The 66807-nt window shown below is 59.4% G+C and overlaps 5 protein-coding genes across 11 annotated transcripts in view; 3 read left to right on the top strand and 2 right to left on the bottom strand.

Annotated features, from left to right (window-relative positions):
• RNF126 (ring finger protein 126) overlaps positions 1 to 3544 on the bottom strand; it is a 9603-nt gene extending 6059 nt beyond the window's left edge. For all 3 annotated transcript variants that reach the window (XM_081232560.1, XM_081232561.1, XM_081232562.1), the window contains exon 1: positions 3384 to 3544. In XM_081232560.1, coding sequence (XP_081088686.1) covers positions 3384 to 3458 — 75 coding nt within the window. In that variant the 5' untranslated portion in view covers positions 3459 to 3544. The remainder of the gene's footprint in view (positions 1 to 3383) is intronic.
• Positions 3545 to 12525: 8981 nt separating this feature from the next.
• On the top strand, positions 12526 to 18761 carry FSTL3 (follistatin like 3). 2 transcript variants are annotated; one of them, XM_081231176.1, is made up of 5 exons: positions 12529 to 12706; positions 14064 to 14249; positions 16407 to 16622; positions 17209 to 17436; positions 17527 to 18761. In XM_081231176.1, exons 1-5 carry the CDS (start codon positions 12604 to 12606, stop codon positions 17592 to 17594), a joined length of 801 nt encoding a protein of 266 aa, XP_081087302.1. In that variant the 5' UTR covers positions 12529 to 12603; the 3' UTR covers positions 17595 to 18761. The 2 variants fall into 2 exon arrangements, with proteins under 2 accessions (XP_081087301.1, XP_081087302.1); XM_081231175.1 differs by having other exon boundaries at positions 12526 to 12706; positions 17209 to 18761.
• An 827-nt stretch (positions 18762 to 19588) lies between these two features.
• On the bottom strand, positions 19589 to 23920 carry PRSS57 (serine protease 57). Its single transcript, XM_081231177.1, has 5 exons — positions 23387 to 23920; positions 22904 to 23057; positions 21779 to 21923; positions 21135 to 21389; positions 19589 to 19992 (listed from the first exon to the last, which is right to left on the bottom strand). The coding sequence occupies exons 1-5, from the start codon at positions 23748 to 23750 to the stop codon at positions 19780 to 19782; spliced, it is 1131 nt and encodes a 376-aa protein (XP_081087303.1). The 5' UTR covers positions 23751 to 23920; the 3' UTR covers positions 19589 to 19779.
• A 6720-nt stretch (positions 23921 to 30640) lies between these two features.
• On the top strand, positions 30641 to 57215 carry PALM (paralemmin). Of its 4 annotated transcripts, none has more exons than XM_081233685.1 (9): positions 30641 to 30842; positions 43393 to 43444; positions 43943 to 44023; positions 44216 to 44346; positions 45896 to 46058; positions 47717 to 47738; positions 49193 to 49252; positions 51687 to 51818; positions 55107 to 57215. In XM_081233685.1, exons 1-9 carry the CDS (start codon positions 30838 to 30840, stop codon positions 55634 to 55636), a joined length of 1176 nt encoding a protein of 391 aa, XP_081089811.1. In that variant the 5' UTR covers positions 30641 to 30837; the 3' UTR covers positions 55637 to 57215. The 4 variants fall into 4 exon arrangements, with proteins under 4 accessions (XP_081089811.1, XP_081089810.1, XP_081089813.1 ...); XM_081233684.1 differs by having other exon boundaries at positions 49190 to 49252; XM_081233687.1 differs by lacking the exon at positions 51687 to 51818.
• A 1597-nt stretch (positions 57216 to 58812) lies between these two features.
• MISP (mitotic spindle positioning) lies at positions 58813 to 66387 on the top strand. Its single transcript, XM_081232888.1, has 4 exons — positions 58813 to 58849; positions 62469 to 64212; positions 64771 to 64901; positions 65973 to 66387. The coding sequence occupies exons 2-4, from the start codon at positions 62523 to 62525 to the stop codon at positions 66060 to 66062; spliced, it is 1911 nt and encodes a 636-aa protein (XP_081089014.1). The 5' UTR covers positions 58813 to 58849; positions 62469 to 62522; the 3' UTR covers positions 66063 to 66387.
• Positions 66388 to 66807: the final 420 nt, after the last annotated feature.

Raw genomic sequence — 66807 nt, 5'->3', positions numbered from 1 at the left:
GCAGCGATCGCCCCGCACCCAGGGATTCAGGCAGGGCCCCGGGTTCTGCTCGCAGGCAGTGGGGAAGGCCCAGACCCTGGTCTTCCCATGCTCTCCTCCAAGGGCGTGTCCCTGAGACTTGTATTACATCACCGTGTAATAAAGGCGGTGGAAACCCCAGGATGGAGTGCTCGCCCCCCACAGGGCAGGACCCTAGCTCGTGAGCACCTGTTCCTAGCCAAAGACTCCTCGTGTTGAGGAGATGGCCGGCAAGGGGCCATCCTGTCATCATCACCACGGCAACAGCGGCCGACTGGCAGACGGCGAGACAGCAAGTGCTACATCTACTGAGCGTTTGCTCCCTGTGCTCGGCCAGCTGGGGCCCTCAGAGACAGGCCTCACCCTTCACGCGCCCCTTCACACCACGTGCAGACCCAGGGTCCCCGGCCAGGCGCGTGTGGTGAAGCCGGGGACCATGAGGTGGGAGCTGGAGAGACGCTGGCCTTGGCGGGCCCAGGGCCCCCAGAAAGGGTTGGGGCACAGAGCTGCAGGGGATATGTGAGCTCAGGTCCAGACACATGTGACGAGACTCCCCACGCCCCTGCAGCCCCTCGTGCTCCCAGCCTGGGCTCACCAGCCCCCAGGGGCAACCCTCCTCAGATGTCACTGGGCCCAGGGGCCCACCCAGACCCCGTGGGCAAGTGCTCCCACCCCACAGCACTCTCTTCTGCGTCTTAGCAGCTGCCCCGCAAAGCGCATTCCCACTCCTCTGTCGCCCCCAGCGTCTGTGAGCCCCACGCATGCTGCTGAATGCCGGGGTGCTGCACCGTCCCAGGGCCTCGCATCACCTGCCTGGGGCCCGCTGAGTGCCGGCAAGCTCCCATCGGTGTGACACGCGGGGCCACCCTGCCGGGGGTGCGCCTCACTTCAGCCTCCAACGGTGCCGGGAGGCTTGGAGGTGCAGCCGGGGAGCCCCACGGTGTGGCTCTGTCTGGCGCCCCTCGTCCAGCCACCCCTCCAGGGCTCAGCCCCCTGCTGCATCCCCAGACTCCCGCCCTGCGCTGCACCGGCTGTCTCTGGAGCAGCCGTTGGGTCGGCCCCGTGGGGCAGCCCTCATCTCTGGGCCCCTGGGTCTCAACTCCAGGCCCGGGGCTGAGCCTCCCTGGGCCTTGGCAGCAGCGGGGAAAATGGGCGCCCTCGGCAGAGGCACAGCACGCCGCCGGGCGGGCGGGGGCCCGGCCTGCTCCCCAGCGGCTCTGTGTGGAGGACTAGGTAGGTGCAGGTGCGTAAGGCTGGGGAAGCACACGGGCCTTCTCTCCTCACCCTGATGGCCCTCCGAGGCAGCTGCCAGGTCCTGTCCCCGTCCTCCGACCCTGCTCAGGGACACTTCTGAGAGGAAGGCAGGGGCCATCCACAGGACAGCAGGCCTCAACAAGGCCACCCGTGGTGGTGGGCTGAACCCCAAACGCCACCTGGTCCGCCCACCCGCGGGCCCCGCCCGCGGACGCCCCACGTCCACCTCGTCCCCGGTGCTCCCGTTTCCTGGGGGAATCGAGTCTGGGCCTGCGCACCTGCGCAGAGGCCTCCGGGTCGGCCAGCCGGTCCGGTTCCTGCTCCCACACGCCCGCTCCAGGCAGGCACTAGCCTCCCCGGCTTCCCGGGCCCCCCCTGCCCTTGCGTGCCCGTCAAGCACAGCGGTGCCCTCGCCAACCCATCTGACAGGCGAGGAGACCGAGGCCCAGGGCGTCTGGGCTGCTGGGAGGAAGCCGGCGGGCAGAGGGCCACGACAGCAGGTCAGGAGGAGCAGCTCAACACCAGCCGGCGTCTCACTGCACACCAACCTAGGGCCAATTTCACGTGAACAGAAGTCCGTGCTGGTGGGGGGCAGGGGGGTGGGGGGCAGGAGGTGGTGGTGGTGGCGGGAAGCGCAATTGCTGGCGGGGAACTTCCAACGTCACCACGTTAAGAGCCCACCTTCCTGCCCCTGAGAACACCAAGTGCGCCCCTTACTCATAAACAGACACCCACTCTACTGGGCCTCTTCGAATCCCGTCCCAAACCCCACGCCGGTCCCCTCCCTGCCATTATTTGAGCTTAACAGAATTTACCAACGTTCCCGATCAAATATTTGCCAATCGCTTGTTCAGCGTTGGCTCCCTATAAACTGGGAGGGCAAAGGTCATGGCTACCTTGTCACCACTGGATCCTGTGACTAGGAAAAACCTCGCTAGCCCAGTGACAGTTGGAAAAGGTCAGGGTCCTTCTCGGCCAGGACCCGGGCCCCAGGCTGGCCCCAGGACGGGAGGCCAGAACAGCTAGCAACACAGACTGCTCGGCCCCAGGCTTCCCGATGGCTTTGGACAGGCCACTCTGGGGTAAGCCTGAGACCCAGGGCCTGTCCGGGGCTCACAACAGCTGCGAGGGGCTACGTGCAGCTCCTTCAGGCTGGGGACTGTCCTGCGACCAGCCCCTTCCTGCCAGTTGAGAAAACCAGACCCATTGCTGGGGCGCGCAGGGAGCCGGAAGAGGCAGGAGGAGGACTTCTTCCGGGACGCTGGAGTGGGGGAGTGGGGCAAGTCTCAGCTCCTCAAGTCTGCTCATGCACCCAGGGTTTCGATTTATGCCCCCCCGCCAAGCCCCTTGCCTCTGGAAGCCACACCACCTCTCCCCTTTCTCCCCTCCTGGGCCCAGGCACTCCTCTCCGCTCCAAACCCTGACTCTAGCTCACTCTCCTCTGAAGCTGGGATAATGTCCACCAACTCCTCCTGCCTCCCCCAGGGAAGCCCACAGCTGCAAAGGCAGGACTAAGAGGCTGGCTCTAAAATCAACCAGGTGACCAAGGAGAGCTGGTGCTCTATCAATCGTTGCCACCTGCAGCTCCTTCCCCTGGTCAACCGCACCGCCCGCTTCTTGCTCCCCGAGAGCTAGCCAAGCGGCAAATGCCGGGAGCGGGGCCGCCCTGGGGCGCCGTGCCTTCAGTCTTCCACCCGTGCAGCGGGGGAGGGTCGGCCGGGAGCGGGGGCACTGATCCCATCCTGGACCTACCGACTCGGAACTTCCGGGCTGAGGGGTCTGGAAACCGAGCCTTTCACGAACAACCCTCCCGCGGCCTCCACCCGGGCGAGGACGCAGGGCCCACCTGGGTGCAGGCCCCCACCCCCGGGAGGCAGAAGAACGCAGGCTCGGGCCGCCGTCGGGCCCGGGAGAGCGGCGACTCCCTCCCACGAGGCGCCCACGGCGCCGACCGCGCTCGTGGCCGGCGTCGTTCCCTCCCGGCAGCCAGCCCCGCTGCGCCACCAGGGCCGCCCGCTTCCGGGCCCTCCGCGGGGACCTCAGTTTCCCCGTCCGAGCCAGCTCGCCTCAGGCTGAGGCAAAGGCCCCCGCCCGCCCGGCCTGGGCCTCACCGGCAGACGCGGCACGATCTCGACCGAGCAGCAGTGGCAGAAGTACCGTCCGGGCTGCGGTGACGCCTCGGCCATGGCCACCGCCGCCTCCTCCGCGCCGCCCGCCCCCGCGCGGCACGCGCCGCCCGCCACCAGCCGTTTGCTGCTCCCTCGCCGGCCGACGCTCCCGCGCACGCTCACGCAAGGCACGCAGGGCACGCACGGCGTGAGACAGGGAAGGGCGGCGGAAGCGGGGCAGGCGGCGCACGCGGCGGGCGGTGGCCCGGGCGACGGTGGCTGCCGAGGGGCAAACTAGGTGCGGGCGCAGGGCTGGGGCGGGGCCAGGCTGTGGGGATGACAGAGGGGGGCGGGTCCTGAGGGGGCGAGGCTGAGTACCCTTGGCAAACCTGGATCAGGGCCCGGGGTGGGGTTGGGGCGGGGCCGAAGACTGCGGGGAAGGCCGAAGGCGGGTCTTGGGCGGGGCCGAGCCCCTTCTCTTCTACAAATCTAGAAAGGTCCCCGCTTCCCTCATTATTTCTCTTATTGCCAAGTCCCACCTTTCTCTCACCTTTCTGTCCTCACTGTTCCTGGGACGCTCCTGAGCGCTCTCCCCTCCGGACGTTTGCACTGGCTATGCCCCTACCCGGTGCACCGTTCCCAAGACACCTGCGTGGCTTCCTAACCCACGCGTTTCAAGTCTTTGCTCAAATGTCCATCTATTGAGGCGCCCTCCGCAATAGCACTTATTTCTGCCTGATAAACTGTAGGGTCAGCTCCACAGCAGAAGGGATTTTTGTATCTTGTTCCCGGCTGGACTCAGAACAGTGCCTGGCACACAGGCAATCGATAAACATTCGTTGAATGCATACAGACAGGAGACCCATTCCTGAATCAAGGAGGGATGCCCTCCCATGCCTCAGTGTGGCACATGGGATAAGAGAGTCTGAGGCTTGCCAGGTATGGCCTTGTTTCCATGATGCCTTTGGGTGAGAAGAGGAGAGAAAACCTAAACCCCCCAAAAAATTAATCAGCAGGCCAGGGTCATTTATGAGGTTAGTTCCAGGCCAATCATGCACTTATTTCTTTATCCACTCGACAAACTTTCACTGAGCTCCTGTAGTATGCCAGACCCTTTGCTGGGTGCAAGGACACAGCAGGGGCAATCACAGACTCATTAGGCAATAAAAGTGGTTTTCTGAAGTATTCCATGTCTGGAGGAGACAGAGCTGGTTGCAGATGCCCCCCAGCCCCGTGAGGTTGAGCCGGAGGATGAGTCCCTAGGGTAGCCTTGGTTCAGCCTGGGGAGACAGACAGGACTTCCCAGGGGAGAGGACATTGGAGCCAGGGCTTTGAAGAACGGATAGGAGTTGGTTGGAGTTGCGCTTCCTGCTGAAGGGAGCATTGGAGCACGAGTGTCAAGGAATTACAAATTGGAGCCTGTGTATAAAGGACCTTGAATGTCAAGAGACTAGGAACAGGGATTTGTCTGCCAGCCGCCATTTTGTACCCCTCAAGGCTCAGTGATTCCAAGCCATTCCTGCTCTGACCACCAGAGAGCGCCCCAACCCTGTTGCTGGGAAACCAGGCAACACCCACCCACCCACCCCCCAGGATGGGCCTTTTGCCTCAGGCCGTTAATGCCTCGCCCTGGGCTTGTTTCACACCAAAGACATATATTCATTCATTCATCCTGCAGAAGTTTGTTTTTTTGGTGTGGGTTTTTTTGTTTGTTTGTTTTGCCGCGCAGCTTGTGGAGTCTTAACTCCCCAACCAGGGATTGAACCCTGGGCCCTCAGCAGTGAGAGCACGTAGTCCTAACCACTAGACTGCCAGGGAATTCCCCATCCTGCAGAAGTTTATGAGGTACTGCCCAAGAGGCCTTGGAGTCAGCGGGCATGCGTTCAAATCCCACCAAGTCACACTGGTTCTGTGGTCCTGGGCAACTCACTTAACCTCTCTGGGCAGGTGGCAGAAACTGCCTCTTAGGGTTGTGAGATTGGATTAGGCTTGGGGCACCTGTGGGTACCCAAAACACCTCCTCACTGGGCCCTGCTGCCTGCCCTGAGTTTATCTGCCCCTCTCCCATCCCTCCCCAGCCCAGTCTCATTCGCCCCCATTGGTGGGCCAATCTGTATCCCACCTCAGGGCATTTGCCTGGTCATGCCCTCTGCTGGGAGTGTCATTCCTACCTTCCCTTCTCTTTACCTGCTTCTCATGAGGCTGTCCCGACCCTGTCCTGGGGGACATCTCCTGCTGCACCTGGCTGCCCAGTGCCTTCTTCCCTCTCCCCCCGCCACGGCCACTCTTGGATCCAGGAGTTATCAGTGGTGTCTCCCAATATGTGAAGCCAATACCCTGCATATAGTAGTGCTCAATAGCACCTCAGTGCCAGGCCCGTGCAGGGTGCTGGGGATACAGTGGGAAAAAGAATATGGGGTTTTGTATATTATAAAACTAAGAGCTCAGGATGTGCCAGGCCTGAAATTTAATCCTCATACAAACACCATGATGTAGGAAAAATGAAGACTCCCATTTTACAGATGAGGAGACTGAGGCTCAAACATGGTCATATAGCAGACTCCACCATTGGACCTCTGGATCTGGGCTACTTGCCCTGCTGGTCACCCTGGGACTGGGGCATCTGAATTCAAGAAATCGGGCCACTGTCTGCGTGTGATCCAGTGTTCCTGAGGTTCTCAGGCCTCAGGCATCCATTTGTGACTGGTGGCCACCTTGCTGCTGCCACTGATGGGACAGATTTGTGAGGGGTGCCCTGGCCACCCCAGGGCTCTCTGTGGGGTGCAGTGAGACACAGGTGCCTCCTGATAGGTTCTCAGCATTTTCTTGAAAAGTCTTTGAAAGTGGATTATGAGGTAACCCCTCAGGACAGAACCACGTCACACACACCCCCAAGTCACTGACTTGGGTTCAAATCAAGCCTCTGGGAGGGACCTTTGGAGGCTTTGGAGCTGGAGAAAGCAGGGCTGTTACCCACCTTGCAGGCAGGTCACCACTCCACCAGGCATTATTTCAACAGAACCACGTCACACACACCCCCAAGTCACTGACTTGGGTTCAAATCAAGCCTCTGGGAGGGACCTTTGGAGGCTTTGGAGCTGGAGAAAGCAGGGCTGTTACCCACCTTGCAGGCAGGTCACCACTCCACCAGGCATTATTTCAACAGGTATGAGTACACTGCTATCTGCTCATGCATTTTTGGGTTTGCTTTTTATTCTTTTATTTAAATATTTTCTTATGTCCTTTTTTTCTTTTTATTTATATTTGTTGGTTTGTGGTTTTTATTTCTATTTTTTCATTTGCTTCTTTAAATTAATTAATTTATTTTTGACTGCATTGGGTCTTCGTTGCTGCGCGCGGGCTTTCTCTAGTTGCGGCGAGTGGAGGCTACTCTTTGTTGCAGTGCGCAGGCCTCTCACTGCGGTGGCTTCTCTCGTTGCGGAGCACAGGCTCTAGGTGTGCGGGCTTCAGTAGTTGTGGCACGTGGGCTCAGTAGTTGTGGCTCGCAGGCTCTAGAGTGCAGGCTCAGTAGTTGTGGCGCACGGGCTTAGTTGGTCCACAGCATGTGGGATCTTCCCGGACCAGGGCGCGAACCCGTATTCCCTGCTTTGGCAGGCGGATTCTTAACCACTGTGCCACCAGGGAAGCCCCATTTGCTTTTTTGTTTGTTTGTTTTTTATTTCTGTTGATACTTTTTGAGTTGTGCTTTTTCCTCTTTTTTTCACTTTTTAATTCATATGTTTTAGTTTGTGGAATGGGTTTGTTTTTTAACTTTATTTTTGATTTGTTGGTTTGGAGATATAAACACACACAGTAATTCCTCAGAGTTCTGTTCTAATGGCCTGACGTGGACCCCTGAGTCACCCATACCCAGACCAGGACCCAGGACCCTGCAGCCCCAGAACCTCCGATATTCCCCAAGCTATTCCCCAGGAGGGTAGTCACCATCATGTTAGATCCAACTTCCTTCATTTCTACCTGCTCAAAGAATCTTTCAGGAATAAGCCGTCAGAACAGGGACGGGGAAGCCAGTGGGGGAGATGGATGCCTCCATTCTCTCTGTCCTGATGAATGTCCCTTGAGTGCTGCTCAAAAGTTGTTATTTTAAACAATTTCTAACTTGCAGAAAAGTTTCAAGAATAATACAAAGGGCCCCGCGCGTCCTTGACCCAGACGCCCCAGTGGTTAACATTTTTCGCTCTCTCTCTGTGTCTGTGTGGAATTTCAGGCAACGTTACTGCCCCCATGCCCCTTTATCCCAAACACGACCAGGCCTACTTCCAAAAGCAGGCCTCTCTCTTACTTGAACCAGTAGCACGTTTACCAAACTGGGTAATCAGCTTTCAGGGCTTTACCAAGGCTGCCCCACCCCCACCCCCACCCCCGGAAAAGGGGGTGGGGTCCCTCCACCTCTCAGCCTGTCAGGGACAGAGACCACCATTCAATCCCTCAATCAAGATGCTGGTGGAGGATCGACTGTGTGCTAGGAGCAAGAACACAGCCGGGATGCAGCAACAAATGTCTGCGAAACTAGCCACGCACTCAACAATCCTGAGCGCCGTGATGCGCAGAATAAAGGCCCCCAAATACGTCTGATTTCAGCCCAGTAAGACTCCTGTCGGACTCCCGATCTCCAGAAGTAATAAATGTGTGCTATTTTCAGCAGCTAAATTTACGGCACTTTGTTAAAGCAGCAAACAGGAAACTCATACGTCAAGCTATACTGGGTCACCTCCAGACACAGGCCGCATTTGTGAGTTTCCTTGAAACCCCACCCCCAACAGGCCATTGGCCAGTGCTGGATCACATGGTTGTGCCTGACAGCTCGTCAACTCTGTTCAACCAATCAGAATTCACCTCTGGGCTGAGGGCGGGCCCTACCTTCTGCCGCAAACGTGGCCGCCAGATTCCTGCGTAAAATCTCCTTGTCCCCTGTAGGGAAGGGGATGGGGTGGGGACGTTCGGGGTTATCGTGGTAAAGTAGCTGCGGGAAGGGGTATGAATTGAGCAGGCCCAGAAACAAGGGCTTCAAACCCAGGCCGGCAAGCCTGGACTCCACCCGGGGGCTGTGGGGAGCCGCGGGTGGCGTTTGGAGCAGGGACCATGCGTATGATGGTAGCGTTATAATGCCCAGCTCTGTTCAGAGATCTCCCATGCTATCTGCCATGGCCGAGTCTTCAGTGCTGCCTTGGTTATCATCGTATGCCCCACTAGGGAACAAGCAAGGCCTTGCTTCCCACAGCTTGGAGTGCTTCACGTCTAGTCCAAGGGCTGCAGATGCTAAGTTCATATGGAGTCTATCACAAGCATTCTTCTGGCTTGAGTAATATGGGATCGGGTGACCCTGAGCGTTCTGGACCAGGCCATGACCTGCATCCTGGACGCAGTGGCACATCAGGGTGTGTGTGTGATTCCTACAGCCCCTGCAGAACCCCCTCCTCTGGATTCTAAAGGCTCCGCTTGAATAAAATGTAAACGGGCTTATTGTAAGCTGGTTTTGTCCACAGCACGTGACAGAAACGCCTCTTAAACCAGCTTTATCTAATTGGGGAGGCGGAGTTCAGGCACAGCTGGATCCAGGACCTCCAAAAACAGCACAGGGCATTGCTGCTGCCTCTCTTGGCTCAGTGTCCCACTGCGCCGGCCTCTCCCTGGCCATTGGCAGGAGCAACCTGCAGCTCCAGGCTCACACCCCTCTAGCTCAGGCAAGAAGTGGGTGTCCCTTTCCTAGCAAAAGTCTCAGAGCTGACTCTTCCTGGTTTGCTGAATGTCCGACGATTCTAAGTGGTTGGGCCTTGGTTGGTGCCCACTCTTGGGGACATTTGAGCTGGGAGTGCAGGAGATGATCCCCCAAAGGAAAATCTGGTGCTGGAACTGGAGCAGGGATGCCAGCCACAACCTGGGGGCTCATCCTGATTGCTCAGGGCTCAGCACATGGGTCCTGGAACCTTGCTTACCTGGTATTGACTCCATTCTCAACCTTGTGGGGCTTTGTAACGCCCCCACCCGAAAGTCACTTTCCTTCCTCCAGCCTCAGTTTCCCTCTCTGTAAAATGGATGCCTGCCTCACAGCATTGTGGGGAATGGCAAAATACTTACCCATTCTTAATTAATAAGAATCTCTGCACCATGTCATGCCCCTACCATGCACCAGGCATTGTCCCTGGTGTCCTGGCTGAAATCTGCAGTACTGGGATCTGTGCCCATTTTACAGATGAGAGAATGGAGGCATGGAGATGTCACATGTGGCTTGGCCAGAGTGGCACAGACTGCACTGGGCTTCCACCAGATGCCTCCTTCTTCCTCCAGACCTCAGTCACCTCCTTGGAAATCTTCCTGCTCCTAGGGTCTCTGTCCTGCGACCGTTTTCCACCAGTGCTCACTCCCTCGTTTGTCTCCAGCCAGGCAGGGACCATATCACTGCGACACTGAACCCCTTTGTATTAGCTGCTGTCACAAATCGACACAAACTTGGGGCCTTGAAACAACACAAATTTTTCTTTTCTAGTTCTGGAGGTCAGAAGTCCAACATGGGTTTCTCTGAGCTAAAATCAAGGTACTGACAGAGCTGCATTCCTTTCTGGAGACTCCAGGGGAGAATCTGTTCCTTGCCTTTTTCAGCTTCTAGAGGCTGCCCACATTCCTTGGCCGGAGGCCCCCTCCTCCCTCTTTAAAGCCAAAAACAGCAGATCAAGTCCTTCTCATGTTGCATCTCTCCAACCACGGTGGGGAAGCTCCCCACTTTCAAGGATCCTGTGATAACACTGGGCCCACCTGGATAGCCCAGGATCATCTCCCATCCCAAGGACCTCAACTTAATCCTATCTGCAAAGTCCTTTTGCCATGGGAGGTGACATTCACAGGGTCCAGGGACCCACATGTCTCAGGGGGCTGTATTCGGGCTTTCTCTTACTTGTAGCACACACAGACCATGACTTCTTTTCCCATCCCCCCTTCCCTCCCCCACTGTTCAATCTAACAATGTAAATGTCCTCCTCTTCTGAGAAGTCTGCCTTGATCTCCCCAGGCTGGGTCAGGTACAGCATCCTCCATCACAGCTCTGTTTATGTTGGACTGTCACTGTCGGTTTCCCTGGGGTGGTGAGCAGGGACCTAGGGGAGTCATGATGGGTATGGGCTAGAGAGGAACCTTATGGCAGGCGCCTGGGGTAGGAAGCAGGCTGCAGGCTGGGTCGGGGTGGTGAGGAGGGCACAAATGGGAGATACTCAGAAGAGGGCTCCCCAAAGGGCCATGACTTGTTTGAGGTCATCCAGTGCAGAGCCTCTGGGTTGGGGAGACATGCCAGGCTGGGGAGCAGAAGGCCACTGGCCGCTGGCCTCGGTTTCGAACCCACGCCAGGCTGACAATGGCCCTTTTATTTGCACAGCCCAGGACGGGGTGGCTGAGCCATGGTAGGGTCAGGTCTCAGGCAAGGTCACCCTGTCCAGCCCCCGCACACCCTTGCTGAGAACACAGGGTCTCATTCCTGCCCCATTTCCCAACCAGGGGAGAATCTCCTTGGACTGTCAGAGGCCAAGGCCGGGTCGAGACAGCTGGGTGCCCTCCCTCAGTGCTGCTAGGAAGTAATGTAGCCCTTGGCACTGGCCTGGGGACAGGGGTCAGGCTGGGCAGCTAAGGTGGAGTAAGTGGTCTGGGCATGGTGTCAGCCAGCAGCAGATCTCGTGCATGCAGAGGAAGGGCTGTGCCTTCAGGGATCCTGTTTCTACACCCAGGGTAGGGGCAGATGCAGGGATGGGGGACGATGAGGCATAGGTGGCCCTGGGAGATAACCAATTGCCCTCAATCATTTTTGTTTTTTTCCTAAAAGCATTTTCCACTCTTTAAAGTTATATATTAGTTTGTTTTTCTATGTATTTTCTTGTCTATGACTCTGACAAACCATGAGCTCAGCGAGGACAGGACTGGGTCTGCCTTGGTCAACCTGAGGCTCCAGCACTCCCAAAAGTTCCCTGCTACCAGCAGATTGTCACTAATTAGTTCCCAGAAGCACAAACACAGAGGGGCTGCACAGGACCCATGAGCCTGTTGGGGTGCCCTAACAATTGGGGAGGCCCCCAAGATCGAAGAGATCAGCTCCAAAATAGGAAAAGCAGGTCCTTCCCTGGTGGCGCAGTGGTTGAGAGTCCACCTGCCGATGCAGGGGACACAGGTTCATGCCCCGGTCTGGGAAGATCCCACATGACGTGGAGCGGCTGGGCCCGTGAGCCATGGCCGCTGAGCCTGCGCGTCCGGAGCCTGTGCTCCACAACGGGAGAGGCCACAACAGTGAGAGTCCCGCGTACCACAAAAAAAAAAAAAAAAAAAAAAAAAAATTGGAAAAGCATCCTGCTGCACTGAGGCCCCAGCGGACTCAGTGCTTCCCAGGCCCACGCTGATGTGGCCATCATAAATTGTGGAAAACCCAGGATTCCAGGGTGTCCCAGGACAGGGAGCACTGACCCGTGGAGGAGAGAAGCCAGCAGGTTGTTGATGTGGCCTGGGGGCACGGTTTGCAAAGTCCTGGGGTGTTTGGTGCAATCTCACCTGTGAGGGGCAAAGGCCAGGCACAGTGGGCACTGTATAAATCTTGTGGTATGATTATTGCTGTCAGCGATGTTGTCAGGGGCATCATGTCTCTGGGGTCTCTCTCTGCCACACCTCTCTGCCTCTGTTTCCCACTCCACCAGCCTCCGCATCCCCCCACGCGCTCACACCCAGCCGTGCCCACCGGCTCCAGCGGCCAAGTGGCCAGGCGGATGGCCGGGGGGTGTGATTAGGGAACTGGCTGAGGCTGAGGTCCCCGGGTGTGTGGGCGTGTAGGGACAGGGAGGACAGGCCAGGAGTCCAGAGCACACTGGGGCCACCCCAGCGACCACATGCAGACCACGACGCGCACGGATCCGCAGACGCGCTCCCCTTGGGTCACCGGCCAGTCCCCCAAACGCACGGCGACACCTCGAACTCACAGCCACCAGCCCGGCTCCCGGGTCGTGCCCCCGCCCCCCACCAGCTGCCGCCCACATCGCGCGCGACACTGCCCCGCGCCCCGCCCCGGCCGTCCCGCCCCGCCCCGCCCCGCCCGCAGCCCGCGGGACCTTTATAGGGCGCGCCGGCCGCGCGCTGGAAGTGGTGCCGCCGCCGCCCTCCCTGCAGCCCGCCCGCCCGCCGCCCGCCCGCCGCCCGCGCGTCCGACGCGGGGGCTGCCGCCGTGTCTGCGTCCGCCATGCGTCCCGGGGCGCCGGGGCCACTGTGGCCCCTGCCCTGGGGGGCCCTAGCGTGGGCCGTGGGCTTCGTTGGCTCCGTGGGCTCTGGGGACCCCGCGCCCGGTGAGTGGGGTGGCCGGAAGGGGCGGGCGAGGCGAGCCACCCACGTGGGCCTACCCGGAATGCGGGCCTGGGGGCGAGGTCGGGGGGCGCGGCGGCGGAGGCAGCTGGGGGCAGAGAGCGGTGACCCTTGGTGACCCGTGGCCACTGCAGGTTGAATCTGGGAGGGCTTGAGGCTCTCCTCCCCCAGCCCCAAAAGGCCCAAAGGAGGGTCACCAGGAGGTCAGGAGAGCAGATGTGACTCCTTCACAATTTATTTATCAATAATCTAGTCACAAGAGCTGCTGACAGTTATCGGGCGCCTAGCGTCTGCCTCTTCCGTCCTGGAATCCACGCAACAGCCCAGTAGTGTTGGCACTCTTCTGCCCGGTTTCCAGGTGGGGAAACTGAGGCACAGGGTCACACAGCTTGTAAGTGGCAAAGCGGGGATTTGAACCTCGACCATCCGGGTGCCGATGCTCCAGAAAGGCAGGGCTGGGTGGCTGGACTCAGGACCTCCAGCTGGGGTCTCAGATTTTCCCTGGGTCTGGTTCAGGCAGACAGGTCATTGGAATCTCACACCTGCCACTTGCGGAGGTGCCGGGGAAGTCACATCCCCACTCCTGGCCTCAGTTTCCCCTTTTATACGGGGTGCCAATATGCTGGCTTCCCAGAGCTGGTCCCTGGGAGGCGCTCAGCACAGAGCCTGGGAGCTCCATGGAATGGGGGCCGTGGCCACCCCCATCCCCACTTAACGGTGCAGAAACCGAGGGCCATCTGCCCCCCACCCCACCCTGCAGCCCCACCCCAGCCCCGCAGTGAGGGGAGAGCCAAGCCCCCTCCCCGAAGGCCGCGTCCCCGGGGAGACAGTGAGCTCATGCGAGGGGAATGTTCCCGAGTTGGAGTGAGTAAGAGGCAGGCCAGGCGAGGGGGGGCTGCTGGGCGAGGGGGCTCCGCGTGCCCTCGGGCGCTGTCTAGACAGAGGGCAGAGGCGGAAGAGGCAGCTCCAGGGCCTGCTGACCCTGACAAGTCCAGCTCCAGGCGTTTGCCTGCTCAGGCAGGATGCCAGGCCCGGGCTGGGGGCCTGGACCCAGGGGGGAGAGGTTCCCAGGAGGGGATGGGGTGGGGGCTGGAGCAGTGTTGGGGCTGGAGCCCAGAGAGGAAGGGTCCCCAAAGAATCTTCAGCCAGGGTGGGGACAACTGTGTGGTTCTCTGCCCCTCCTTCCCAGGTCAGGGGCAGATTATCCCCTCCATAATTACTGAGCACCGACTGTATGCATCGCCATGGGCCGGCAGCTGGCTGGAAGGCCAAGGCCTGGGTGTGGGGAGGGACACCGGAGGGCACCTCTGGCCACGTGGGAACTGGCCCGCTTGTCCGCAGGTGGTGTCTGCTGGCTCCAGCAGGGCCGAGAGGCCACCTGCAGCCTGGTGCTGAGGACGGACGTGAGCCAGGCTGAGTGCTGTGCGTCTGGTAACATCGACACCGCCTGGTCCAACTTCACGCACCCAGGGAACAAGATCAGCCTCCTGGGCTTCCTGGGCCTCGTCCACTGCCTCCCCTGCAAAGGTGAGACCCTGGGTGTCGGCCGCAGGCCAGGGTCACTGTGTTCTGAGGCGGGACAGCCGAGAGTGAGCCCCCCGTCTTGGGGGCAGGCAGAAGCTTGAGGCTGCCGGCACAGGGATCCCAGGCTCAGAGAGGGGTTGCGGGCCTTCAGGCTCCCAGCTTAGCCACCTGCAGGTGAGGATTCAGGAAGCTCCAAGGAGTCCCCAGTTTGGATTCCAGCCTCTAGGCCCTTGCTCACGAGGAGCCCTCTGCCAGGGTGGCCTTTCCCACCTGCACTGCACCTGGTGGATGTGCTCACACCTAGCTCCTGGGAAGGTGGATTCTCCCTGACTGGCCATTAGGGTTTGTGACCCCACACTCAGTGTTCCCAAACACTTATCTGCCCTTGACCCCACAGATTCCAGGGTCTGGGGTTGGGCTTAGCTGTGGTTAAACAGCTGCATGTTTAACAAGCATGTGCCTCTGCACCATGCTCTGCGAAATGCTGCCTCCCCCATCCCATCAGACTAGGGGCTCTTTGAAGGCAGAATGAGTGAATGACTAAGACATCATCTCTGCCCTGGAGAAGGGGATGGGGACTTTCCCAGCCCCCTGTGCAAGGCTGAACCTGCAAGGACCCAGAGGGCGCAGGGGGGCGTGAGTTGAAGGAGGTGGGCTCTAGAGCCAGGGTGCTGGCGGATGATTAGGAGTTCGCCAGCTGGAGAAAGCATGGGGGAGAGCATCAGCAGAGACCATGGCCTGGGATCAGACCCTGGTGGGTGGGGTCAGGACAGGGGCACAGGGAGGAGGCTGGAGCTGAGAGGGCTGCAGACCTGCAGGCCAAACTGAGGAGCCTGACTGGCCGCTGGGATGTGATTAATCCCAGATCAGCCTGGCTGGGTGGTCCTAGACTCAACTGCTATGTGCCCTGGCTCCCTCCAGGAGCCCCTCTGGCTTCTGGGAGGAGGACAGACTTCAAAAAGTGCCTGGCCTGGGTATGAGATGGTCCAGGACCCCCTCCCCCCCACCTTGTCTGGCCTTGGGGACAGGAACTCAGCTCTGCCACTTCTGTTCTTGCTTGCGTGAAGCCACCCTGGGGAGCGTTTCCAGATGTGCACGTGGGCGGGCAGCATGGGAGGCGCCCAGGTGCAGCCCATATGCCCTGGCATGGGGACATGGGGCAAGCCAGCTAGTCTCTTAGGAGCATCCATCATTTTCTGCTCACCCTGTAAGGTGGGTTTCCCCATCAGCCCCACTTTACACACAGGGAAACAGGCTGAAACATCAACTCGAACTCAGAGACGGCCCTCCAGACCCACAAGCCACAGAGCTGGGGGGTCCATCGGGTCCGGCCTGGAGTTCTCACGCCGAAGTACCCTGGCTGTCTCCAACTCACAGCTGTGACCGTTTCCCCCTTTTGTAAAATGACGACAAAACGGCACCACCTTGTGGGGGCAGATGGGAGGCTGCACTGGGCCTGGGAGGCCAGAAGCAGCTGTTAGCCGGTCCTGAGTGGGGGCGGGGATCTCAGAGAGAGACTTGTTTCCCTACCTGAGAAATGGGGCTGCGGGGGGCGGTGACCCCTGGTTCGGAGAGCTCGGGCTGTGGGAGGCCCCCTCCTCAGGAAATGAGCCTCAGACCAGGCCGACGCCCCGCCCTCCCTGACACCTCCTCCGGGGAGGTCCTGGCAGGCACAGGGAACAGACGCTGCCCGTCCTCCCCATACCCGCGCCTGGACGGGGTGGAGCCCCCAGCTCCCCCCGCGGGCTGACGCAGCCGGTCCCCCGCCGGCCTTCCCAGAAACGCGCGTAAATCAGGGAACAGACGTCAGCCCGAGCGGGTGGCCCAGCTGCGGAGCGAGAGCTGGACCGGGGGCGGAAGCCCGTTCCTCCCGGACCCCCAGATTCCGGGCAGAGACCCCCCTCCCGCCCACACAGAAGCCCGCCCCAGGAGCAGCGTCGAGTCCGGGTCCACCCGGGCCGTGGCTGAATCTCGTCCCTAACGGTCCCGCCCCCAGACCCCCAAATCAGTCTCCTCCCCTGTGGGCCCCGACTCCGGACCGCCCATCACTCCGGCCCGGCCTCTATCCCTCGGAACAGGAGGCGAGGGCGCGGAGGTCTCTGAGGACCTCCGGCCTCGGCCATGCGCCCCAGCCCACACGTGTGTGTCCTCTGTCCACAGATTCGTGCGAGGGCGTGGAGTGCGGCCCAGGCAAGGCCTGCCGCATGCTGGGGGGCCGTCCGCGCTGCGAGTGCGCGCCCGACTGTTCGGGGCTCCCAGCGCGCCTTCAGGTCTGCGGCTCGGACGGCGCCACCTACCGCGACGAGTGCGAATTGCGCGCCGCGCGCTGCCGCGCCCACCCAGACCTGCGCGTCATGTACCGGGGCCGCTGCCGCAGTACGTAGGGGCGGGGCCTGGGGGGGCGGGGCCACTGGGCCTGAGCATCCTGTAAGAGGCCGCTGCCGCAGCGCGTGGGGGCGGGGTCGTGGCAGGAAGGGGCAGGGTCTGCAATCCAGGGCGTCCTATTATGTCTTACGGATTTGGGCGTGCTAGGCGGGGTGGCACCCCACCCACCAGCCCTGCTCCCAGGCCTTGTGCTAGGCGGGGCTTAGATGGGAGCTCGTGGGCGGGGCCTAGTGAAGGGAGTCTATTGTCCCGCGAGAGTGTCACTGGATTAAGTCTTTTGTGGGGTCATGAACGAGAAAGAGTTGGGTGCAGGTTTGGAAAGGGGGGTTCTGGGGCTCATATGGGGTGAGAGATACGAGTGTGTGAGTCAGAGAAGCTGACTGGTGCAATCAAAGGGGGGAGGGATTGAGGGTGGATCTGGAGTGTGGGGGCGGTTCGTGGAAGGGGTGTGGCTTCTGGTGCAACAAGGGGGCCGCGTCTGAGGGTGGGACCCTGAAGGCGGGCTCGCGGCGGGGGCGGGGCCTGTGGCCCAGGTTAGGAGGAGCGCCCCTGACCCTCCCCGACGCCCCACCTGCAGAATCGTGCGCGCACGTTGTGTGCCTGCGGCCGCAGTCATGCGTAGTGGACCAGACTGGCAGCGCGCACTGCGTCGTGTGCCGCGCGGCGCCCTGCCCCGCGCCCTCCAGCCCCGGCCAGGAGCTCTGTGGCAACAACAACGTCACCTACATGTCCTCGTGCCACCTCCGCCAGGCCACCTGCTTCCTGGGCCGCTCCATTGGCGTGCGCCACCCGGGCAGTTGTGCAGGTGCGGCGAGGGGCGGGGAGCAGCGGCGGGGTCTAGCCCGCAGCCCCTCTCCGCTCCCGCATTTCTCTTTTGGTCCCTCCCACTCTGCAGGCACCCTCGAGCCGCTAGATGCTGAGTCGGAGGAGGAGGAGGAGGAGGAGGAGGAGAACTTTGTGTGAGCCTGAGGGACCGGCCTGGGCCTGGCGTTCAGGGCAGCCCCGTTTTATTTATTGCCACAGCGGAGTCTAATTTATGTCCCACGGACACTCCTCAGAGCCTGGACCGGGACCATTTTGGGAGCCCTGTTGCCCGCCCCCGGCGATATCTTGGAAGGAGGCCTGGGAGCAGGGCTGGTGGGTGGGGTGCCACCCCAGGCCCAGGTACCCTGCTGCCCAGGAGGACCCCACGCTTCTGCTTCCTCGGGGATAACTCTATTACTTGTCGCTGCCACCGAGAGGGCTGGGGATTTCCTGCCAGCAATTAATGAAGAGGCACCCTGGCCTCTATTGATAGAACAGGGACCCGGGGGTGAGAGGGGGTCCACGGCCTGCGTGTGTATAGATGAGCGTCAGAACATGCCCAGACCCCAGACAGGCCAAGGAAGCAACCACTGTCCCCCACCAGCCCCAGGGTAACCAAGGGGCTTACCTTCCCTCTCCCTCCAGCTCCCAGTGTGTTCTGTGAAGGCCCCTGAGAAAAGCACAGCTTGTCCCCAGGGACAGGGTGCCATCTGGGCCTCTGGACACAGGACTTGGGCATGGCGAGGTCGTATCTGCCCAGAACAGGGTACCTTGTCCGGTGGTGCCCGGTCCACTTAGAGTGGGACCCGGTGGGGTCCCTGCTCACCCACTGGCCCAGGATGGAGTATAGACACCAAGACCCACTGCACACCTGGCATCCTGGAGCCGTGTGTCTGAGGGGCACCCCAGTGCCTACTGCCCCGTGCACAGGTGAGGTCCAGACCTGGGACCCTCTGTCCCCCGCATCCTGCCCTGGCCACGCCTCTAAGCCCAGTTCCCAGCTGAACCCTCCCTGCCTGCCAGCTGGGTTCCCTCCATCTTCCTGGCCTGTTGCTCTTTGTCACCTCCTTGTGCCTGTGTGTAGACTGGAGGTTCAGACTGGGGTGGGGGCCCAGCGGGGCAGGAGCCCAGCTCCCCGAGTTTGGAGCAAGGAGCACAGGCCAGTGGGGCTCGTCCGTGTCCTTCCCAGCCTCCAGGAAGTGCCTTACCTGTGACACCTGGAAAAGTGCCCTTGAGCAGTGGGTTCGCCCGAGCCCCCGACAAGGCAACCTCCCCCGCCCTGGGGTCCTGCCTCGCCTGCCAAAGAAATAAACACTGAAAAAGCCACTTTGGATGTCCAGGCCTCGTTTTGCCTGCCACCTCTCTGAGCCTCTGTGCCCCCCACTTTGGTAGGGGGTTACCAGCCTGGGTTCTGGGGTGCTGTGATGCTGGTGCATAGGGTGTTCTGGAAGCATCCAGAGCAGAGACACAGGTGTGTGTCCTTGGGGCGGCCACTGCCCGACTCGGGGCCTCAGTGTCCACTTTGAGGAGGTAGGCGGCAGCCGAGGTAGAACTGGGGCAGGTGGGGTGAGGGTGGGTGGGAGAGTCTTGGCCTTTCTGGGGCAGGGGAGGGGAAGAGGGGGGTCAAGATGGCTTAGGGCAGCGCCAAGAGGCCACCTGGTTTAGGGTCCAGAAACGGAGGCCTGGCCTGGAAGGGTTGGAGGTACCATAGTGACACTAACACAATCAGTAAAAGTACCAGCTGGGGCTCGCCCAGCCTTGCTGCCAGCCGGGCACCGTTCGCTCAAAGCGCTTTTCAGAGGGTGAGGACAGGCTTCACTTTTCAGAGGGTGAGCCAGGCCACCCTGAGGACCAGAGACCCTACCCTCTCCTGGCCTCGGTTTCCCCATCTGTGGGTAGGGTTGGCTGGAAGGCAGAGGAGTGGCGGTCCAGGTAGGGGCCAAGGTGGGGAGGCCATCCCAAGCTCGGGCTATGAGGCAGGGTGGGAAACTCCAGAGGGGTCAGCGCGGGGAGGGTGTGGGAGGGTGGAGAGGGGCCCAGGTCCTATGGCTCAAGGTCCCTCCGGGAGGGAGTGGTGAAACTGGACCCTCGGCCACGCTGAGGCCAAGGAGAAGCTCAAAGACGTGCCTGGGCCTTGGAGGCAGACCATCATGTCTGGTGAGCCAGTTAACACTTTATTGTGTTATTTTGCCCTTTTTGTTTGGAACTGATTCCCCCCATCCCACCTGCCACCCCACACACACCAGGCTTCCTGGGGTTTGGGGGCCCATGGACCCTCTGCCCCAGCCACGGAATTTTCCAGGCCGGAGCTAACCTCATCTTGTGCACCCGGCGCTGCTGTGGTTCAGGCAACTCCTGCTGGGACCCCAGTGGTCCTGGGTGGGGGGCTGGGCTGGGGGCCGTGCGGGCCCCCCCGAACCACGTCCCAGATCCAGGTCACGAAGGCGGACACCAGTGTGTACACGTCGGGGGTCTTGGGGTCGCCGCACCAGAGGCCAGAGAAGGAGACGAGGCCATGGGCCCGATTTCTGCAAACCAGGGGCCCCCCAGAGTCTGCCTGGAGGTGGAGGCAAAGGTGAGGCCAGGGGTCCCTCTCTGGGCCTCACTTTCCTTAAAGGAGCTCTTACGGGTGAATCTGAGAAGGACCCTCCCTGCCTCAAAATCCTTCCATGGCTCCCTAGAGCTTTTACAGCAAAGACTAAGCTCCTCACCTCAGCCTTTAAGGCCTGGAGGATCCAGCCCCCACCCACCTGTCTGCCCTCCTCTTCCCCGACTCCCTTGGTTCCAGCCATGCCAGCCTGCCTTGCTCTTCCTGCAGCAAACCAAGTTCTAACCTCTAGGCTTTTGCATATTCTTGAGACCCGTTACTGCCCCCTGCTGGACACTGCTTGTTTAAATATACAAGTTGGCCGCACCTTGTGCAGTGCACAACTTGCGCAGCTGTACACAGCAGCCCTGTGACTGGTCTCTCTGCCTGGCATGCCTCCCCTCAGATTTTCTCAAGGCCCCTCCAACTCTCAGAAGTACTTTCCTCAGAGAGACCTCCCGGAATACTCACCCTAAAACTCCTGCTTCCTCCTCTTCCCTCACCTCCCCATACCTATCACCCTAATTGTCACATGGGATCAGCTCTGACCCTAAGAAGTAAGTCCTATTTGTGTGACAGTTTTACAGATGGAGAAATTGAGGTCCCGAGAAGTGAGGTGACTTTTCCAAGACCACACATCTGGGAAGTGGCTCAGTCTGGACGTGGACCCAGGCAGTTGGGCTCCAGAATCTGAACCACTGCACTCTCGTGGCTGGAACAAAAGACACCCCCCACACACACACACACACCTGGGCTGAGTGTCTTCCTTGGCACCGGGGCCAAATTTGCCATTAATTCATACAAGGGCTTAGGAGCAGGAGCTTCTTCCTTGAGATCTGGACCCTGCTTTTTTTTTTTTTTTTTTTTTTTTTTGACACTGCTTTTAAAGACACAAATCTGTAACTCTTTGTGCAGTGCGCAACCTGCACAGCCATACATGGCAGCCCTGTGACCCTGGGCAACTCCGTGCCCTTCCAGGGCCTTAGGCGAAGCCCATCTGGTCAAAGGTGAGCTGGGACTTAGTTCCCAAGGCTCTGCCCAGCTCTGACCCTCTCTGTGGGCTTCAGTTTCCCCACGTTGTAAGCAGACAGGACAGAGACTGAGTGTCTCACCGAGCAGAAGCCACGTCGGTGGCGGTCCCCACTGCGGGTGCAGAGCATGGCAGGGCTCAGCTGCCCCCTCCAGGAGCTGTTGCAGATGTCCAAGCCCAGCACGCGGACCTCGGCCTCCATCAACACAGGCGGCGGATCCTCGAAGTTGGACACGGAGCCCCAGCCGGCCACCTTGCACCGTGCCCCAGCCCTGGGTGGCCTCCGTGGCAGCCCCAGCAGCCCCACTGCAGGACCCAGGATGGCAGAGCTGTTCAGCTGCAGGGGGAGCCCTGAGGTTAGGTCCCCCCACCACAGCCACCCACCACTGCTTCTGCCTGTTTACCTTTCTGGGTTTCTTCTTGGCCTCATGGAGAGAAGTCAGTGGAAGCTGTCATTAGGCTGTCAGAAGGCCCTGCCATTTTTGCCACCATGCGCCACCGCCCATCAGGCCTCGACTGCCTCAGACCAGGACTCTGGTCTTCCCCAGCCTCCAGGCCTCCAGTCTCACCCCCTCAGCTGCCCAAAGGGTCTTTCTATCGAGCCTCTCCTTCCCTGCTCTGAGCACGGGTGCTCACAGGATCCCAACAGCAGATTTTAAACAAATCAGGCCATCATGGGGGGCCAGGGATCCGCGTCTGGCCCTCTTCCCCCGCGCAGCGTCTCACCTGCAGCAGACAGATGTCACTGGTGTGGGTGGCCGGATGGTAGTTGGGGTGCATGAAGACAGCCGAGATGCTGAACACCTGCTGCGTGGCCTCTGCAGTGTGCAGGTCATGGGCCCCTAGCACCACCAGGCCCGTTTGGGGGTCTCTGTGGGGTGGGGAGGGCAGTTGTGAGCGAGGCTGGGGTGAGGGCCGCCCGGCACGGGACTGGGTCTCTCCCCACCTGCCAAGCAAATCCATGTCATCCTCACGCCAGCCCGTGATAATAAGTGTCACGTTTATTACTGTTCCACCTCAATTATGGTATGAACTCCAATCACAGCAATATTAATTTAATTTAGTTTTTTTTTTGGCCATGCCGCGTGACCTGCAGGATCCTAGTTACCCTACCAGGGATTGAACTCACTCCCCCTGCAGAGAGAGCATGAAGCCCTAACGACGCACCACCAGGGAATTCCCACTGCAGTACTTTTTTTTTAAATTTATTTATTTTTGGCTGCATTGGGTCTTCGTTGCTGCGCTCGGGCTTTCTCTAGTTTCAGCAAGCAAGGGCTACACTTCGTTGCGGTGCCCGTGGGCTTCTCATTGTGGTGGCTTCCCTTGTTGTGGAGCACGGGCTCTAGGCATGCAGGCTCAGTAGTTGTGGCTCGCGGGCTCAGTAGTTGTGGCTCGTGGGTTCTAGAGCGCAGGCTCAGTAGTTGTGGCACACGGGCTTAGTTGCTCCGCGGCATGTGGGATCTTCCCGGACCAGGGCTTGAACCCATGTCCCCTGCATTGGCAGGCAGATTCTTAACCACTGCGCCACCAGGGAAGCCCCTGCAATATTAATTTTAATAATTATTATAAAAATATATTTAGAATGAATATAATACTCATTATATTTATTCTAATTCCCACCTCAATTATAGTATTGCCTCCAATAATTTCAATATGAATGTTAGTAATCGTTATAACAATAAACTCAGGACAAGCATAACGGTTATAACGTCGGCTTATGGTCACGGCTGCTGCTCGTTCCCTACTTCTCCTGCCGCCCCCCCCATCCCTGGTAAACTCCCCCAGCTGAGAGGCCTGTCTGCACGAGTCCTCGCCCCGCCCACACCAGGGCACCCCCTCATCCTGGCTCACCTGTCACTGAAGCAGTGGGCGGCCGACACAACCCAGCGGGTCTGCAGCAGGAAGCCCCCGCACTGGTGCTGGCCCTGGAAACTCACGGACGCCATGTAGGGCCGGGAGTGGGGGGTCACCTTGTGGCCCCCGATGATTCGGGACGCCCAGGAGCCTGCAGGCAGGGTGAGCAGCGAGTCAGGGACAGGGCAGTATGGGGTAGGGATCAGGCTGGGCAGGGAAAGAGGCAGAGATAGACAGACACAGAGGTGCCCAGAGAAGGCCGTGGAGTTTGCCGGGAGAGGGGCCGGGTGCACTAAAACCTGGGCCCCGGCCTGGCCGAGACCCCATCTGGGCCTCCTGCCCGCCTCCCAGCTGAGACCCGAGAGGAACAGCCATGCAGGGGGCTGAGTAACTGACCATGTGGTGCTACCTGGAGCTTCCGGGGTGGGGCCCCCGTACGGGGTTCTGATGGGCTTGGTTGGGCTACTCGGGGGTCCTCACCTGGGGGCCTCATTGGCAGCATCAGGATGGCGGTCACAGTCAGCAGCAGGCAGTCCCAGCTCCCCTCCCCGGGCCTCATGGCTGCTGCAGGTCGGCCTCTCCCTGGAGAGCTCTGCGTGCTGTGGTCCACCCAACGGCCTGGAAATGGGGAACTGGGCTGTGGCCTGTGGTCAGAAACCCCACCAGCCCCAGTTCTGAGCCAGTACTTCGGAAAGCCTGATGATTCTCCTGCATCGGGGTTGTTGATGATAATTGTAATGGCACGGGAAGCCAAGAGCCAGGGCAGTGGAGTGGGCACGGGGTCTCTGGGGGGCTCCTGGCTCTGCCAAGACATGTGACCCCAGAGGTCCCTTATGCGTGCCATGCCCTGGTTTACCCAGCATCTCCCAGGTACGCAGTCGGCAGCACAACAGCCGTCGCTGCCCCTCAGGGCTGGGGACCAGCTCTCCAGCTGAAGGGGGTCCGGATCCAGCCCTGCCCGTCACTGCCTCAAACCTCAGTTTCCCCATCTTCAACCCCAGCCTCCAGAAAGGCTTGTGACTCTGCTGCCTTTGTTGCATGTATTGAGGTATTGAGTGCCTACGGTATTACCAGCCTCCAGTAAGTGCTGGAGATGGAACACAATGTGACAAAGGCACCCACCCTCACAGTGCTGGCGTTTCTCGGGGTTGGGGGTATAGATGAGGTGATCTGGGTTCATGGCTGAAGCACAGGCTCTGGTGGCCAGAGAACAGCGAGCTTGTCAGGTCAGTTCAGGGCCTTGAAGGCAGGGTCTTCTCCTGTGGGTACCGGGCAGCCATGGAGGCTTCAGAGAAGGGAAGGGGCAGCAGGGCCTTGGTGAGGGGCCACACACAGATCAGAGCCCCTGTGCTGCCTTGCGGAGGCTTTGCTGAGACCCCGTGCCTGCCCGCCCGCCATCAGTCACTACGGTGGAGACACAGAGGGACATCTGGGAGGCAGGGGACCCCGCACAGCATGGAGGAGAGCGACTGGGGCTGGGAGTAGCCCTGTGCGGAGAGGGGGCCAGTGTCACAGGAGGGGGACGGAGGCTCAGTGGCCTCTGCTCACGGCAGGCTCACCCCACACACACCTCGGAGGCACAGAGGGTACCTTGCCAGAACGCAGTGCCCAGCCTGGAGGACCAGGGTGGCCTCTATCAGTGCCAGGGCGGGGGAGGGTGGTCCTCCCAGTCCATCACTCAGCATTGCGACAAGGGTGTGAGGGCGTGGGGTGGACGGAGAAGGTGAGGTGGAGCTGGAGGTGGGAGAGACCCAGTGGCAGAGACATGGAAGAGGGGCAGAGACAGAGAGATAGACACAGAGATAGACACAGAGACAGAAGGAGACAGAGAGATAGAGGCAGGACAGGACTCCAACATGGGTCTCACGGGGCTAAATGCAGGCGTGGGCAGGGCTGGTCCTTCCGGAGGCTCCAGCGGAGCATTGGTTCCTGCCTTTTCCAGCTTCTAGAGGCGCCGCATCCCTGGCTCGCTGCCCCTCCTGCATCCTCACGGCCAGCAGCGCAGCATCACCCGTCTCTCTCTGCCTCTGACCCTCCCGCCTCCCTCTTATAAGGGCCTTGTGATGACGCTGGGCCCCCGGGAATCCAGAGTCGTCCCCATCTCTCTTAACTCAATCCCACCTGCAAAGTCCCTTCTGCCCCATCAGGTGACATGCCTACCGGTCCCAGGACCAGGACAGGGAGGCTGTGGGGCTGTATTTAGCCAACCTCAGTACCCTGTGTTAATTAGTTTGCTATGTTGTTATCACACCCATTTCACAGACAAGGAAACTGAGGCACAGCCTTGAAAGCGGCAGGGTTGGGGTAGAACCAGCTGGTTTGGAAGGAACCAGCCATGCTGGCATGCAGACTCCTAGATCTCAGCCCGGCGAGGCCCACTGATCAGGTAAGAGAACGTCATTCTAAGCCACTAAGTTTGCAGTGATGTATTACTGCAGCTGCAGGAAACCATCAGGGCCTGAACATGGAGGAAAGTGGGAAACGTCCATGCGAAAGTCGTTTCCGGGGTCTCGGCCAGAGCTGGACCCCACACTTCCCTCGGAAGTCAATGCAGGTGGTAGCGGATGATTCTTTGGGAGACTTTGGTGGCTCCTGTCCACTCTGGCTCCCTGGGGCTGTCCTGCCTTGTCTGCGCCCCAAGGCCTCAGTCACTTCCCCCAGCCACACGCCCCTGGGGGTCGGTATTACCCAAAGCTGCAGATGTGTGGAACTCATGCAGTCCTAGAGCAAACCAAGGCTGTCGGTACTGTTTCTGTCCCCATATTACTCATGGGGAAACAGAGGCACAGAAAGTTTAAGTACCTTGACTAAGGCTGCACAACGAGGGAGAAATGGGGCTAGGGTTGCAGCCTCAGGCCAGTTCCTGTTGCCTCTGCTGGGGGCCGATTCTTCCCACAGCCTGTTGCATTTCCTTCTTGTCTGGTGAGCAGTTGTGAAACCAGCAACTGTCCTTCAAGGATCCAAGTAACCAAGTCCTGAGGAACGGACTGTGTGGAGCTCAGTGTTTCCACTTCCCAAACTGAAGCCCAGAGAGGGGAGCTTGGCTAGTCTGGGGCTGCACAGCAGATGGTCTTGAACCCAGAACTCTGGGCCTGTCATCTTTGAAGGGTCTTTCCACGGAGGATTTGGGTGGCTTTCCAAGTCAGAGCAACTCAACAATAATAATGCTGCTACTGATGACGATGATAATAATAGCTCCCTTTACTGAACTCTTACTTTTGTTATTGATTTGTTGGAGCTCTTTACATATTGAGGAGATTAGCTCACAGTTCCTGAGTATCTGAGTGGGGTATGCATGCAGTCGGTGCTCATCACCCAGCCCTGAGTGGGGCATGCAGTCGGTGCTCAGAAAGTGCACAGCCTCTTCCCTAGCCCAAAGCAGCAGCAGAGGTTCAAGAAGTCAGGAAAGGTTATGGGGCTTGGTCAGGAGCCCCTGAGAATTTGAGAAAAGCTCAAAATCTTCCCAGGAAACCCCTCAGACTCAGTGTTGCAGCCCAGGGACCCCACCCCACTTGGCCCCTGTGTGCCTCAGTGTCCTCATCTGTGAATAGGGTTGGTCCTTGGAATGGGGCATAGGCCTGGCAGGTGTCAGCTGGTGATGCTTTTCCTTACACCCCACACTTTACTTTTTAACCTTGTTAACTCACATTCCAAGGAAATCACTTCTTTCTTTCTTTCTTTTTATATTTTATTATTTTTTGGCTGTGCTGCACAGCATGTGTGATCTTAGTTCCCCGACCAGGTATCAAACCCGTGCCCCCTGCAATGGAAGCACAGAGTCTTAACCACTGGACCTCCAGGGAAGTCCCAGGTTCTTATTTCTTGAGTGGACGGCACTGCCTTAAGAGTAAACAGACTGGGACTTCCCTCGTGGCATAGTCGTTAAGAATCGGCCTGCCATAGGTATAGCTGATTCACTTTGTTATACAGCAGAAAATAACACAACATTGTGAAGCAATTATACTCCAATAAAGATGCTAAAAAAAAAAAAAAAAGAATCCACCTGCCAATGCAGGGAACATGGGTTTGATCCCTGGTTCAGGAAGATCCCACACGTCGCGGAGCAACTAAGCCCGTGTGCCACAATTACTGAGCCTGTGCTCTAGGGCCCGCGAGCCACAACTACTGAGCCTGCGTGCCTAGAGCCCGTGCTCTGCAACAAGAGAAGCCACTGCAATGGGAAACCCAAGCACTGCAACAAAGAGTACCCCCACTCACCACAACTAGAGAAAGCTCGTGTGCAGCAACGAAGACCCAACAGAGCCAAAAATTAAAAAGAAAAAAAACCAAACCAAAAAAAAAAAAAAAAAAGGAAGCAAATAAATCTCTTAAAAAAAAAAAAAAAAAGAATGAACAGCCCAATCCAACAGCATCCTGCATCCCAGCCAGGTTCCCTCTGGATGCCAGCCCTGGCCAGTGTGGGGTGGTGACAGACACCACTGACCTTCACAGACTTTCTCCTGGACCCGCATCCAAAGGCCTGGCAGAGAACGGAGGAAGCAACAAGTAGGTGTGAGTGGCTGGCACGTGGGGGCCCTGAGCAAGCCCATTCCACGGATGGGTGAACTGAGGTGGCGGGCAGAGCGTCACCACTGCTGTCCACCTCGTCTGCCCTTGCAGCTTCCAGGATTTCCACAGGGGGAGGATGGGTGTGGGGATGCGGCTTGGCCACTGTTGTCTGGGCCTCGGTCTCCTCCTCCGGGAAACAGGTGACCCCAGAGCATCTCTGAGGGTGTGGCAAGATCTCAGCGGGGGGCTGGGTGCCCTGGGCACCCCTCGTCTGCAAACTGGACGCCAGTGCCACCCTTCCTGCGGGGAACGTCAAAGGAGATGGAGGGAGGTATGCAGCCCTTCATTCCATGAGTGTTTATTGAGTGCCTGCTGTGTGTGGGCACTACATGCGTGAGGTGGGGGGCAGGGCACACAGCAGCAGGAGGACACAGACCCCTGCCCTGGTGGAGAGACAGTGAATTGACATAGTCTGCAGCAGCATTAAGTGGGGAAAGAGTGACCGGAGTCGGCAAGAAGCACAGGGAGGGAGTAGGATTTTAGGGCAAGAAGGAAACCCAGGAACCCTGGTAGAGTGAGGAGGGGAATCCAGGAGGAGCGCCCAGCAGGTGGGTGCAGAGAAGCTGTCTGGACAGCCCAGCGGGGTGTGCGGCAGGGGCAAGGGAAGGAAGGGTGCTTCCAGTGTTCACCTGGGCCTCGAGAGCCGGACTGCAGGGCACTGGGGAGCCATAGAAGGTGCTTGAGCATGGCAGGTGGCGGTGGATCCTCTGGTGAGAGTGGAGAGGAGAGAGGAGGTGGGGAGATGGGGAGGCTGTGGTTGAGCTGGAGTGGGGGACACAAGGCCTGAGCTAGAGTCATGGCTGGGAGAGGTGAGGGGGTTTCCGACTCAGGGACAGGGGAGGAGTGGGCTCTTGGGGCCCACACAGAGCCCATTGTCAGACCCCCCTGGAGTCCAAGTGCCCAGAGGATGTCTGGAAGCAGCCGGAGCTGCTGTAAATAAAGGTTTTTTTTTTTCAAATAAATTTTATTTATTTATTTTATATTTACTTTTGACTGCGTTGGGTCTTGGGTGCTGCGCACGGGCTTTCTCTAGTTGCAGTGGGCAGGGACTACTCTTCATTGCGGCGCGCGGGCTTCTCATTGCGGTGGCTTCTCTTGTTGCAGAGCACAGGCTCTAGGCACGCGAGCTTCAGTAGTTGTGGCACGCAGGCTCAGTAGTTGTGGCTCGTGGGTTCTAGAGCGCAGGCTCAGTAGTTCTGGCGCACGGGCTTAGTTGGTCTGCGGCATGTGGGATCTTCCTGCACCAGGGATCGAACCAGTGTCTCCTACATTGGCAGGCGGATTCTTAACCACTGCGCCACCAGGGAAGTCCCTATAACTAAAGTTTTATTGGCACATGGCCACACGATGTGGCCATGTACTGCCTCTGGCCGCTTTTGCGCTGCAATGGCAGAGCTGAGTCCTTGCCACAGAGAGCGGCTGGCCCGCGATGTTGAAAATATTTACTATCTGGCCCTTTACAGAAAAAGTTTGCCAACCTCTGAGTGAGTGTATGCAGGGCCCTGTTTCAAGTCCTTCGTGTATGTTCGCTCCGTCAACCCTTCCAGCAGCCCTAGGAGGTAGGGAAGTGAGGCTCAGAGAGGTTAAGAAACAGACCCAGCATCACACAGCACCTACAGAGCTGAGCTGGAACTGGAACCCAGGCCCCCTGATGTTCCTGAGCCTTTTTCTTTGTTCTGTTTGCTAATTATCTCATCGTTTTCCTGCTAAATGGGTACATGTTCATTGTAAAAGGAGGGTGCAAAGGCCTGTGAGAGGAAAGGCAGCCACGCCCTCCCCCCAGTCTGGGGTGCATTGTGCCCCATTTTTCTCCAGAGCTCATCCAAGCCTCTTTCCCTTCACACACCCATTTACTGAGCACCAGCTGAGCAGAACAGTTTTACAAAAACCCTAAGGGCTTTGGAAGACCCTCCCTCTCTGCACCCCCCTTTCCCCACCCCATGGAGTAAGTGTGTTGGGGGCCCGGTGGCTAGTGTCCTTCTAAGAACACGTTGGTGGGGACAGATCCTGCCTCCCCCCTGCTCTGTGGGGTCTGCACAGATGAAGGATCCAAGATGGACTACAGGGAATCGAGGGGACGGCAGGGGAGCGAGTCGGCTCTTTCTGCTGCCTGCACCTGCTCCCTACCCTGGGGAGCCCCCCCTCTAGCCCAAGCTGGGCCTTACTCCAAACTCCAACCTGGGCATCCAGCTGCCCGACCAAGGCCCCCTTGACATCTCCCAGGCCCCGTTCATGTCCGCATGTCCTTCTAGGAGCTCAGGCTGGAGAGGGGAACCCCGATGCCTGTCATCCCTCATTCCACCCCGTAGCAATCCTGCAGCCTCCCCCTTCAAGATCCATGCAGAATCCACCTGATTCTCACCCGGGTTCAGCCTCTGCCATGTCCCTGGGGGCCCCAGTTCAGCCTTTTCTGGCCCCCAAGCCCCCCCCGCCCCCTTAGCCCCTTTTCATCCACTCCCCACCTGGCAGCCCGAGCGGCCTTCACAAACATAAACCGGGGTGACCCCTCTCCTGCTCTAAACTCTGCTGTGGCTCCCCAGTGCCCTCAAGACAAAGTTCTCCCTGCCCCCTCTACAGACCCCTCTCATTCTGAGCACGCAGGCCTGTTTGCCCCATGGGAGCAGATTCAATTCCTTAACCCTCATCCAACTGTAGGGCCATCCCCAGAGCCCAGCCAGTGCTCAGAAGACCAGCAATTGCTCTATTATGATTATTTCTCCTCAAACGGACCTGCCTCAGTCCCACCGCCGGCTTTTTGCGCTTGCAGTGCCCGCTACCCTGATGCTCTTCCCCAGATTCTCCCGCAGACAGTCTGCGGGTCCTTCCGTCCGCATCACGGTCGTGGTCCTCGGAGCGGCCTCCTGGACTTCCCCCGGGCTATTTGTCCCCATTCGCTCCCCCTCCGGACCAGGAGCCGGGGAGGGGTGGGATGGATGGCGGCTAGGCTGCGTCCCAGGCCGACTCCGGACTGGCTCGGCCGGAGAATCAGCCCCGCGCCGAGATGGAATGAATGGGTCGGAGCGGCCGGAGGTTCCGGCGGGCTGGGCGGAACGGCGCCTGGCTACCGGGGCGCGGCGGCGGCGGCGGCCGGCAGGAGGCGCAGGCGGGCGGCGGCAGGAGGCGGGAGCCGGCGGGAGGGGGCGCGAGCGAAACGCGGCGGCGGCGGCGCGCGCGCCCAGCCCACCCCCCGCGCCCGCCGCCGCGCGGACAATAAACAGCCGCGCGCGGGGCGATGCCCGCGCCGGTGCCGCCGCCCCCGCGCCGTTCTGCCCAGGCCGCCAGGCCTTAGCCCGCCGGCCCGCCGGCCCTCCCCGCGCGCCCCCGCCGCCCGGCCTTGCGGACCCACGGACCTCGGCGGGGAGATGGAGTGAGTAACGCGCTCGGGCCGGGGGCGCCGGGGAGGCTGAGGCCCCCAATCCCGCCGCCACCGCGCGGGCAGGGAGGTGGCACGGGGCTTCCGGGATCCCCGCTCAGCCCGGGAGGGACTCGGGCTGGGTCGTGCCCGCCCCAGGCCTCCCCACGATTCGGCCCCGGCGGCCCACGGGTTCCTGGGGACTCGGGCGGCAGCGGCTGGGGGCGGCCCGGGACGCGCGCGCGGGTGGGGAGAGGATGCGCTGTGTCTCCGCCCGCGCTCGGCCCGCGCCCCCGGGGCAGGCCCTCGTCCACTTGGGGCGATGGGGGGACCCCTCCTCACTGCCCCGGCCGGCCGTGAGCTTACTCCCCCACCCCCAGCCTGAGCTCGCCGTGCCCTGCACCCTGGATGCGCACCGGCCGGTCCTCCCTCGCCTGGCTGCCCTCCCCAAGGGCCTCAAGTGCTGTCCGGAGCCCCTGCTAAGGCGGGGATCCACCCGCCCGAAGTCCCGGCTTGTAGGGGTGCTTTTCTCCAGGCTTCCGGGTCTGGGATGTGTGTGAGACCAGAGGTCCAGGTGTTTTCCAACAGGGGAGCTTGGGTCTCATGTCTTCCTGGGGGAAGTGTCCCCCGAGGTGGGGCCCCAAATGATGTAGCCGGGGCCCCAAATGATGTAGCCAAGAGCCCGCTGGCCCGGGTGCGAATGCGGTGGGCAGCCTGGGTCTGGGGGCTTGGGTGAGGAGCTGCCGGGCAGCCGGTCCTGCACCAGCAGGTGCCCAGTGAGTGTGCCTGGTCGCTTCCACGCAGGTCCTCTCTTCCTGGCGTCAGGGCATCCCCCCACACCCCCACTCCCACAGGTGGATGCAGGGAGGTTGTGGAGTGCGTTTACGTGGGCAGGGGGCTGGGAAGGGGGTGTCTGGTGTCCCGCAGCCCACCTACCCTGTCCCAGGGCCAGCAGCTGCCCCACTGTGGGCCGGGTCCCCACCCTGCCTGGGGCCGGACATGGAGGTCCAGCCAGCCCACCCGGCTCGGCTCCTCTGCCCTTCCCACTGGGTGTGTTTTCTGAGCCTGCAACTTTCCTCCAGGGATTCACCCGTGACCCGCCACACCCTCAGCTAGGTGGGAGCCGCAGCCTCCTGCCCGCCCCCCTCCCAGGAAGGCGGCACCCTATGTCCTCTGCTTTTGAAAACCCAGACAAAGGCCCAGCCCGGCCCCGGGAGCCCAGCCAGGGGCTCAGGGGAGCTGGGGCCCAGACCAGTCTGCTGCGTTCCCCTCACTTGTTTATCTGCTCTTGGGGCCCAAGGGGACGCCTGTGGGCCTGCCCACAACAGGCCCTAGGCAGGGTGTGGCCCCGGGGAGGGGGCTGCCTGAGGGAGGAGGGGTGAAGAGGGAGGAAACGCCCACTCAGAGCAGAGGAGTGAGATATTCCGGATGGACCCCATTGTTTCCTTTCCAGCCCCCCTTTCATTCTCCATGAGCTTATGGAGGCCCAGAGAGGGGCAGCTGCTGGCCCACGGTCACACAGCACACGGAGGGCCCCCGGGTGCTTGCTGCCCTGCCCCCAGGCCTTCTTGGTCATGGGTCAGATATGGTTCTGTGGGGTCCCCCGTTAGGCGGATCACTGGCTTTTCTGGGTGCAGGCGTGGGACAGGACTTGGTGTTAACCGCTTAAATAGCCGTGCGAGATCGCCTGTCCCCAGCAATCGGGGTGACGATGGGTGGGGAGAGGCTCCATCTGGTGCCGCCCTACGTGAACACCTGCCCAGGCTCTTCGTCCTTCTCCACGAGGGCAGAGCAGGCTCCAGGCACGGAGGCAGCAGCCGCTAGGACGTAATCGTCCACCTCCTTCGGTTTCCATGGATTTTGCCATCACGGGAGATGGTGGCAGCTTATGGTGGTGCTGGAAAGTTTCTTTTAAAAAGACGTTTACGACTTTGACGATTTTTCGTTAATTTAAGGATTAAACGAATTTTCATTAACTTAAGAATGAAAGGATTCTTACAAGGCCCAGTGTGGGCGCTGGGTGGTGCTCCGAATGTGGGACAAGGGTGGGGCCTGGGTGGGGGATCTGGAGCTGGGTGCATCGTGCTATGGGGAGGATTTGCTGTGTGGCCCCAGGTGAGGGTGAGGTGCTGCTCCTCTGGGACCCTCAGGCCCCGGCTGGTAAAATAAAAGATATTTTAGCTGGGAGCTGCCACCTCAGATGTCCAAAGCCCTCTCCTGGGTGAGGGGAAGGCTCGGACCCCGGGACAGAGCAGGAAAGCAGAGTTGGGTCGGGACCTTCCCAGAACCCTGACTGCCCTGAGGCCTGGACAGTTTCAAGGAGAACATCTCAATTGGGTGCTAAGTGGGTTCTTAATGCTGCTTTCACGCTTGCGAATCTCCCTTTAATGAGAAGCAGAACCAGTTAAAAGGCAGCAGTAGCCAGTGATAATTGAACTTAATAACAAGTTTTTATTTTCATCTTTTTTTTTTTTAATGTTTTTACTCTGATGTGTGTGGCAGTGGCTTCTGGTTTTCTTAGTCTGGGTAACGATGTAACTTTGTTTCCTTTGAAAACAAAGGGGTTGGATTTAGACAGTGAGTGGATTTGAAGGGAAGGGACAAGCAGCTAATACTAGAGGTGGTGGCAGGAATGCGGGAAGGTGGTCTGAGAAGTGCAGGTGTGATTTAGTTACTTAACAGTCATTGAGCACTTGCCGTATACCAGGCCCTGTTCTGAGTGCTTTGTCCACGTGGGGAAACTGAGGCACAGAGAGGTGACACGACATGCCTGAGGCCACACAGCCAGAAAGGGGTGATGTTGGCATTTGCTACTGGGCCATCCTCTTAGGTGCCAGGAAAGGCTGGGGAGGGGGTCTTTGCACATTCCTGTATCCAGGGGTTGTGGGCTGGGGGGTTCCTAGGTATCCCGACATCAGCTTTTCAGCCTGGTTGGCTGGCTGGGCTACATAGAATGTGGCCTTTGTTGTGGTCTGGGCTCCTGGGGCCATCTGCCCTTGCATCCACCCCAGGGACCCCTTCTGTGACTGCTGACTTGGGAGTGGGGCATGGAGAGGGGGTTTCTCACCCCCCATGGGCCTCGGTCATGCCACCCCCCTTCTCTGGGCTTCACTTTTCTCATCTGATGAATGGAGACACGAGCCCACCCAGGCCCCTCCTGGGTGGGGTGCAGCTAGGGGAGGGTGGGTGCTGTAGGGATTGGGCCCTGTAAGGACCACTCACAGCTCTGTCCCAGCCCTATGGGGAGGGCCCATCTTCAAGGGCTTCAGGTTTTGATGCAGAAAAGTGGGTTGATTTTCTTAAAGAGTATCACGTCACCTTTTTCCAAGTCTGGGACCCTATTCCCTCCATCCTATCTCTACCCAGGAAGCCTGTCATCTGTTTTGGGTTTTTGTTTGTTTGTTTGTTTGGTTTTGGCCACAACGTGCAGCTTGCAGGATCTTAGTTCCTCAACCAGGGATCAAACCTGGGGCCCGGCAGTGAAAGGGCCGAGTCCTAACCACTGTCCCACAAGGGAATTTCCTCATCTGTTCATTTAAGAAACACTCCCTGCTGATCACCCTAGCCCTGTGCAGGATCAGAGGGGTCTGGGTCTGGAGGAGCCCATGGAGGGTCTTCTCTGAGGTGTGCGGAAGGTTTCCTGTCCATTCTGTCATGGACCTTTTCTGAGAAATATATTTAAGGGTTTACCCAGGCAGGCAGAAGGGTGTTCCTGGTGCAGAGACTGGTCTGTGCAAAGGACCAGACATGGGAACGTGTTGGGAGAAGGCAGTGTTCTTTGGTTTGTGCTCTTGGGGCTAGGTCCTTCTGGGCCTACAGTGCCCAGCTGGGGAGCCACAGGGAGCCATGGATGGTATCTGAGCAGGGGAGGAGTGAGGTTCTTACCTAGGCACCAGAAAGAGGCTCTGGCAGCAGAGGGGCCAGAGCAGGGAGAAGCAAGTCAGAACTCAGCCTGGACAGGGACAGTGGGAGCAGCTTGGGGAGAAAAGCCAGAGCCGGGGGAGGGGTGGCAGGACCCGAGGTCTGGGTCGGCGTAGACTGACTTCAGAACTTTGTGGTGGTCAGAGCTGCCTACAGGGACAGTGGCCTGGTCAGGGCAAGATGGCCCAGCCCCTGTATGTGCTGGGAGGCTAGAGTGCACCCTGGCCATGCTTCAGAGGGGTCTCCATGCAGCACGAGATGGCTGAGTGGAGGTCATGGTGTCTGAGGAGTGGAGAACTGGGCTGTGGTATCTGTCTCCTGCCTGACAGGTTTCAAGCAGAAACTCAGGGCAAGTCAGAGCGCATCACTGGAACAGTCTGGACTGGGCCAGGTATTGGGAGGCGAAGCCCAAGCCAGGCCCCGTGGTGGGCAAGACACATGAGGACCAGAGTGAGGGCAGGCCTGGGAGCCCAGCCTGGGTGGTGGGGGGAGGGCAGCTGGCTTGGCGGGAGGCTTCTAGTAACACTTGTCAGGGAGCGGGCAGGTGATGACCAGGTCAGTTTGTGTTCAGATCCTTCTGACCCTGGAGAGCCTCAGGGCATGGCTGGCAGGGCCTTACAATGCCCCGTGGGGTGGGCAGGACCCCAGCTCTGGCCCCAGCAAGGCCCTTGGTGAGAGGGCCAGCATTTCTGCTATATCTGTGTGTATTTTTATTCTTACCAGCTTTTTTGAGATATCATTCACACACCACACAATCCACCTATTTAAAGTGTACAAGTCAGTGTTTTTCAGTGCATTCACAGAGTTGTACAGCCATCACTGCTAATTCCAGAACGTTCCATCACCTCTAGAAAACCCCGTCCCCATCAGCAGTCACTCCCCACCCCCTCCCCAGCCCCTGACAACCAGGAGCCCACTCTCTGTCTCTAGACTGGCCTGTTCTGGACGTTTCCCATCAATGGAATCACACGCTGCGTGTCCTTCTGTGTCTGGCTTCTCTCACTGAGCATCGTGTTCTCAGGGTCCATCCACGTTGTAGCGAGTGTCAGGGCTTCACCCGTTTTCAGGGCTGAGTGATGCTCCGTGTGTGGAGGGACCACATTGTGTTTATCCATCATCCGTTGATGGGCATTTGGGTCGCTTTATATATTAATTTGTAAGTCACGTCCGAGGTGGTTGGGGCTTGTCCTCTGTCCTTTCTTGGATGTGAGGCACCCAGGTCCTGTTTTAGATCAATGTAAGATGTGACAGTGAGTTTCTTTAAAAAAAGGAAGTGATCACAGGACAGATGGTCCCCGGGGGTGGCAGGAATGTGACAAGGGTGGGGAACCCCTAGGTGGGTTCCCCCACCGGAAATGGAGGGACCCTAATTGATGTGCTGGCCCAGTGGACATTTATTGAGTACTTGCTGTGTACCAACTGCTGGGGACACGGCAGGGACAAAAAGAGACAGTCACTGTCATTGTGGAGAAATCAACAAAATAAGTTAAATGATTAGGTGTTTCCTGATGGTGAGGGCTAGGGGGCGGTGTTGGGAGATGCTGGGGTTCATGAGGGTCAGAGGAGGCCTGAGTGAGGAGGTGACATCTGAAGACAGGCCCATCAGTGAGCCCCTTCGAGACCTGGCAGAGAAGTGCCCCAGGCCTGGGGACACGGTCAGTGCAAAGGCCCTGAGGTGGTGGGAGCAGCGGAGTGAGGGGTGGGAGGGACCTTGGGTCTTTGGGGCTGGTCTCTGCTGCTGGATTTGCCTGAAGCCTGAGAAGGGCCCCCATTCATTCCCTGCTGCCCTATCCTGTTGTGAGGGCCCAGGGCAGGGTCCAGCTCCCCCCTCCCCATCCCAGGTTAATAGGCAACAAGATTTGCTCCCCTGGGTCTGGGACCTGCTCCGACCTTGGTCCCCACCATGGGGGTGGAGATGTGTCTCTGCCTTGAAGCTTGTAGCAAGCCCATGCCTCATGGGCTGTTCACCTCACTAGTGACAGCAGTGTTCCCGGGGGCCCTCCTGCGCTGAGTGCCGAGGGGCTCCGAGAAGGGGAATTCCTTCCTGATGAGGGGAGAGACCTAGGAAGGCTTCCTGAAAGAGGCAGCTGTGTTTGAGCTGAGATTGGAGGTGGAGGAGAGAAAGGGGAAGGCAGGGAACTGGGGAAGGGTGAGGGACAAACACAGGGCCTTGAACTGCGTGCTGAGAGGCTGAGGTTCACTCAGGGTGACAGGACTGCGGGAGGGTCTGGAGCGAGGAAGGTGCTGGCGCTTAGGAGGAACCCAGGCTGGGGCTGGGAACCAGCCTCCCCCCACTCCCCCCACTCCATCCCCCACCCAATGGGGAAAGGGGCCACTGGGTTCCCTCTCACCCCCCACCCCCGGCACCGCGTGACTCTGCCTCCCCCCCACCCCCCCGACCTGTGGCCAAGGTCGTTGTCAGCTGTTTCCTTTCAGTCAGCACAGGAATGTTCCAGCGCTGGGCTCCTTGCCGGTCTGGGCTGGGACCCTCTCATTCCTGCTGGAGCTGCCCAGGAGTGGGCTCTGGAAAGACAAGTGTCACCCCCCCCACACACACCGGCCTCCCACCTCCCGGCCTCCCACCTCCGGCCCCGGTCTGTCCTGCCCGCTGGGTGACCTTGAGCCGGTTGTGTAACCTCTCTGGGCCTTCAAAAAATAAACGCCTGCAATGCTGAGGCCTCTGCCTGGCTCGCTGGGTTTGGGTCTCATTAGCTCATCTCCTGGAGCAGGATTATCTCACACGCTCCCAGCCGACACCCTCGCTGAGTCCTGAGCCGCCCACAAGGCTGCTCGAGCCCAGAATTTTCTCCATGCGCCATAAAAATAATCGCGCAAGGACCAGACACCTGCGCGTGCTGATGGTGGGCGTCCTGACGGAGGGCATGTCCCTCCACCAGCAGCTGCGAGCTGTGGCCCATCGCCCAGAGGAGCCAGTGGAGGCTCAGAGACGCTTGTGACTTGCCCCGGGTCACACAGCCAGCGGAGGCAGCCGCCGTGCTGCTCTAAACCCTCCCCATGCGTTTTAGCCAAAACTCAGCTTCTGCGCCCAGCTTGTGAAATCTTTTGTAATCTGGTCTCTGTTTCCCTCACTGAGCCCAAGTGAGCATCTCAACCACCCCACTGACCGCCCCTACCCCCGCCAGACCTCAGGGAGACCCTGTGCTCCATGTGCCCGACCCTGCCTGGGTCCAGGTCCCCACTTCACCATTTAGATGCTTTAGTCCATTCATTGATAAAACAGCCATAATTATCCCACGTGCCTCACAGAATCTCTTCAGGAGATTGGACACTTAGCAAATGTGTACAGACCCCGCTCCTCCCCAGACTCAGTTTTCCCTTCTGTAAAGTGGGGCTGAGACCCGCCTACAGAAGATGGTTAGCGCTGGGGAAGGTGTTCCTATTGTATTGCTGTTTTATTAGGGTTCCATCGTCCTATTTTGGGTTTTTTTGTTGTTTGTTTTTGTTTTTTGCGGTACATGGGCCTCTCACTGTTGTGGCCTCTCCTGTTGCGGAGCACAGGCTCCAGATGCGCAGGCTCAGCGGCCATGGCTCACGGACCCAGCCGCTCCGCGGCATGTGGGATCTTCCCAGACCGGGGCACGAACCTGCGTCCCCTGCATCGGCAGGCGGACTCTCAACCACTGCGCCACCAGGGAAGCCCCTATTTTGTTTTATTTTTCGGATTTATGATGCTGAGCATTATCTTCACTTGACCTTGGCTGCCTCACGCCGAGGGCGGGTTCAGACCCTTCTCGGGTAGAAGCCCCTCCCTGGGCAGATGCACCTAAAACCAGAACGGGGAGCCCTCCCTCCTGCAGCAGGGGTTGGGTAGACCCTGTTATCCATCCAAGCCCCACCCTGTTTAGGCAGCCCCTGACGCCCGAGGCCAGCAGCCCCTCAGCCCCCCAGAGCCGGGCTGGGGACGGGAGATGCTTGGCGCCGGCCCCACCCCCGCGCGCCTGCAGGCCTCGGCGTTGCCATGGGGATGGCGCGGTTGCCAGGGCGACCGCCTCCCGTGGGCCCAGCCATCCATCACCAGAGGCGGCGGCCGCGCCCCGGGCGGCTCTGGCGCCCCCAGGCCTGGGGAAGGGCACCTGAGTGGGGCTCACAGCCTGCGGCCCTCGGGCTGTCTGGGCTGAGACAGCCAGGCGGATGGGGAGGGATAGAAATTCTCTGCCTGGTCCGGCGCCTCTTCTTCGTGTGCCCGCCTGACCTTCCCCTGCCCTGGCTTGGCCCGGCAGAGACTGGCCGCCCTAGCGAGGACACTGCCCGCCTTGTCTCCAGCCTGGAGAGCTGGCCTCACAGCCATCCCTGTGTCCCTGTGTCTGGCCTGAATGGCCACCTGCCTGTCAGGGTGGGGACCTGGCATTAGGTGGCTTGGTAGCTCTGCCCGCCATGGCCCTATTTGCACTGGGGTCTCAGCTGCTATGCCCCCTCCCCCAACTCTGCCTCCTGCTTGAGTGGCTCCCTGGAGGCCACGCTGGGACTAGGAAAGGGGAAGCCCTGTGGTGTGGCCTGGAGCTGGGCAGTTGTAGTTCGAATCCCAGCTCTCACTTCCTAGCTGTGTGACTTTGGGCAAGTGACTCGCCCTCTGTGGGCCTCAGTTTCCAGCTATGGAAAGTGTATAGCAGACAGAGGGAACATCAAGTGCAAAGGCCCTGAGGTAGGGATGAACTTGGTGCAGGGCAGGCACAGCCAGCAGGTCCTGGTGGCTGGAACAGAGTGAGCGGGAGGGAGAGTGGAGGGCACCAGGGCAGGGAAGTGGGTGCGGGCTGGGCCTTGTGGTGTTTCGCAAAGGGTGGTGGGAGCCTGGGGGACTTGAGAGCAGGAGAGCGACTGGTTTGGATTCTCACTTGGAGAAGCTGCCTCTGGCTGTGGGCTGTCAGGGGACAGGGAGGTGGCAGGTGATGGTGGAGGCCTGGGCTGCGGTGGGAAGTGTGGCGTCTGCAAGAATTGAGGAAACAGGCCTGTGTGGGGAGCTCAGGGGGTGGCACCCTGCCGGCGTCACACAGGGTGACGGGGCAGACCTAGAAATCCAGCTGGCCTGGCCCTTCAGGAAGGGCATCTGAGCCAGATAGCTGGATCAAGCCTTTCTTGAACTCCACCCAGATGAACCCGGCCTCCCTGAGGAAGGACGGGGGAAACTGCAGAGGGTGCAGCTGGTGCTGCTGGGCCCCTGGGAGGGGAGGAGGTGCCTTCTTGGGAGGGAGGAGCTGGGTGGGGTCACCTGGCTGGGGCGTGGGAGCCCGATGACTTCACCAGTCTCAGCAAGGCCAGGAAACCACCGAACCTGAGTGGGGCGGGTGGCAGGGGCACTGCAGCCCGGGATGGATGTCCACCTGGCAGCTGCCCCAGGCGGGGTGGGGGCGGGGGCTTAAGTCGGGGTAGACCCCGAGCGCTCTGCGACTTGGGGCCTGTTTCCCTTCAGAGCCACAGAGGGCGGGGGACATACAGGAGCGTCCGGAGCTGGGGTGTGCAGATGGAGAAACCGAGGCCCAGACCCACAGGGTCTGTGGAGGCCTCGGGGTGGCCCTGATACAAGGCCAAGGAGTGGGCGGGGCCCAAAACACGGTCTGTAATTTCAGTGCCGTGCCCATGAAGATAAGGGGCTCAGGGCAAATGGGGGGACAGGTGGGGGGTTGTGGCTCCCACTGCTCAGAACCCCTTCGTGCCCGCCAGGCCCTCCCCCATGAGACGGGGCCTCCTCCCTCATTGGGGATTTGAGGCAGACGGTCCCAAAGCCCCCCGCTTGGGCTCGAGACCCTCCGCCCCCCACCCACCTTTTGCATTGTCACAGCGGCCCTGGAAGCGTGAGGTTATTCTGAGGCCCGTTGTAGAGGATGTTCTGGGCTTCAGGGGTCCGAGCATTTCACTGCACCTACTGTGTGCAGCTTCCAGACTGGAGACTGTGGGAAGGGAAGTGTCAGGTTCTGAAAGCTCCTCTTCCCCCACCAGGTGGGGAGGGGGGATGCAGGAGAGCAGGGAGGAGGGGCAGGGATGACTCAACCTCCAGGTCCTGGGCCTCCTGCTGGTCCCTTGCCCCCACAGAAGGCCCCAGATCCTCAACAGCATGAAGTCCTGTCCCTTTAAGGGCACCTGACATTTATCCAGCTCCTACTGCATACCAGTTTAAGGCTAAAACTGCACTGGATGGGCTCTCAGAAAACATGGATGGGGCAATTCCCTGGTGGTCCGGTGGTTAGGACTCAGCACTTTCACTGCCAGGGTCCAGGTTCAATTCATGGTCAGGGAACTAAGATCGCGCGAGCTGTGTGGCGCGGCAAAAAATCAAACAAACAAAAACGTGGGTGGGATGAGAAGGGAGCCTGGGGTTAAATTTCAGCTTTGCTTCTTTTTTGCTGTGTGTTTTTTTTTTTTTTTGCGGTACGCGGGCCTCTCACTGTTGTGGCCTCTCCCGTTGCGGAGCACAGGCTCCGGACGCACAGGCTCAGCGGCCATGGCTCACGGGCTCAGCCGCTCCGCGGCATGTGGGATCTTCCCTGTCCAGGGCACAAACCCGTGCCCACTGCATCGGCAGGCGGACTCTCAACCACTGTGCCACCAGGGAAGCCCCCTGCTGTGTGTTTTTGGGAGGCTCACAGCTCTCTCTGGGCCTTTGGAGTCCTGGGAGACTCCAGGTGAGGCGAGTGTGAGAAGCCCCAGAAATCCCAGGACAGCATGGAGGACTTTGCCAGCCAAAGGTTGTGGGGTGGGGCTTCAGGGTCCTTCCTCCCCGAAGTGTCCCTCCCAGGGCTGGAGAATGCTGAGGCTGAGGAGGGGCCGGTCTTGGTCAGGCTCTCCGTCTGAGCAGAAAGGTGATACTGCTCTTCCTGATACACTCTTCTCCAGGCTTTGATTCCCAGGGAACTCCTATGAATCCTCAGAAGCCCAGCTTCAATGCCTTCTCCTTCTCAAGCCCTTCCTAGGTCTCTAGACTGGGCCTCACTCCTCCTGTCCCTTGGCCCTGCCCCGAGGGGTGGCAGGAGGGTTTGTTGGGAGAATTAATGCGGGAATAAGGCTGCTTGGAGGGGACTTCCGTGGTGGTCTGGTGGTTGGGACTCCCTCTTCCAATTGATAAGTGGAATATTTAAAAATGGAATGGAATATTTATAAATGGAATATTTCCTGCCATATCAATAAACAAAGGATGTTACAGTCATCAACGATTGCAACCCTCCAACGTGAGCTGGTGAGCCCTCAGGAAACTCAGGGCTAAAAAGAATACCTGCCGGGCTTCCAGGTGGCGCAGTGGTTGAGAGTCCGCCTGCCAATGCAGGAGACACGGGTTCGTGCCCCGGTCCGGGAAGATCCCACATGCTGCGGAGTGGCTGGGCCCGTGAGCCATGGCCACTGAGCCTGCACGTCCGGAACGGGAGAGGCCACAGCAGTGAGAGGCCCGTGTACTGCAAAAAAAAAAAAAAAAAAAAAGAATACTTGCCATCTAGCAGCCATCAGACTGCAGCCATTCCCTGCGGTGAGCCCTGAGGAAACTCAGGATGTGCCAGGACACTGGCCCCAGAGAGCTGAGGTGCACATCAAAGGAATGGTTTCAGTGAGCCCAGACTCTTGCATCTTCCCATACATGGAAAAGCGCTAAATTCCTTCACTTGAGATATCTGGTTTTCTTTATCTTTTATTTTTTTTAAAGGTTATTTTATGACATATAGGTTTTTTTAAAATTTATTTTTGGCTGCATTGGGTCTTCGTTGCTGCGCGCGGGCTTTTTCTAGTGGCGCGAGCGGCGGCTACTCTTCGTTGCGGTGCGTGGGCTCTATGTGCGTGGGCTCAGTAGTTGTGGTGCACAGGCTAAGTTGCTCCGCGACATGTGGGATATTCCCGGACCAGGGCTCGAACCTGTGACCCCTGCATTGGCAGGTGGGTTCTTAACCACTGTGTCACCAGGGAAGTCCTGGTTTTCTGTAATTAACTATAATCTTTTGACGTTCCCGACTACCTGCCCTTTGTTGCAAAACTCCTAGATGTCCTGGCTCCCCGCCTCGCCTCCTCGGAGCCGTTTCTCAGAGTTATCTGAAGCGCTGTCTCCCAGGCTGCAGTCCTCATTTTGCCCCAAATAAAACTTAACTCGCAGAGCTTCCCTGGTGGCGCAGTGGTTGAGAGTCCGCCTGCCGGTGCAGGGGACACGGGTTCGTTCCCTGGTCCAGGAAGACCCCACATGCCGTGGAGTGGCTGGGCCCGTGAGCCATGGCTGCTGAGCCTGCGCGTCCAGAGCCTGTGCTCCGCCACGGGAGAGGCCACAACAGTGAGAGGCCCGCGTACCGCAAAAAAAAAAACTTGCAACTCTTACGTTGTGCATATATATTTTTTTAAGTCAACATGATGCAAGGGGTGAGGGTTCCATCCCTGGTTGGGGAACTAAGATCCCACATACCTCCTGGCCAAAAAACCAAAACATAAAACAGAAGCAATATTGTAACAAATTCAATAAAGACTTTAAAAAAAAAAAAAAAGGCTGCAGGGAGAGGAGGCTGGTGCCTCTGAGTGGGGTGGGTAATGGCCCTATGCCGCGGATGGGAAACTCTGGCTCACCCAGCAGGAAGACACAGGGTGGGGGTTGGAACTGGATCTGCCAAAAGCAGGGTTGGGGTGGACCCCCTACCTTACTTGACCTTTTCTGTCCCCCCAGGGTCCTGGCGGCAGAGACCACGTCCCAGCAGGAGCGGCTCCAGGCCATTGCAGTGAGTTTTTCCTGGTCCAGAGGATGGTGTGGCCAGTGGGGGGAGGCTGGGGGGACCTGGGGCCTCAGGGGCTCCCCACACCCAGCCTGGGGCTCCAGGACACAGAACCCCAGTGTAGAGTGGGAAACTTGAGTGCCTGCTGGCACTTCCCCACAAAATGAAAATGTCGAGAACCCCTTAGTGCTCAGAATGTGGACTCTTAGGCCGAGAGCCCTCTCAGAGCCCCTGGGCAGCCCACCTGCAGGAGGGAGACCGAGCTGGCATGTGGTAGGACCTCAACCTTATGCCAAGGTCGGTGGGGGGAAGGTGGGGGGACAAGCTGGGGGGAGGTGGAGGGGGACAGGAGGGGGGCAGGTAGATGGCACAGGCTGGGGCATAGGTGGGGGGGGCCAGTGGGGTGCCATTTACAGAAAAAGCGGGATCCGTGTGGGCAAAGCCTGGGCATTTGTAGGGTCTCCGCGCCCCACGCCCGCCTTGACCGCATGGTCCGTCTGGCAGGAGAAGCGGCGGAGGCAGGCGGAGATCGAGAACAGGCGCCGGCAGCTGGAGGACGACCGGAGACAGCTACAGCACCTGAAGGTCTGGGCGGAGCCTCGGCCAGGGAGGGGGCGGCAGTGTCCAGGGACCCCGGCCTCGGCCGGAGCAGGGGGACAGGAAGGCTGAGGTGACCCCTATCCTGATCCCAGTCCTGACTCAGACCCTAACCTGACCCCCACCTCAACCTGACCCCAGCCCCGACCCTGACTTTGACCTTGGTCCCCACTGTCCCAGTCCAAGGCGCTGCGGGAACGCTGGCTGCTGGCGGGGACGCCGTCCTCAGCCTCGGAGGGGGACGAGGACATGAGGAGACAGATGCAGGAGGACGAGCAGAAGGCGCGGCTGCTGGAAGAATCCATCTCCAGGTGGGTGGGGCCGCGGCAGCCGCGGAGGGCTCGGTGAGATGCCGGAGGAGTGGGATCCACCCGCGGGCCCCTGTGCCTGGGGGGAGGGGGCGCTGTGGGGGGAGCCTCCCGCCCAGGCTCGGGGAGGGGGTTGCTGCCCGTGTGACCCCTCCTCCTCTCCACCCCGCAGCGGGCAGGTGTGAGAGGCGTGAGGAGGCAGGGTGATGGTGCGTCTCTGAGCGTGGGAGATGCGGCCTCCCCCAGGGCTTCCTGGCGCCAGCCCAGCTGGCTCTTCCCGGCGCTGATGGAGCCACGGAGGCACTGCAGCTGGGCCTGCAGGAAGCCGGGGGAGGGGGCAGGCCGGGGAAAGTGACCATCGCCCTGGGCTGGGACAAAAGGCCCTGAGGAGTTTCCGGGCAGGCGGGCTGGCCGCCCAGGCTCAGCTCCCGGGGCAGCGGGGTCAGGCGGAGGGAAGTGACAGCCAAAATCCCAGTGTCCGCTGGGCCAGGGAAGGCCCTAGAGGCATGGGCCAGCCCTCCAGCCAGCGGACGCTGAGGCAGGCCCCACAGTGGGGACCTCGGGATCCTGTCTGGATGTGTTTGATCTGGAAGAAAGTGGGAGAGTATTGGCTGGGATTCCCCTCCCCAGGCCTCCGTTTTCCCACCGGTGACCTGTGTGCCCAGATGGAGGCGGGGCTGAAATGGGCCCGGGAGAGATGGTAGGGACTGAGCAGGCAGAAGGCACTTGCGGGTGGGATGGAAGGTCGATGGGAATCACCGGCCACGGGGGACTGGGCCAGGTGGTCTCCTGCCCCTCCCACCCTTCTGGGTATAGCCCTGTGCCAGGGGAGGGCCTCCCCTTGAGCCCTACTGTGTGGCTGGCTTTCGGGGGCCTTGGCTTTCTTCCTGCCAGGGCAACCCACTCCTCAGGTGGTTCCGTCACTTGCATTTTGCCCGCTCAGTGTCCCCACTGGACACCTCCTCCCGGAAGCCCTCCAGGCTGACCCCAGCTGTGTCCAGCCTGCCAACCTGGGCTCACTTTGTTAGGGGGCTGCAGACGCACCCGTGGTCTGTCCTGAGTCTTCAAGGAGAATGTGTCCCCGGGTGCTGAGTGCCTTTAATGTCTGCAGCCCAAAGGCTCAGGCAGGTGATGCTTCAGGCGGGATTGAATATGCCTGTCTTGTTTTCACTGGGTTTATGTGCACCATTATCTTCTAATACTTGGAAAGTGACATGGTTTTTCCAGTTTCCCTGGAGAGATGAAGATTCCTGTAAAAATAAATGTATTTGAGTGGAAAAAAGGAGAGTCTGTTGAAAGCAAAAAGAGGAGTAAGCAGTGGCACGGGCGGTGCAGGGATCCGGGGACCGGCCGGCCCCTGGGTTCGGGTCCCCGCTCTGCGGCCTGCTGGCACTGCTCCAGGCCTCCATTTCCCCTCCCATGCGCGGGAAGGAGAACACCTCGCAAGGTCGTTAGAAAACATCCAAGTTAAGGAAGCCCTTCTGGGACGTGCCGGGCGGTGCTGGGCACCGTAAGTGCCCAGCAGGGTGGTCACCTCGTGCGCTGTCCCCAGGCTGGAGCAGGAGATCGAGGAGCTGGAGAACGCGGATGCACTGCCGGCCGCCGCCAAGGAGAGCCCGGCAGCCCCGAGCCCTGCCCGCAGCCCCGTCCCCGCCCCGGCCCCACGCCCCGCCCAGGAGGACCAGAGGGCCGAGGCTGTGCTGAATTCTCAGCAGGTAAGAGGTTCCCGGGGCGCCGCCCTGCTGGCCCAGATCCAGACACCCTCACTGCCTCTGGGGCTGTGGCCAGTGGCGCATCCAAATCCCAGCCTAGCCACTTCCCAGCTGTGTGACCTGCATGCTTTGCTTTGCCTCCCTGGGCCTCAGTTTCCCTGCCGTGCGGGGGCGTCATGGGGGGACAGTGGGTCAGTGGAAAACCAGCGTTTAACGGCTAAAGGGTCTCTCCCTGCTTGTCATCCTTCTCACGTTCATGAGCACTGCAGGCATCACCTGTCTAATCCCCACGACAGCCCTTTCAGGTGCGAGCAGCGTCCCCATTAGATGGAAGACAAAGACTGAGGCCCAGGGAATTCCCGGGCAGTCCAGTGCAGCGCTTCCACTGCAGGGGGCACGGGTTCGATCCCTGGTCAGGGAACTAAGGTCCTGCATGCCATGTGGTGCAGCCAAAAAAAATAAAATAAAAAAATAAAAGACTGAGGCCCAGAGGGGTTGAGAGACTGGCTCAAGGCCGCACAGCTGAGGAGTGGTCTTCACTGGGCTCAGCCATTGATTCCAGGGTGTGACATCCGACCAGGTTCAGGTGAAACCAGACCCTGGAACTCTGGACCCCGAGCTTGTGGTTGCCACAGTATGTTAAGGCAAATGTAGAAGTCTCCCAACCACCTTTGTTGTCTTCAGGACTCAGGGGGCTGTGGGACACGCCTCCTCTCCCCCCATCCACCCTTGTTATCCCCACCCCAGATGAGCTGCAGCTGGGGAGACATCCCTGCTGTGTGCCCCAGTCCTTCTCCAGCTGCTGCTCTGATAGCTTCAGTCTGGAGCCTATAGCCCTGCCCTCACTGTTTCCCAAGGCTTGGTTGGGGCAGACCAAGAGGATGTCGACCCAGGCCCTGGCCTCCCTGAGCTGTTGCTGAGTGGGCAGATGGGCATGATCAGGCAACTGCAAACACAGGAAGGTGGTCGGACCTATTGTGGGGGAGCATGGGGTGCTGTGGAGTCCCCAGTGAGGTGTCTGATTCATGGGAGGGCTGGGCAGGCTTCCCAGAGATGGGTTTTGAGGGTTGAGTAGGAGTTCTCCAGGCTCGGACTCAAGTTGAGAGGGGGCTTTCCGTGAGGTTGATTGAGCACAGACTGCGTGCTGCAGTGGTCTCTGCCCTCACGATGCCCACCTCCTGGCTAGGTAAGTAACATGGTAACCTGAGGGACAGTCCAGGAAGGGGGCGGGGAGCCATCTTTAGGTTGGGTGGTCAGGGGGCTGAGCGAGCAGCCAGCCAAGTGGAAATCCAGGAAGGGCCTTCGAAGCCGAGGGACACTGCTCATAGAACAGCGAGGAGGCCAGGGACGCTGGCCAGGGGTGGGAGGAGGCAGGAGGGACCGGTGGGTAGGTCTCCGCCGGCACAAGCCCTGGGGCTCACCAGGAAGGGTTGGACTTTGTTCTGGGAGCTCTGGGAGCCCCAGGAGGCTTCTGAGCAGGCTGGGACCTTTCTGGCTGTCACAGGCTAGGGCAGGGTGGGGGATCGGTCCAGGAGGAGACAGCCCCTCTGATGGGGTCACCGCTCAGCCAGGCCCTCCCCAGGCTCCAGCCTCGGCAGGTGGGACACTGGTCATGTGGGAGGGGGCGCCGGCACCCCTGACCTCTCCGTTCTTTCTTGCAGGCCCCGGTGGGCACGCCCAAAGGTACGTCTTCGGGAAAGGGCGGGCCGGGCCCCGGCGCCCTCTGCTGGCCAGATGGGGGATGGCAGGCAAGGGAGGGTGACTTTAAGGTGCTATTGTTGCTAAAAAGTAAAAATAATAGCACAATGACTCGCATTGTCATTGTTCTCAGCGAGCCCCGACTTTGAGCCAGCCCAGGGCCCCTTAATATCATTTCATCGAATTTTCACAACATCCCTGGGTGGGGCTGCTGCAGCACCCGTGTTACAGGTGAGGAAGCTGGCTTTGCCGGGGTGTGTCTGGCTGAGGTCTTAGCCCTGTGGTGGGTCCATCCTGTCCACGCGGGGCGCCTGGCCTTGGCCGGCCCTGCCCCTGTTCCACACCCACTTACTCTGGGCTCCAGGGCAGGTGGGTGGGCTTCAGTTTTCGCATCTGTAAAACGGGATTGGTGGGGCTGAGAAATCAGGGTCCTGGCTGTCCTGGAGATAGTGCACTATTTAAAAGGACAAGGGTCCTGGGACTTCCCTGGCGGTCCAGTGGTTAGGACTCGGCACTTTCACTGATGGAGTCCGGGTTCAGTCCCTGGTCAGGGAACTAAGATCCTGCAAGCTGCGTGGTACGGCCTTAAAAAATAAATACATAAAATAAAATGTAAAATAAAATAAAAAGACAAGGGTCCCACACACACAGATGCAGAAGACTACCGTCCAGGAAACAAAGAAATAAGCCCAAAGTTTGAACTCTGGCACCCATTTTACGCCCTCCCTCCCCCAGATTTATTATAGGTATATAGTGTACACATCTACAAACACTTCACATGTACACATGACATTTAAATACATACAGTTAGCTGTAACAGTTTATTAACTATATTACCAAGTATATTAAATTTCTTTAACATGTTATATTTTAAAACATATATTGAGCGTCTCTATTTCTGTGTGTAAAGCATGGAAAGAGCGCCACCAGCCAGGATTGGAGGTGGTAGCCAGAAGTGTCTTTGGCCTGATTTGTCATGAGTTAATTATTCATGGGGAGAGAATGTCTCCTTGTCTTACTGTGGAATTAAAAATTAATAATTAAAAAAAAATCCATGCAGGCTTCTCAGGGATTTTGTGAAAATCATTTGGGTCAAAGAGATGGGCAACGGACTGTGGGGCTGAAGTGTGTTTTCTTTTGGGGGAGCGATTCCATGTGTGTTCGGGGGTTCTGGGCATGCACACATGTGCAGAGGGGTCCAGGTGCGTGCACGTGTTAGGGGGAGGATCCAGGTATCTGGGTGAGTGTGTGGGAGGGTGGTCTAAGTGTCTGGGGGTGTCTCCACATGCCTGAGGGTGTCCACGTGTCTGGGGTGTGTCCATGTGCCTGGGGGGAGTCCATGTATCTGGGGGGTGTCCACATGTCTTGCAGGGGGGAAAATCTGTGTGTTTTCTCATCTGAATCTTTCTCTCTCTCTCTCCCCTTTGCCCCCCAAGCAGAGAAGCGAATCTCCAACACCCCCCTGAGGACGGTTGAAGGCTCCACCATGATGAAGGCAGGTGGGTTGGCCCCAGGCTCAGACCCATGTCCAGCCACTGTCCTGGGCTGAGTGTCAGCCCTGGGGGGCCTGGGGGGCCAGGTCAGGGGGCCAGGTCGGATGCAGACGCGCCCTCAGCAATACCTGGTGGGGGCTGTGGTTATGGGGGGGCAGCTGGACCAAGGCCGCAGCTCTGAGCCTGGGTGGGGCCGGGCGCCCCCTCTGCTTTGGCACATCCGTCACAAGCCAGCTCAGCTTCCCCGAGAAGATGGGCCCCCTCGCATGGCGTTTCTAACCTGACGCCCCTCCTGGCTTCCATCCCCCAACCTCGCAGCTCGCTCCCGGGGCCCGGGAGGAGGGAGGCGGGCACAGGCTCACACGCTCACTGCAAACCTTCCTTCCCTTCATCATCCTCGGCCCACCTTGGGAGAGGGAGTGAGCACCCTGTCCCTGGAAGTAACCAAGCAGGGCAGAGTCAGAATTAGTGCTCAGCACTCTACAAGGTCAGGTTCACATCCCTGCTTGATCACATGACGGCTGGCACCGGGTTGGGGGGGGATTGTAGTGACCTCGTGCCCAGGGCCCAGCACAAACCCAGTAACAAGAGTGACCAGAAGTCACGACGAACGGCAGAACCTTGTTGCTTCTGTCCCCGAGGTTAGTTTGGAGGCACAGAACCAAGGAGGGCAGTGAAGACCAGGGCGTGACGACACCGGGGGCGGCTGACAGAAGGGGGTGTGCCAGTTAGAGCAGCCCTGCCCAAGCTCAAAGCCAGAGGCCCCCAGCCAGTGACCCTGAGCAGTGCACAGCCTGTCCAACTAACTGTATGTCTGATGGTGGGGTGTCAGGCTTCAGAGGGATGTGGGATTACAGAGCATCCTTCACCCACTTATTCATTCTGTGGTGCTTGCTGAGCACCTGCTGTGAGCCAGGCAGGAGAGACGCAGCCAGGAGAGCAGGGGTTCTGACGGCAGTGAAAGCCTGTGTGGTTAACTTACAGAGAGGATACAGCAGAGCACGGGGAGCTGGAGAGGGAACAATTGAATTAAAGGGCTCAGGGGAGGCCTGACTTAGGAGGTGACATTTGAACAAGGACTCGAAGTGAGGGGGCGAGGCACGCAGGTGGGGCGGAGGTCACACCAGGAGGGGGCACCGCCAGGGCAAAGGCTCTGGGACAGCACTGCGCCTGGCCTGACGGGTGGGAAGGGCCGCGGGGAGGCCAGTGCTGGTTGGAGCAGCCTGAATGAGGCGGGGAGGGGGAGGAGGGGACGGGGCGGGTCAGGACATGCAGGGCCAGGGGTGGGGTGGGGCGTGGCGTGGGGCCCTCAGGGCGCCCCGCTGGGTTCTCACAGGCGCCCCCAGGCGGCTTCGGGGAGAACAGGCCGTGGGCGGCGGCGGCGATAGGGTGGAGGGGACGGCGGGGGTCCGGGAGGGGTGGGGGGGCGTGAAGGTGGGGCGTAAATGATGGAGGATGGCGGGTTATTGTGTGGGGGGTGGGGGGATGATGGCGAGGGATGGTGGGGGGAAATGGTAGGGGTGGCGGGGAGGGGGAAGGATGGTGGGGGGGGTGAAGGGAAGGGATGGATGAAGGAGGAAATGGTGGGGCAGATGGTCCAGGAGGACGGTGGGGGCATGCTGTGGGGGACAGGGGAGATGCGAGAGGGCTGGGGAATGGTGGGGTGAAGGTGGTGGGGAATAGTGGGGGCGGATGCAGCTCCCCCCCGCTCCCCGCGCAGGGGCTGCGGAGGCACGAAAAGTGGGCGGGTTCTGGGAGTCCTGAAGGCAGCACCCGGGAATTTGCAGATGGACCGAGGAGCGGGTATGGGAGTGGTGAGAGAGGGAGGAGGGAGAACGGAGGTGTCCTTGTGAGGAATGGGAAGACCTGGGAGGGGCAGGTGGGGAGGGGTCTTGGCCGTGGTGATGTGGGGCCCTTCATGGAGGCGGGCTGGGGACCCCAGGCAGACGATGTCTGCAGAAGGGGGGCAGATGCTGGCTGTTGAGCGGTGGCCTTAACGGGTTGTGACTGCATTCCTGTCCAGAGGGCATCATACCCTTTCCACAGTGGAGCAGGTGAGAATATCGATATATCAGTAGTCGACTTAGACGTGCAGCACAGAGAATGCGGCAGTCCAGAACATTGCGAGACGCGAGCTTGCTCACCCGCGTTCCAGTCCTGGCTGGAGTGGGCCAGGGACGCCCCCGAGTCACTGGGACAGTTCAAGGCTTTGCAGACGGGGCGGGGTGGCCGGGATGTCCTCGGATCCCGAGCACAGGAATTCAGACCCCTCGCCCACGGGACTGGGGAGCTAGGGAAGGATGCTGAGCTGGGGGGGACCGCGTCGAGGGCACCCGCTGCTTGGCTCTGCGCTGCCGGCTCCCCTTCCTGGCTTGGCTGCAGCCCGGCGGGGGGCACATGGGCAGGTGGGCCGCGGCGTGACCCGTGCCTCTCGTGCCAGCCATGTACTCGGTGGAGATCACGGTGGAGAAGGACAAGGTGACAGGGGAGACCCGGGTGCTGTCCAGCACCACCGTGCTCCCCCGGGAGCACCTCCCTCAGGGCATCAAGGTCTACGAGGACGAGACCAAAGGTACGCGCCCCTCCCCCGCCCCGCCACCGCCCCGCCACCGCCCTGCCAGGCTCCATCCAAGAACCCACCTGGAGGCGTGGCCAGCGCCAGGCTGGGCTGGGGAGGCGAATCCTGAGTGGCGCCTGCTGTCCTGGGTGCTTCCCAGCCAGAGGGCCCAGCCCTTCAACCCCAGTTTCACAGATAACTCATTTAAATAATTACTGTTGTAATAAAGGCTACAAAAAACCCCCCAGAGGTGCAGAGGGGGCCGAGTGAGGGTCCAGCAGTGCGGGGAGGGGGCAGAGGAGGTGAGAAGGTGCACAGTGGGCGTAGGGGAGCAGTGCGCCTGGTGAGGACACAGCATGTGCAAAGGCCCTGAGGTGGGATGGAGTTTGCTGGACTGGGGAATCAGAGGAGCCCATGCAGCTGATGCGGAGTGTGGGGGGGATGGTGAGCCTTGGCGGGGGTGGTAGGGGCCACCGTGCTGAGACCTGGTTTGGTTTTTAGGGTTCCCTCTAACGGCTGGGAGGGGAGTAAGCTGTGGGAAATACCCACAAGGAAGCTAGGAACAGCAGGAGAGGGCAGCTTTGGCAAAAGCTCCTGAGTGCCTGCCTCTCTATGTATATAATTCACAGAACGTAAAATTCACCTTTTTTTTTAAACTAAGGAAAACTTTCCTTTAAACTGTGAAATCTGTCAGAATTTAGACAGCCATCTCATAAACATTTTGGCATTTAAACTTCTGTTTATTTTCGGCATGACCTGCCTGGGGAGGGGAAATTTGGGGCAACATTTGCTATGATGCCAGGAATAGAAGCAAACCTACCTTAGTAATGATAACATTTTAAGAAGATGTTAAAAGTACGTTTGAAGTCAAGGCAAACATTTGCTTTCTTCAGGACATGGGGTCCCCAGAGCTGATCCCTTGAGTCAAGTATAAAATTAGCACAGCTCAGCCTCAGGGTCCATTAGTAAGTCTGTAAATGCTGCCCTCATGGGAATATGGAATTTGGAGATAGAGGATGCAGGACACCCATACAATTCAGTATACAACTCAGTGGGTTTTGGAATATTCACCATGTTGTACACCCTCACTAGCTGATTCCAGAACATTTCTGTTCCCCAAATAGAAACCCCATCCCTGCCCCATCCCCACCATGGCAACCACGAATCCACTCTCCATCTATGGATTTGCCTGTTCTGGACGTTTCCCATCTATGGAATCACACACTGTGTGGCTTTTTGTGTCTGGCTTCTCTTATTGAGCATCACGTTTTCAGGGTTCATCCATGTTTATATTTTATGGCCGAGTAATATTACAGTGTATGGATGGACCCCATTTTGTTTATCCAGTCATCAGTTGATGGACGTTTGGAATGTTTCCACCTTTTGGTTTTATGCTATACAAGTTTTTGTGGGGGCGTATGTTTTCACTTCTCTTGGGTGATACCTAGGCGTGGAATTGCTGGGTCACGTGGGGACTCTAGGTTTAACCATTTGCTGGGGTGTTTTCCACAGTGGCTGCACCATTTTACTTTCCCACCAGCCGTGCATTAGGGTTCCAATTTCTCCACATCCTCAACAACCCTTATTATTGACCATTTTTAAATTATTATTATTATCGCCATGCTAGTGGGTGTGAAGTGGTATCTCACTGTGGTTTTGATTCCCAAAGCCTCGTGTTCTTAGAGGTTCAGGCCTCTGGGATATCCAGGATGCTATTAAAGGGGTCTTGTCACAGCCCAGCTCTGCTGTAATTTGGGGGCATCGACCCAAGTAGAATCCCAGCTCCAGTTCTCATGAGCTGTGTGGTTCTGGGCACATCCCAGCTGCCCCATTTCCTGGACAAGGATGAGACCGCGCAGGGCCAAGGGGCAGAGATATCTGTGCTCACAGAAGGTCCTCACCTTGGCCACTGAGCCCTGCCTGGCCCAACCCCTGGGGATTCAGGACCCGCCAGACTGGACTCTGGTTGCTTAGCAATGGGAAGGTGATCCATTTCCATGGCAGCCAAGGGCTCGGATTCCTACCTTGGGGCAGTGGCCAGTGGGAAATACCTAGCTTGGGTCTGTGTGACCTGGGCACACCCCACCCTCTGGGCCTCCAGCCCAAAGTCACTGCAAGGCCTTGATGCATGGACGCCCCTCCCCAGGGATTTGGAAACTGAGAGTGGAAAGCACTTTCCTTCTGGCCAGAAGCCAGAAACTGGCCAACCCTGTGACCCTTGGCCCAGGGGGAGGCGAGTCCCTGGGGCTTCCAGTGTGTCCCTCCCTCCATGCTAAGCAGCTGGGCAGCTGTGTTTCTAGAAGGGCTGTGATCTGGGGCTGGCGTCAGACCACAGCTGGGACTCCTCCCGGGTGCTGAAGTCTGGTCCTCAGAGACGGTAACACAGGTTAGAAAATGACACATCAGGGGGACACGGATGACAAAAGCCGGAGAGATTGGAAAATACACTTAACAAGCTTGACCGTACATACAAAACTCTGCCCAATGGAGAATACACATTCTTTTCAAACAAGGGTGGAGCATTTTCAGAAAGTGACCATGTCCTGTTACAAGGTTGTATCTTACACTGTTTTCCTGGACCACAGTCCCCCACTCCCCCAAATTTAAAAACACTCTTCTAAATAAATCTTGGCTTAAAGAGGTAATCAATCAAAATGGAAGTTATAAGATATTTACACTTGAAACAGAATGACATAATGTAATCCATGAACTGCAGCTGAAACAGAACTCAGAGGAAAATGTATAGCCTTTGGGGCATTTACTAGAAAACAAGAAAGATGGGTGAATGAACTAAACTTTAATTCAAGATCATCCACATGAGCTCAGGGAAGGAGGAAATCAGAATCCCTGCAAATCCTCATGAAAGGAATGCCTAGTCTGGGAGAAAGAGCAGGGTCCAGCCGCAGCCAGCTGTGTGACGTTGGGCTAGTTAACTACCCTTCTCTGAACTCCATTTTCTCCGTCTTTGCAATGGAAACAAACAGACCTACTTTGCAAGGTAATCACCTGGGAGCAAGTTCACTAGGGAATATGGAAATGCTTCAAACTGCGAGACAATAAAATCCCAATTCATTTATTCTTTCTTGGTTTCTAACACATGCTTTTGTGCCTATAAATTTTCCTCTGTGCACCAATTTGCCTGTGCCCACAGATTCCCATAGGAGCTTTAATTGTCAGTTGGTTCTAAAGGTGTAATTTAGTTTGTGATTCCCCTTTAGCCTAGAGGTGGCTCTTAGCCTTGCCAGGCCTTCCCTCCTGTCCGGGAACCAGCTCACTCTCTCTTTCTCTCCCCCCACATGCCAGTGGTCCACGCCGTGGACGGCACGGCGGAGAATGGGATTCACCCGCTGAGCTCCTCTGAGGTGGACGAACTCATCCACAAGGCGGACGAGGTCACGCTGAGTGAGGCAGGGTCTGTGGCCGGGTCAGCAGAGCCCCGGGGGCCGTCGGAGGAGGCCGTCCGGACCACGCCATCCAGGCGGGAGATCACTGGAGTTCAGGCCCAGCCTGGCGAGGCCACGTCAGGCCCTCCCGGCATCCAGCCGGGCCAGGAGCCCCCAGTCACCATGATCTTCATGGGCTACCAGAATGTGGAGGATGAGGCCGAGACCCAGAAAGTTCTGGGCTTGCAGGACACCATCACCGCAGAGCTGGTGGTCATCGAGGACGCGGCCGAGCCCAAGGAGCCTGCCCCGCCCAACGGCAGTGCGGCCGAGCCCCCTGCCACCGAGGGCTCCAGGGAAGAGAACCAGGTGGGGCTCGAGGCCCCTGCCAGCGACCCCCAGGACCTCGACGTGAAGAAGCAGCGCTGTAAATGCTGCTCCATTATGTGACCCACCCGGCCCCCCAGACCCCGGCCCCACCCTCCACACCAGACACCCACACAGCCCAGCCCTCCTGGCGCCCGTCCACCCTCCACCCACAATCACGGGCCCAGGACATGCTGTGTTTTCACACGTTCCTTCTGAGTTTTCTTTCACCGGAAAGAGAGGGACAGGGGTTCCCCCCTCCCGTCACCCCCACACACACCCTAAACCACTGAGCCGTGTACCCACGCCTGGTAGGAGAGACACGGACACACCCGCTTCTCCCCAAACGAGGGCCCCCCCATGTCACGGCAGCTCCACAGATGCGGCTCTTGCCCACAGCGGTCCTGGCTGGTGTGACCTGGAGCCTCAAAGCAGCCCCAGGCCAGCCCACCTCCCTCTGGGCCTCCTGCCTGTGCCTTCCTGCCACCTCCAATGAGGTCCCTGAGGGGACACCCTGCCGGAGAGGGGTCCCGGGAACCAGGGGTTCTGGGGGCCTTCTCTCTCCACTCAGCCTCTGGAAGTGGGGGGGGTTCCCTGGCCAAGGCGCTGGGTCCAGATCTCGGGCAGTTGGGGTGAGGCTGTGCCTCTTTGGGGAGCCCAAGCTCGAGGTCTTGGAATGGAGTATGGGCCCTGCTGGACACCCCAGCCTGATGTGCCCCTCCCCGCAATGCTCTATGTGGGCGCAGCCAGTGGACGATGCAACCTGGGAAGGGGGAGCCCTGAGGATATGCCACCCACTTAGGAGGGGCGTGACCGCTGTGCTCTCTTCTGGCCGGGCTGGGCCGGGGGTCTTCGAGCTGCCTCCTGCACAAGGCAGGGCCACGTGAGCCCCTTTATGTCCTGAGCTCCCACCCCCTCTGGGCCCTCCTTCCTCCTGGTGCTAATTCAGGGACCCTGGGGGACTGCCCCTGGCCTGGCCCCTTCTCCAGCCTGCTTGGACCAGGGTCCTGGGTCTCCCCACCCATACCCCAGAGATCAGGCCCACCGCCAGCTCTGCTGGGCTTGGCTCATCCTGGGCAGTGGAGGGGGGCACACCACCTGGGACAGGGAGCTTCCCCTGGGTTGCAGCTGGAGACCCCCATTTGCTGCCCAGCCTGATGTGCACTTGCCCCCCTCTCACTGGAAGGGGTGAGGGGTGAGGGGCTCCCCTCCTGGGGGCAGCTGACACCTAGATGTACAGACACATCTCCCTGGTTGCAGCCACACTCGTCCCCAGAGGCACATTAGTGCACATGCTCACAGGCCCTCTCGTGTGGGCTGTGGATAACCAGGCCCCATCTCGGCCCCTCCCCTAGGGACCTGCAGCCTGGTGCCCAAGGCCCCGGCCGCCCCCCACCTCAGCAGGGTGGGTGCAGGGGCCGCCCTGGACCGCAGCCTGGGTCCCCATCTCGGCCCTGCCCCTGGGTGGCTGGGATGAGAGGCCCTCTCTGAGGTGACTCTGAGCAGTGGCCATGGAACCCTCCCTTCCTCCTCGAGTCCACCTGAGTCCTCGAGCTGTGAGCCTCCGCTGAAGTGCCCTTGCTTCCCGCTCTGCTTTCGATGTGTGATGAGGCCCCAATGTTCTTGACTTTCCCAGAGACGCAAATAAACAGTGTGAACAGCCCCAGGGCCTACAGTTCTTGGATTTCACCTGGGGGAGGGTACGGCCAGGCCAGGGGGTAGGGCGCCGCCGGTGTAAGGCTCACAGAGCCCAAGGAGCTGGTTTCTCCTGTCTGCGGCCCACACATCCCTCAGACTCAACCCAGTGCTGTGGGTGAGGGAGTTGGTGGAGTCCCCACCTGCACCTGTGGGCATCTGAGCTGCACCTGGGCAGGTAAGGCCTGGAGGTAAGGGGGCAGCTTCCGGTGGCAGGCCTTCCTTTCTGTTTCCTGTGGAGCCCTCGGGTTCCACACCTGGTCCACTCCATCCTTTGGCTTTGAGGCTGCCCCTTGCTGGGCTCACAGCCCCCCCAGGAGACAGACACCCCTAAGCTCTGCCGAGAAGTCAGTCCCTGGAAAATGGGTGGGGACACGGGGAGGAAGCATTTATGGGGGCTGCCACCCCTGCTTCTATCTCACTATGTGATCTGGGTGGGAGGAGTGGCTGCTCCCTCTGGGCCTTGGTTTGCCCACCTGTACAGTGGGCTGTGTGAACCCTGAGGGGGAGGCCACCCCAGTCTGGGAACAGGAGAGTGAGTCCTCACTTTCATAGTGCCCCCCAACATGCTGGATGACCCAGTCTCTGCCTTTCCCCCCCATGAGCAGCCCTGCCAGATTTGGAGCTGGGGGCCCATTAGATGGAAGAAGAGACTGAGGTTCAGAGGGGTCCCACAGTCAGCCAAGGGGCAGGTCAGGACAGAGCCCTAGCCCGGGGGATGGAAGCCCCATCCACTGTGTCCCCTCCCCCGTTGACTGACCACTGTGCCCAGTGGCCTGACTTTCCCGCAGACACTGGGCTCCATGACTCTGGCAGGTTCTCTGCAACTCAACCAAGAATCAGGACAGCCAAGCACCTGGGACACCCACCACCCTTTTCGAGCCTCCGTGCCTCCCTCTGTCAGTGGGGCCTGGGCCCTGCCCATCCCAACGCTTTCTGGCGCCTTTATGTCCTCATTTGGCCCTTTATGTAGAAGTGGGCTGGGGGCATCTCCCAGCCCTGTGATGTCCCCATTTCCCAGAGGAGGAAACAGAGGCTCAGAATGGTTAAGTGGGATTTGAACCCAGGCCCAGCTGAACGCCCCCAGAGACTAGGAAGCTGGGCTGGTCTCAGAAAGGAGCTCTCTGGGGAAATAGCCCCAAAGGGTGGGTTAAGCCAGGTGGCACAGTGGGGGTTTGGACTTGAACACCCCCCCCCTCCGCCTCTGAGAAACAGCAGCTGGTTCGTGGACCAGCCATGTGACCCCAGGCAAGGGACAGCCCCTCTCTGAGCTATGCTGAGAGGTGATGGGAAAGCCAGAGGGCAGCTAGAAGGTTTCTGGGTGAGTTCTGGCTGCAACTTTGTGGGCTGGGGGCCCCTGGGGCCCGAGGCCATGCATCGTGGACGTAGCGCCTGCCCTCTACTCTGTGGTGTCGTCTTTCTCCTCCTCCTCTGGACTTTGTTTCTTGAGCCCAGGTGGGGCCTGGGAGGAGGGGGTGCACCTGCTTCACGGGGCGGGGCTGTGTCCCCTGGCAACCTGGGGCAGGGCAGGGCTGGGAGGCCCCTGTGCAGTCCATAGAGTCAGAGCCAGGCTTGGAGGCTGCTGGGGCTCAGAGCCGAGAGGTGAGTCTTGGGAAATGGGGGGACAGGAAGGATGCAACGCTTGGGCGGGCGGGGGTCCTGAGTGGGGTGGGCTCTACTTTTGGCATGGGGGTTTGTGTGCCAGCGGTACCATCTGCTCACCGGCGGGGCCTTCAGGGTACAGGGAGGGAGCCCACAGCCCCACCCTCAGCCCCCTCCAGACTCAGTGGGGTCCCAGGGGCTGGCAGGGGCCTCCCCTCGCTCTGTACCCGCTGGCTGGCTCTGAGGCCAGGTCTGTGCCCTTCCCACGCTGCACCCGCCCAGGGAAGCAGAGGCCCATCCGTGAACCTTGCCAGGTCCCCAGTCTCCACCCCGGGCTTCAGGACCCCAAATCCAAGGGGCCTTGATCTCCGACCCTCTAAGTGAGGGGCCTGATTGGCACCCCCAGGGCCAGAGGCACAGGGGCCCCCCACTGGTTCTGGGAATTCTGGAGGTTTCTGGGGAGACGCTTAGCACCAGCCAGAGCCCTGCTTGGGGAGGCCTTGAACAGCTTAGAACTCTCCCGTGGGATCGGAGGGCTCATAGGAGGGGGCTCATAGGAGGGGGGTGGGGCAGTCAGCGTGGGGAGGTGTCCAGCCTCTGGGAGGGCAGCTGGGATCCTGTGGGGCCGGTTCAGAGACTTGGCCCAGTGTCCATGTGTGTCCAGGGGTTGGGGCTCTGCCAGCCAGGATCCCGGAGACTGTAGCCCCGAGTGACGGAAGAAGAAGTCCAGGAGCCCATCCCTGCTGTGGGACCTGCCCTGTCTGAGCCCCAGGCCCCTCCAGCAGGCCTTTGCCCAAGGGCGGGAGGCCAGTTGCGGTGATGAGGAAGCAGGTGTGTGGCACCAGGGACCATAAACCCAGTTTCAGTTTTGGTATCAACAGGGTACAGAGTTGGGGCTGGGGAGGAGCCATCCAGGGGGGCTTCCTGGAGGAGGAGGTGGTGACTACCTGGCTTCAGAACCTGTTGCTCTGTCACTCCCTGGTGTGACCCCTCTCTGGGCCTCGGTTTCCTCTGCTATATGTTGGGGACAAGAATGGTCCCCTTGTCACAGACTCTTAGGAGAGGCAAAAAAGCTGCCAGTGTGAGATGCCCAATTATGAGGAGCCCCACCAGGAGCTGGGAGGCTCTGAGCGCTATTACTACTCATTTGCACAGAGTCCACAAGGCCTCCAAGAGGGCGTTTCTCCCCTAGGGTTTCTCTGCGCCAGGCACCCACTCAGGCCTTCTTGCTCTTCCCCACACCCGGCGGTGGGGTCAGCAAGGTCCCACTTCACAGACAGGGAGACAGAGGCTTTTCAAGAGGGAATGCCTGCCCCAAGGTCACTTTGAGATCAGTGGTGGATCCAGGTATAAATAATAACATCAGCCACTGCCGTGAAAGCATTTATCAAGCACCTACTGTATACCAGGGACAGGGTGCCAAGTCTGCATGGCAGCCCTTCGTGGTGGCAGCTGCGTGCTCTGGACTCTACCTACTGTCCAGGTGTGGACACTGAGGTTGGAAGGAAGACTTGCCCAAGGACGCAGGCGAGGGGGACTCCACCCCACTGACCTCAGTGAATCACCCAGAAGGAATGGGCTGAGGAAGGAGTGGTCCCCCACACTGCCCCACCCACCGGGAGACTTGACACCCTCTGGGCGTGCGGTTCTTTTTCCCGGAATGTGGCTTATAAATCCTGCTGGGTGAGCCTCTGGCCACGCACTAGGCAAATGGGCAAATGGTTCTGCATCAGTCCTGCCACACCTGCCCTCCGAGGGGAGTTGCAGGGCGCGGGGACCAGACCTGCCATCCAGGGTGGGCTGAGGCTGGAGGGGTGGCCTGGAGGGGCAGCTGGGGTCTGGGCTAGAATGAGCCCAAACCCTGGGCCCTGAGCACCCAGAGTGAGAGTCAGCCACTGTGTACCTGCTGTGTACCAGACTCCGGGCTGCGGGAGGCGGTGCTCACCTGGCCCACTGGGAGGGAGAGAGGGTCCTGGCTGATGGCTTCAGGTGGGAAGTGACAGGCCTTAAATATAACCTTCTCCCTTCAAAGATATGTGCACCCCCAGCCACTTTCGTCATTGGGAAAGAGGCTCAGTCCTCTTGGCTGGGATTGATTACCCAAGCCTGCTTGTTTCTTAATATTGTTTTCTTAATTATAGTTTCAATATTTGAAAGATTGCGTGATACTGCATTAGGTGTAACATGGTTCCCCATGATCGATTTTATGTGCTTGATGCCCCTTTTCCAGTTCAGGGAGGGTCTGTGTTTTTCTTTTTAAAACCATGTTTGGTGTAAAAATGCAGCGATGGACCCAATAGCTCTGGTGGCACCAGGGGGCCAAGGCCAGGGACCATGGTTGCTTGAGGAGTTGAGTTCCTTTCCTCAGCTGTAAAAAGGTGGCGCCACACTGTGCCGGGCTGGGTACACACGGGATGATCAGGCCACAGGTTCCGAGGGTGGGGACAATCTGGGGGGGGGGTCCCCTGGAGGAGGTGTCCTGTAGGCTGTAGCTAAGAAGGCTGTGGAGGAACAGAAATAAGGGTCCTTCTGGCACAGGGAGGAGGAAGAGGGTCAACCTTGGGGTCTGGTGCCTGCAGAGTTTGGGGGTTTGGCCTGAGGCCGGATGGCGGTCTTGAGAGCCCTGGGCAGGGTGTGAGGGTGCCAGGAGTCACAGAGGTGTGAGAGCAGGTGCCGGGCCTTCACGGCGGCTCCTGGAGCTGTGCTCAGAGGGAGCCGGGACTCTTGGGAGGGGGGCTGGGCCCCCTGGAGCACTGGGTCAGGGTGTCACCCGGCCCAGCGGGACAAGGTCCAAGGCGCTCCTTAGCCCAGCCTGGCTTTATGGTGCTGAGGAAGAGGGTTGTCTGGGATGGGACAAGGTGTCCTGCTGGACAGGTGCAGGAGAGAGAACCAGGATGTGGGACCCTGCCCATCACCACCCCTCTCTGGGTCTCAGTTTCCCCGCTTGACATCCCCAAGAGAGGGGCAGACCCACTGGGCTCATCTGTAAATGTCAGATGGAAAAAATCACAGAAGGAACCTCAGGGTGTGTGTGTGCCCTGGGAGAGAGGCTGTCCAAGGGTGGCCCTGGGTCTGGAAGCGGTGAACTGGGTGGGAGGCTCACCCGGCAGGGTGTGCAGTGTCCGGCAGAGGAGGTGGGAGGGGTGCCTGCAAATGTTAGACACACAGGGACCGAGTTGTTGGGTCAGTACAGGGACACCTAGGGATTCAGGTGTGGCTGGATCCAGGAGCTCAAACAATGTTTTTAGGATGCTGCGTTGGGATTGGGGGTGCTCTTAAGCAAGGTGCATCCACAAGAGGACACATATCGCCCCCCAACAGCTCTCGGCCTCATCCAACCAGCCTAATAAGCCCAGCGGGAAGAGGGTCCAATTTTCCACGTTAATTGCAAAGACCCAGGATTTCACGTCATTGGCCAGGTTAGGTCCCATGTGCATCCCTGAAGCAATCACAGAGGCCAAAGGGTAGAATGTTCTGATTGTCAGGGCTGGGTCACCTACCCTTCCCTGGGTCAATCACAGAGGCCACTTGGCCAGGACTTTGCCCGTGAAGGGAGTGGTATTGCACCTCCCCCCAGGTGCTCTGACCTGGTGACTGACATGTCTTTCTCTTCCCTCAGTGAGCCCAGATCGTCTCCACCCTGGGATCCTCTGGTGGGCAGAAACCCCCAGACATGGACCGAGTGACCAGATACCCCATCTTCAGCATCCCCCACTCACCCCGTGTGGCCGGCAAGACCTTCAAAGGCGACACCAGCTACTCGTTTGAGCTGGTGGGCATGGGGTCCGTGGCCAGAGGCTGGGGCCAGGATGAGCCAGTGGCATGGCCTGCTGACCACGAGGCCTCTCTGGAAACGGTGCAGATGGGGACATCCCTCAGCCTGCGTGGCTTCCCTGGCCGGCTGGCCCCACGGCTGCCCTGCCCAGAGGATGATGAGGAGATGGAGGTGAAGGCCTACCACCTGGAGGCCAGGGACACCCTGCCCTCACGGCCACATGACCTGGAGTGGGAGCGCCGACTGGTCATTCAGGACCAGGCGGTCAGGAAGAGCGGCACGGTGGCCATGCTCCATGGCACCCCTGACCACGGGGAGCCCAGGAGCCCCGGCCGACCGCAGTCCATGCCCCTGAAGGAGAACATGATCGACACAGAGCAGATCGACTTCCTGGCGGCCAGGCGGCAGTTCATGAGCCTGGAGCAGACGAACCCTCCATCCAGGGTGGCCCATGCCCGTGCGGGGGTTCCTCAGGACCCCCCACCCGGGTTGGCCCAGATCCCCCCAGCTGGGGCCAGCCAGGCCTCCAAGGCCCTGAACGGGCCACCCCTGGTCAATGGGTGTGTCGTCCCAGTCAAGCCTGAGGCAAAGGAGGTGGTCACGGAAGAGAAGGGTTTGCCCACCAGGCCTGGTGCCCAAGCCTTGGACGACCCTGGTTCCTGGTCCCAAGAGGGGTCCCCAGAACCCGCCAAGGAGACGCCCATTGAGCGGGAGATCCGGCTGGCTCAGAAGCGGGAGGCAGACCTCCGGGAGCAGCGGGGACTGCAACGGGCGGCCAGCCAGCAGGAGCTGCTGGAGATCCCGGCCAGGCTGCTGCTGAGCAAGGCGAGCCTGGCCACAGCCCCGCGGCTGCACAGGGGGCGCCCATCGCTCTATGTGCAGCGGGATATGGCCCAGGAGTCGCAGCGCGAGGAGGACCACCGTCGGGAGGGCCTGCAGCTGGGCCGGGCGTCCACATCTGACTGGTTCTCCGAAGGCCCCCAGCCCATTCTCAGGAGAGTCCACAGCTCAGACTCCATCCTCAGCCCGACCCCAGATGCCAGTGCAGCCAGCCCCACACCAGAGGTGAGGAAGGTGAACCGCATCCCACCTGATGCCTACCTGAGCCCCCGGATGCCCCCGGGAGAATCCCCAGCCTTCCACACCTACCGCAAGCCCAGCGGTCTCTCTGCTGATGAGGCCAGGCCTGTGGGCTCTCCGAAGGCCACAGGGTCTCAGAGGCATCCCTCGGGATCCTCTGCAAAACCTTCAAGCACAAAGCAGGAGCCTCCCCGGGGACCCCTGCGTGCCAACAGGGGTGTCGTGCGATGGGAGTACTTCTGCCTGCGTCCCCTGAGGTTCGGGGTCCTGGATGAGCCTGAGAAAGCTGAGGCCCCCCGAGTGTGGGGCTGGGAGGTGGCTGGGGCCCCGGCACTGAGGCTACAGAAGTCCCAGTCGTCAGAGCTTCTGGAGAGGGAGGTGGAGAGTGTCCTGCGCCGGGAACAGGAGGTGGCTGACGAGCGGCGGAGCGCTCTGTACCCTGAGGTCTTCTCCCCACCTCCGGACGACTGCTGTGACCTAGATTCCAGGAGCTCCTCCGGCGCATCTGGTGAGGCAGGGTCCTGGGAAGGGCTGCTTTGCTCGGAGTCTCAAAGGTTGGAGCAGAGGAGGGTGGCATGAGGAGTGTGAGAATGGCAGGAGAGGCTAGGGGTGGGGGGACATCTGGGGCACTTTGTCTACTGCCCCAGTTGGCTGGTCTGTCTGCTTAAGCAGTAGCTTTTGGAGAAATAACTTTGCCTTGGGTTTTTTGCTTTATGCATTTGGACACTTTGTTGTTAGGTGCATAAAGGTTTACAGATGTCCTAACCTCTTGGTCAACTGCTCCTTTTTGTCAAGGTAAAATATCCCCCGTGTGACTTTTAATGTTTTCTCCTTGTATGGTCAGCTCATCTGTGGATCCAGTTTCTCCTGACTGGCTATTTCGGTCAATCTGTCTATCAGTTTTTGCAACCTGCTGTCTGCTCTGTCTGTCCATTCACCCATCTCCTTAACTGGTCCAGCCTCTTAGCCAGACTCTGTGTCTCTTGGACTGGGGTCTGACAAATTTTCTGCCCTCCGGAGACTCTGGGATCCTCCCTGATGCCCTTTCCTTCCTCCCCCACCCCAGGCATCACAGGCAGCTACTCGGTGTCTGAGCCACACTTTTTCACCCCCATCCACCTGCACTCGGGCCTGATGTGGACGGCAGAGGCCTCAGCTGAGGACGCTCCTAGGGAGAGAAAGAAGAATGAACAGTGGGTGAGTCTCGAGCCCTGCCATGCACTTGGAGGCCTGGCCAAGGTCTGACACTCCCTATTAGGGCCAGGGAAGGTGAGGCAAGGCTCAAGTGTGACCTGGGTTTGACACCTGCCTCCCTCACTGCCCTGCCAGTGACTGTGCCCCTGTGTCCCCTACACGTGTGGTGCACAGTGGGTAAACTGGGCCTCTCTTCATGTCTGCGCCACATAAGCAGGGTCCCCACCATGAGGTTGTCCCCCTGAGCCAAAGGCTGAGAGCCAGCTTTGCTTGGAGGAGGAGAGCTGTGGCAATCTATCAAAATCATCCTTGTTATTTTCAGGCGTTTATTACCATCATTGTTATTTCTGATTATTATCCACACCTCATGAGGGATGTCTCAGAGCTCGACTTCCCTGGATATCTTCTTGATTGATAGTGTGTGCCTGAGGTGGATTTTTCTGTGACCTGCTTTCTTTTTTTTTTTTCTGCGGTACGCGGGCCTCTCACTGTCGTGGCCTCTCCCGTTGCGGAGCACAGGCTCCGGACGCGCAGGCTCAGCAGCCATGGCTCACGGGCCCAGCTGCTCCGCGACATGTGGGATCTTCCCGGACCGGGGCACGAACCCGTGTCCACTGCATCAGCAGGCGGACTCTCAACCACTGCGCCACCAGGGAAGCCCTGTGACCTGCTTTTGATGCCTGTCATGAGCACAGATTGTGGAAAGAGTTTCCATGTGCCGCCTCTTTGCCAGATGGTTTTGGGGCTGACTTGGCCCAAGACAGGGGCATTTTCTTTGAGGGAGGCATTTCATCTGAGACATGTAGAAGGCCAGCTACCTCTGTGGATTTGTGGAATACATTCGTGACCCTCTTTGAGCTGAGTCCAAAATGCCAGACTCGGGCATTTCCCTGCTGTGGAGCTCAGCATGAGTTAACACATTCCTTGGCACTATTACTAAGTAGAGGGTCTGGAACGGAGGAGGGGATGGTCCTGCTTTACCCCTGCTCTAGGCCTCTCCTATGGGTTAGCAGTGAGGGGAGCTGTTTTGGGGGCGTTAGGACCCTGATGGGGACTTCGTGCCTCCTCTTGCAGGTCTTGGGGGCCACACGGGTAACCCGCCACAAGAACTCCATGGCGGAGTGCTGGGAAACCCGGATCTACGCCAGCGAGGATGAGGATTGAGCCTGGGGCCGGGCGCCCACCCCCTGCCCTGCCCTGCCCTGCCCTGGCCCTGTGGGAACTGCGGACCGTCCTGAGCCCCCGCCTTAGGACATAGGTTCCTGTTTAAATCCAGATCCTAGAGCCACAAATCTCATGCTGCCAAGGCCAAGGTGGATGCACTTTTGGGCTTGAGGGTTTTCTTTTCTGCTTTTCTTTTCCTGCAGGAATCATTGTGCTTTCTGGGTCTAAAGCTGGGGATGACTCCTTCTGTCCCTATGATGTTGCCAAATGCTGTTGGGTCCGGGGAAGAAGGAGACCAAATCCCCCACCTCCAGATGTAATTGTTCCCGCTAGTCTGAGAGGGGAGACGCTCGACCCCTTCCTCTGGGACATCCCAATCTAACAAGGGAGACCTTCCCTGCTCCAGCCCTGGGAAACCTCCAGTCTGAGGGCCAGCCCCGGGCAGAGAAAAAGGGCTCAACTTGGGGTCTGAAGGGGGTCCTTCTATCCCCCCATGAAATAAAGCGGATGCGGGCCCATCCCCTGCCTGGTGTGGTCGGCCGCCCTGGACCTCTCCCTCCCCCTCTGCCTGCTTCACTTCTCTGGGGGACGTCACTGCCCCCAGGGCTGCTGCTTCCTGCCTCTGCCCCTGACCCACCCAGGGTGTCCCCCACATCCCTGAGTGTGGCATACAGAAGGTGCTCAAGCAGTGCTTGTTCAGTGAGTGAGTGACTGTCTCAGTTCTCCCACGTGGCCCGTCAGTCAT

The sequence above is a fragment of the Mesoplodon bidens genome (assembly GCF_964165515.1).
Source record: "Mesoplodon bidens genome assembly, chromosome: 4".
NCBI lineage: Eukaryota > Metazoa > Chordata > Mammalia > Artiodactyla > Ziphiidae > Mesoplodon > Mesoplodon bidens.
Note: the sequence above shows the minus strand (reverse complement) of the source record. Positions and strands in the feature narration are given on the sequence as shown.

Bases quoted from the DNA above. Each gene is read 5' to 3' on its own strand.
- FSTL3 (XM_081231175.1), top strand. From the start codon at position 12,604: ATGCGTCCCGGGGCGCCGGGGCCACTGTGGCCCCTGCCCTGGGGGGCC. The intron at 12,707-14,063 runs GTGAGTGGGGTG...GCTTGTCCGCAG, and splicing joins CTCTGGGGACCCCGCGCCCG to GTGGTGTCTGCTGGCTCCAG. The intron at 14,250-16,406 runs GTGAGACCCTGG...CTCTGTCCACAG, and splicing joins CCACTGCCTCCCCTGCAAAG to ATTCGTGCGAGGGCGTGGAG.
- PRSS57 (XM_081231177.1), bottom strand. From the start codon at position 23,750: ATGGCACGCATAAGGGACCTCTGGGGTCACATGTCTTGGCAGAGCCAG. The intron at 23,058-23,386 runs GTGAGGACCCCC...CCCTGCCTGCAG, and splicing joins GCTGCCAATGAGGCCCCCAG to GCTCCTGGGCGTCCCGAATC. The intron at 21,390-21,778 runs GTGAGACGCTGC...CTCCCCCTGCAG, and splicing joins GTGACATCTGTCTGCTGCAG to CTGAACAGCTCTGCCATCCT.
- PALM (XM_081233684.1), top strand. The intron at 44,024-44,215 runs GTCTGGGCGGAG...CCACTGTCCCAG, and splicing joins GACAGCTACAGCACCTGAAG to TCCAAGGCGCTGCGGGAACG. The intron at 51,819-55,106 runs GTACGCGCCCCT...CCCACATGCCAG, and splicing joins CTACGAGGACGAGACCAAAG to TGGTCCACGCCGTGGACGGC.
- MISP (XM_081232888.1), top strand. From the start codon at position 62,523: ATGGACCGAGTGACCAGATACCCCATCTTCAGCATCCCCCACTCACCC. The intron at 64,213-64,770 runs GTGAGGCAGGGT...CCCCCACCCCAG, and splicing joins GAGCTCCTCCGGCGCATCTG to GCATCACAGGCAGCTACTCG. The intron at 64,902-65,972 runs GTGAGTCTCGAG...CTCCTCTTGCAG, and splicing joins GAAAGAAGAATGAACAGTGG to GTCTTGGGGGCCACACGGGT.